The sequence below is a fragment of the Marmota flaviventris genome, chromosome 7 (genome assembly GCF_047511675.1).
Source record: "Marmota flaviventris isolate mMarFla1 chromosome 7, mMarFla1.hap1, whole genome shotgun sequence".
NCBI lineage: Eukaryota > Metazoa > Chordata > Mammalia > Rodentia > Sciuridae > Marmota > Marmota flaviventris.
This window is the reverse complement of record NC_092504.1, coordinates 65786234-65858322: the sequence shown is the minus strand read 5'-3', so window position 1 is coordinate 65858322 and position 72089 is coordinate 65786234. Positions and strand designations below refer to the sequence as shown.

Sequence of the window (72089 nt, the reverse complement as noted above, 5' to 3'; positions counted from 1 at the left end):
GTAATTTCTAGAGTGATAGGAGAAATGTGCATGGGAGATGGGAGTGAACTGAGATTTGAGTACGGGCAGTAGACGTATCATAACCCAGCAGTGAGAAATATCACCCATTCCTGCTACAAAAGAACTATAGATAGATGCTATCATTGGTTGATTATCATAAGGGACCAATCTACATAGTTACCTCAAGGAAATTTTTTCCTTAACCATGTTTTGGAGATGGAAATTATTAAGAGATACAGTGAAGTACAGAGTCTAGTCATTGAAATTTATATTTGTTAATACCAGGCTTTAATTTTCAACATCAAGTCACTTTATGAGTTTGTATTATAAATAACAAATAAATAGAATTTGGAACCAAATAAATATGGATTTTAATTCTGGTTCTTCCAATTATTAGCTTGTTGCCTTGGACTAGCTGTACTTTTCTTGGTTTCAGTTTGCTCTTCTTTAAAATGGGAGTTATGAGAGTCATTATCAGACTTAAATGAGACAATACTTGTTGGAATAGAAAATCTGGAGCACTCAGTAAATGTTGATTGTTATTATATGTTATGGTATAAAGATAAAATTGCAATTACATTTAAATATTCTGTGGTATTTAGCCTATCTATTTGCTTTTCTCAAAGAATATTACAGTTGAGGAAAAACTATATTCAAATGTGATCTGCTGTTTATTTCTTAAGCTTTATTTTATTTAGTGTTCTCAATATTTGTCCACTTGATAAGAAAATATGGGTAAAAATTGAAAAAGCATTAGATTTGGATGACTGGTGCTCATCTTAACGGTCATGATGAGTTGAGCTTGACTAAATCAATCATATTTATATGGGTTTTGTTTTTAAGCTTTTTATTTGAATCTTCTCTTTTTGTCCCTTTTACCCTGTTCTGCTTGATTGGCATCTACTCTAAGCAATCTGTCTTCTGTGGCCTTTTGCCTGGAAGAAATCATTGGCTGGTTAGTTTTGAGAGTTTTTAGGAACCAAGCTCCTTTGGCCCCTTCAGATTTTCCTCACTGAGAACCTCTTGCACTGCAAATGGGCATAGGCAGAACTTACCTGAGTCCCAGCCAGTGCCTTCATATTGGCCCCTGAGCTTTTCTTTGGGTACTTGTTGGCCATTTTGTGGATTTCTGATGTTGGATTCATCAGATACTCTTTGTTCCTTCCCCTTTCCTCCTCTATGGAAGCTGATAGCATGTGGGTCTTGTGGCTATGGGTCTGGTGGTTTATCTCCACCTGCTCACATTTTTAGGTTCCTGGGGGAAATCTTAGTCACTTAAATGTCACCATTTGATGTAAGTATTGCTCATGAGTTTAGTGTTCTAATTGCTGTGTCTGTTCTTATGGGGAAGACTTGGGGAGATTTAAATGCTCTATTGCAGCTTCCATCATCTTCCTTGAATTCCTCCTTGATCAGTTCCTGTTTTTCACATTTATCTCTTCATTTGAGAAATAACCAACAGTTTTCTGGAGGCTCTGACCCAAAGGTTAATGAAATGGAAACTAGATTGTGATAAAAGAAACTACCCTAGCCAGAGGTGGCTTGCTTGTGGGATTCTTTTAATGTAGTCATTTAATTTGTCTGAATGTGTCTATCTGTGGCTTAGGATACATTACTTCCTTATTACTTAATTTGCAAATATGGTGACAGCGTATATATCATTTTTATGTATTTCAGATATGCCATGAGTCAATTTTTATCCTCTTGTCCTATAAACAAGACAATTATATAAGAAAATTTCATACAATATCATTAGTTTAAAATAAGTATTTGTTTTGTTACCAAAATTGTAAGGGTATTTTCCTTTTTACCATATTGAGCATTTTGAAAGTCTTTTTAGTGAGCAGGGCTTGCTTTTTATTCTTTTTATAGCTCCTTGTTTTTATTGGTCTTAAAAATCATTCAGGATGGAAATATAGGAGGTAAAAAGCCTTTTAGGATTTTTGTTGACTTCAAACCTAGAGGTTGCTAATTAAACCAACCCAATTTCTTTTGGAATTTTGCATCTTCTTTAAGGAAGCTAATTCCTACAGAAATAAACATGTCATCTGGTTCTTTAAAACTGTATGGATTTTTGTTTAAGTTTAACATTGATGAGAAGTAGGGCTGGTTGTGATCTGGGATGAGTGAGAAAGGAATGAAGCCGAATTCATCATCCCCCAAGTCTATCACACTCCAAGGGCATTACCTATAAACTCATTATTGTGAGTGTATTCTCAATTTTACATATTTATAGTATAGGAAAATAGGAATCTAAGAAATTCTTAAAAGAGCAGCAAGATGGGCTGGGGTTGTGGCTCAGTGTTACAGCGCTTGCCTGGCATATGTGAGGCCCTGGTTTCGATCTTCAACACTGCACATAAATAAATAAAATAAAAAGTCCATTGACAACTAAAAAATATTTTTTTAAAAAGCAGAAAGATATAATTAATTCTCATACTTCTTCCTTGAGTTCTTTGTTCAGCCATAGAAATAATTGAACTTTGGGCAGCAGTAATCATTAATGACCTCCTTTATGGTAACAATTTTTACTTATTTTTCAAAGAGATTCAGAAAACCCTCATTTTAGAAACTGGAGTTTTTCTACCAATGATGCACATTTTTGTGCATAAGTGAACTTCAATGATTGAAGTTGGAGGGTTTAGAGCAGGGAGATATTTTCTCCTTGGACCTCACTTCTTTTCTCTGATCTACTGCTATCTGGAGTCTTGAGGTATATAGTAGCCACTTCATGACCATTTAATTCCCAGTTCTCTACCCTTACCAGGTCATTCTTCCCCACTTAAAAAGCCTCCCACATCAACTGTCTTAGTGAGAGTTAATCTATCCTTATCTTGCTCAAAACTCAATTCCTGTAGGAAGCCTTCTATTAATTGCTATTCCCCCTGACCATGCCATTGGGCAATACATCCCCTTAGCACATCTCTATTCAATTTGAATGATAATGCTTTTCACTGCTTTTAACATAGCTTTCTGTGCAAATTGAGCTTTTAATAAATGATTATTAACTAATTAACCTGTCACTTTTTCTTGTAGGAGAGCCAGTAAGTAAGCCTCATGCATCAAAAGTCTGTATTCATTCAGGTTTTGAGCAATTTATGGTAAAACAAAAGGAGAGTGAGTTGAGATGATTTGGGTTTTACACTAAAATTTGGTTATTTGCATGTAATCATTTAAAGATAGCATATAATAATAATCCTATAAATGTTTTTTAAATTATAAAAACTGGTATGTATTACTATGGCCCAGACACTCTGCACAGAACCAGGATTGTCTTTTTTAATCCTCAAAATACTTGGAAGTATGTGCTATTATTATGCTTATCTTATAGGTGGTGACCTTGAGGCATAAAGAAGCTGGGTAACTTGCAGTGAAGATCACTCAGGCAATAGATGGCAGAGATGTGATTCAATAAAGGCAATTTGTATCTAGAACTTACATTCTTAACTACTCTTTTTTTTTGGAGGGTACTGGGGATTGAATTTAGGGACACTCGACCACTGATCCACATCCCCACCCTATTTTGTATTTTACTTACAGACAGGGTCTCACTGAATTGCTTAGCGCCTTGCTTTTCGCTGAGACTGGTTTTGAACTGGCGATCCTCATGTTTCAACCTCCCAAGCCACTGGGATTACAGGTGTGTGCCACTGTGCTGGCTCTTAATTCCAAGAATAAGAATGCCATGTGAACCATCTATTTTCTTGTCCATTTTACCACACCCAGGGAGATTTACATAGTCCAGAGAAGTGTGCCACACTTTTCCTAGGCAATCTGTATCAGGATCCCTATACTTCATGACAGATTGATTGACTAAGCATGCATGCAGAGTGACATCTAAGTGCAGCTGTAGTTTGTTTTCTCCCACTATCCTGATTTTCTCAGAGGTCCACCCAACACTGACTCTTGCTATAGGCTGTTTTGTCAAGAAGCTCTGCTCTGTGTGGCCCACTTGGTCTACATGAAGCTCACACCTATCACTTGTTCCACACATTCTGGAAACACAGATTGATCTCAGCACTACCAGTCAACTGGATTCTTTGGCCTCAGGCACTATAACTTTTCCAGTGGTAAGTGGAGTCTGCTGTTTTTACAGCCAGGAGAACATTGCAGGTTCTGTGGATGACTTCATGGGGACAACCTCTTTCTTTTGACATGCTGACCCTCTTTCATATCCTTGCTCAGAGGAGGCACCCAGTGTTCTGGAAGAGGATGGTTGTCTCTTTCGTAAACTCTGTGCATGGAAGGCAGAGGATGGGGAGGGAGGAAGAGAGAAAGAGAGGAAAAGAGAGGGAGGGAGGGAGAGAGAAGGAGAGAGGCACTCTGGTATCTGTTTTATTGCAGCTCGTACAGGTTATCTTCATTCTGCCACCCCAGACCCGCTCACAGTTACTCCCTGTCCTGTTTTGTGGCTCAGGAGGCTGACCTATAATGGACTATATCAAAGGGCTCCCTATCATTCTGGTTTCCTATCAGGTTTGGTCAATTGGAGGTATCAGAAGAAGCCAAGAAAAAGAAAAGAGTGACATTGGTGTTTTGGTCTCCTGATTCTCTCAGGCTACCTGCATCCCTCAATGAAGGCCAGACCTTTGTAAAGAAACCCTCTCTACCCAACTCCTTCCCCTTGGATTCTGGTGATTACTTTTCCTTTTTCCTTTCAGGCTAAGAGTGTCACTAGATCTGTGCACTGCATTACCCCTTGTGGTTTCCCTATACCTTGTCCACATGTCTTAGGAATACTGTCTTTAGTAAACTTTCCTAAGTTTTCCCAGCTTCAGTGTGTCATGTGTTTTCTGTTGAGATCTTATCAGTTACTTTAAAAATATAGATTTCTGGGTCCCCCACCTATGAAATCACAACCTCTGATGGTAGCACTTGGGACTTTGAATTTTCAACAAGCATCTCAAATGATGCAAATGTTCCCTAGAAATTTGGTTTTAATTGAAGTTCAACATCAATATAGGAAAAAGAACTTGAGTTTTGAGTGAGACCCAACCTGCAGGGAATGGACTATCTTTTTAGAAGACTTAATGAATTCAAATTGGCAAAGTGTTTTGAGATTCAATAATAGAAAAATACTATATCCATACCATTTATGCAGCATTGTTTCCTGCCCCCCCCCCAAATTGGCATAATTCTTTTCAGCAAATTGATTGATATTTTTATTACTATGGCATTGCTTCTATATATTTTTGATATTATAGATATGGTTTGCCAGTATCTGTTCAAGTTAATTATTGGCCTAACACATAAATGTAATGCCATTGTTGTAATACTTCAATTACATTACCAGTTTTTGAAATAACAGATATTGCTAAATATTTTGTAGAACAACATTTTTTTTTATAAAGGAATGCTTTTGGAATTAATTTTGATAAGGTTATGGCAGGCATAGTAATTTTCCCTCACCTTTTACTCTAAGATGTCCATGTCTAATCCTTGGAAGCTGTGAATATGTGAGATTACATGGCAAAAGGATTTAAAGTTGCAGATGAAATTAGGGTAGCTAATCAGATGCCCTTGAAATATTGAGAATAGTCGGTTATTCCATGGTCCCAATGTAATCTCAGAAGTCCTTAAACAATGGTAGAGGGAAACAGAAGAGGTCAGCATGATGTGAGAAGATCTGGATATATTCTTGACTTTGAGGATGAAAGGGGGCCACAACAAAGGAAAAAAGACTGCTTTGAGAAACTGGAAAAGATAAAGACACAGATCTTACCAAGAACTTCCAGAAAGGGATGCAGCCCTGATGACATCTGGATTTTAGCCCAGTGATAACCATGTGGCACTTCCAACCTACAGATATATGATAAGCAACTTATATTGTTTTTAAGCCACTAAGAAGATGGTCATTTATTATACAAATAACAGAAAACTGATACAAAGATTTCCAGACATGGATGAGAGGAGATTTTAAACATTAAATTGATACTTTAACTGGGATCATTTACATTGCAAATCTCAGATAATACAAAGACTACAATTATCATGTTTGAAAATTTAATTCATTCCTTTGGAGATTTAGCAAGTGACATCATGACTTTTTTAGTTTTTACGAGATTGGTATGAGAAAAAAAAATCATGAATGGGGAGTAAGATCCAGGAACTTGTGACACACTGTTAGACTGGTTCTAAGTGAGGGCTTGACTATCTCTAATATAGCTGACCTTAAGTGACTGTCAGGCCAGCCTTCCTACCCATAATATCTCCATAAAAAACCTCCTTCTTTTGTATTTCTGGGAGTGTGTACAGGTACAGGAGCACCAGGGTTCAGGAAGGTGGGTCATGCTCTAGAAGTGGGGTATAAGCAGCGGCTTGGGGAATTGAATTAGCCATCTCTGGGCTTCCCTCTGGTTGTGGAATGGATGTGCTTTAGTCATAAGGCTTTCTGACCTTCTCTGTATTGCTTGACAGGTGGCACTTAAGACTGGTATCTGGAACAAATAAACTTTAAGCCACTGAAATGTTTTCCACTATGTATTTCTAAATAGCATGTTTGTCCAACTATTTTTTTTTTTTTATTGTTGGCTGTTCAAAACATTACATAGTTCTTGATATATCATATTTCACAATTTGATTCAAGTGGGTTATGAGCTCCCATTTTTACCCCATATACAGATTGCAGAATCACATCAGTTACACATCCATTGATTTACATATTGCCATACTAGTGTCTGTTGTATTCTGCTGTCTTTCCTATCCTCTACTATCCCCCCTCCCCTCCCCTCCCCTCCCCTCCCCTCCCCTCTTCTCTCTCTGCCCCCTTTACTGACATTCGTTTGTCCCCCTTGTATTATTTTTCCCCTTCCCCTCACTTCCTCTTGTATGTACTTTTGTATACCTCTGAGGGTCTCCTTCCATTTCCATGCATTTTCCCTTCTCTCTCCCTTTCCCTCCCACCTCTCATCCCTGTTTAATGTTAATCTTCTTCTCATGCTCTTCGACCCTACTCTGTTCTTAGCTACTCTCCTTATATCAAAGAAGACATTTGACATTTGTTTTTTAGGGATTGGCTAGCTTCACTTAGCATAATCTGCTCTAATGCCATCCATTTCCCTGTAAATTCTATGATTTTGTCATTTTTTAATGCAGAGTAATACTCCATTGTGTATAAATGCCACATTTTTTTTATCCATTCATCCATTGAAGGGCATCTAGGTTGGTTCCACAGTCTAGCTATTGTGAATTGTGCTGCTATGAACATCGATGTAGCAGTGTCCCTGTAGCATGCTCTTTTTAGGTCTTTAGGGAATAGACCGAGAAGGGGAATAGCTGGGTCAAATGGTGGCTCCATTCCCAGCTTTCCAAGAAATCTCCATACTGCTTTCCAAATTGGCTGCACCAATTTGCAGTCCCACCAGCAATGTACAAGTGTACCCTTTTCCCCACATCCTCGCCAGCACTTGTTGTTGTTTGACTTCATAATGGCTGCCAATCTAACTGGAGTGAGATGGTATCTTAGGGTGGTTTTGATTTGCATTTCTCTGACTGCTAGAGATGGTGAGCATTTTTTCATGTACTTGTTGATTGACTGTATGTCCTCCTCTGAGAAGTGTCTGTTCAGGTCCTTGGCCCATTTGTTGATTGGGTTGTTTGTTCTCTTATTGTCTAATTTTTTGAGCTCTTTGTATACTCTGGATATTAGGGCTCTATCTGAAGTGTGAGGAGTAAAGATTTGTTCCCAGGATGTAGGCTCTCTATTTACCTCTCTTATTGTATCTTTTGCTGAGAAAAAACTTTTTAGTTTGAGTAAGTCCCATTTGTTGATTCTAGTTATTAACTTTTGTGCTATGGGTGTCCTATTGAGGAATTTGGAGCCCGACCCCACCGACTGTAGATCGTAGCCAACTTTTTCTTCTATCAGACAGCGCGTCTCTGATTTGATATCAAGCTCCTTGATCCATTTTGAATTAACTTTTGTGCATGGCGAGAGAAAGGGATTCAGTTTCATTTTGTTGCATATGGATTTCCAGTTTTCCCAGCACCATTTGTTGAAGATGCTATCCTTCCTCCATTGCATGCTTTTAGACCCTTTATCAAATATAAGATAGTTGTAGTTTTGTGGATTGGTTTCTGTGTCCTCTATTCTGTACCATTGGTCCACCCGCCTGTTTTGGTACCAGTACCATGCTGTTTTTGTTACTATTGCTCTGTAATATAGTTTGAAGTCTGGTATCGCTATACCGCCTGATTCACACTTCCTGCTTAGCATTGTTTTTGCTATTCTGGGTCTTTTATTTTTCCATATGAATTTCATGATTGCTTTCTCTATTTCTACAAGAAATGCCGTTGGGATTTTGATTGGCATTGCATTAAACCTATAGAGAACTTTTGGTAATATCGCCATTTTGATGATGTTAGTTCTGCCTATCCATGAACAGGGTATATTTTTCCATCTTCTAAGATCTTCTTCTATTTCTCTCTTTAGGGTTCTGTAGTTTTCATTGTATAAGTCTTTCACCTCTTTTGTTAGGTTGATTCCCAAGTATTTTATTTTTTTTGAAGATATTGTGAATGGAGTGGTTGTCCTCATTTCCATTTCAGAGGATTTGTCGCTGATATACAGGAATGCCTTTGATTTATGCGTGTTGATTTTATATCCTGCCACTTTGCTGAATTCATTTATTAGCTCTAATAGTTTCTTTGTAGACCCTTTTGGGTCTGCTAGGTATAGAATCATGTCATCTGCAAATAGTGATAATTTAAGTTCTTCTTTTCCTATTTTGATGCCTTTAATTTCTTTCGTCTGTCTAATTGCTCTGGCCAGTGTTTCGAGAACTATGTTGAACAGAAGTGGTGAGAGAGGGCATCCCTGTCTTGTTCCAGATTTTAGAGGGAATGCCTTCAATTTTTCTCCATTCAGAATGATGCTAGCCTGAGGCTTAGCATAGATTGCTTTTACAATATTGAGGTATGTTCCTGTTATCCCTAGTTTTTCTAGAGTTTTGAACATAAAGGGATGCTGTACTTTGTCGAATGCTTTTTCCGCATCTATCGAGATGATCATATGGTTCTTATTTTTAAGTCTATTGATGTTTGTCCAACTATTTTGATTTTTCATTTTTCATGTTCTATCACAGGAAAGCACCCTTATATCATTCTTCCAGCAATCTCTCTCTAGTATGACTCTTCCAAAACCCATCAATATTTAATGGTTACACTTTTAACTGTATAGATTTTATCACTATCTATGAGATGCTGTCTACTATGACTACATTTTCTTTCTTGAAAATATTTCGAGTTTTTCTATAAAGTTAACATTTTTTTTTCTGTATGCCTGTTACCAAATAGTGCTGAACCCTCTAGAAGAAGTATGACTTTCCCATTAGTTATTCACCACTTTTACACACTTACGTCCATCTACTGGATTCTTTCTTCCCCTTGGTGGAAACTTTCCTAGACTTGCCCTCTCTATCCCTAATCGACATCTGTCATTCTGAGAACTTCATTCATCATCATTCCAAGAATTGCATTTCCCTGTCTCCTATTTGGAGCTCCTGTATCTTAGAGTCCACATTTTCATCTATTAATTTTATTCCCTCTGGTGGTAGAATGCATCTTCTAGTAGTCTCCCCCATGAAAAGGAGGACATGCAGGCCAACTTTATTAAGTCCTTCATAAAGATTTCTTCATTCTATGATTTTTCTTGATTGATAATTTAAATATAGAATTCTAGACTTGGAATAATTTCCCTTATAAGCTTGTTGGAGTAATTTCTAGCTTTCAATATTATTGTTAAGAGTTTAATTCTGTTTGAATCCCCAATTCTTTTTATGAGATCTGTATTTCTCTCTGAAAACTTTTAGGATCTATTTTTAATCTCTCATGTCTTTGAAATTTAAAAGATTTGTCTTAGCATAGGTCCTTCTTCATTCATTTTGCCAGAGGCCCTTTTTATCTGTTATATTCCTTCAATTTTGCAAACAGTTTTTTGGGGGGCTACCAGGAATTGAACTCAGGGGGAACTCCATCACTGAGCCACATCCCCAGCCCTATTTTGTATTTTATTTAGAGACAGGGTCTCACTGAGTTGCTTAGCACCTTGCCATTGCTGCAGTTGGCTTTGAACTCACGATCCTCCTGTCTCAGCCTAGTCTTAATTTGTTTTTATTATAATTTCTTCCTCTCTTGGGCCTTCTGAACTGATTCTCTATTTTCATATCTTTTTATCTGCTATTATATTTTTATTTATTTTTTTTAAATTCTCATACTAATATTTTTGTTTGCTATCATATTTTTAATTCCCAAGAAATAATTTTTGATTTTTGAATGCTGACAAAAATGGAGTCCTTGATCAAAGTTTAGTCAGGCTCTGCTGAGCTTTTCTTGACTAGGGCTTGGCCTGCTGAGCACAGTTTAGTAAGAATCTTCTACACGCTTAAGAACCCATCAGGTTGCTCATCCATTCCCCCAAGCTTGATACCTAATGAAGTCCCTTTTAGTAATTTTCAATCAATGACTCCCTCATCCTGTCCATTGGCTGTAAATCTCTGCTGACCCTGTTGTATTCAGAGTTGAGTGCAACTTCTCTTACTGAAGTAGTCTTCAATAAAGACTAGCCTGTGGAACTTGTCTGGTGCACTTTCTCTTTGACAGTCCCTCATTCACATAGATCCTTTCCTTTAATTTGTTCTGGGTGTAATCTTCTTTTATAACCCAGATCATATTAATGACTGCTATAGTTGGGATGTTAAACATCCCCCAAGGTCCCTGGGTAACAATGCTTGGTCCCCAGTTGGTACTAGTGGAGAGGGATGGAGCATTTTGGAGGTAGGGCCTAGTGGGAAGTCCTTAAGTCACTATTGGTGAGCCTTCAAAGGGACCTCAGCCTCTTCCCTTTTCTCTTTTTTGGTTTATTGATCATGAATTGAGTAGTTTGTTTTGCCAAGAGTTCTCCACTATTGCCACCTGGCACTCTCAGGAGAAACCCTAGACAATGTATTTATCTGCCCTGTCATGGACTGGATCTGCAGATCTGTGAACTAGTAAATCTTTTCTTTTATAAATTAACTATCTCAGTTATTTCATCATGGTGATGGAAAGCTGACAAACAGGTGATCTTTGAAAAAGTTTTCTTTTTTTTCTCCCCCTGGAAAATGTGTGTGTGTGTGTGTGTGTGTGTGTGTCTGTGTATGTGTATGTGTGTGTTTCATATTTAAGAAGGTGTTGCTAAAATTGTGATTGCAAGTTCTGTGTGTAAAATCTTATCACTAGTGCACTTTAGTGTAGGATGATTGGACTAATCCATTTGTTGCTTCTGCCTCTTAATAACCCCTACTCCACAAACTAATACCTAGGGCTTTTTTCTCTAAAGCTAGTTAGTTTATCCTCAGAAAGGAATTGCCCAAACTCTTGCCAGTTGGGTAAAAAATAAGTCTAAGTCCAACTGGGTGAGTTCTGGAAGCATGGGTGAGTACGAATCTGGAAATTGTACCTTTGAGTATGTTCTTTTTTGTAGCCGGCCCATTATTAGTATGATGCCCTTGCTCTCTCTGGGTCCCTGGTATCTCCCAGTCCATCACCCTTCATATTCATCATTTCCAGATAGTGCACCCACAGTGTCCTGCAGGATGGGGAGAATATGTAGAGGGCTAAGGGTTTCTTGTATAAATGTGCAACCAATCTTCCTATTTTCTTTCTTGTCCACTTTTCTACTTTTTTGGGGATACACACTCTCATTACTGAGGCTTTTCATGACTGTGAGGAAATAATCAACTGGTTTCATTCACCGTTGGCTTAGGATTAAAATTTTTGAGGTCTGCTAAGTCAGGATCACTTGCATATCTGCTTTATGCTTTCCATTCTCTAATATTTTGTTTCTGTCTTCTCCTGATTTGTTTGGGGGGTTGGTCCTTCTCAAAGGTGAAGTATCAGAAAGGTTTGACACTTCATGTTTAACTGGGAGTAAATGCATGCATTTCAGGTTTTTTAAGACATTAGCTAATTATATTCTGGCTTCCTCTCAGTTAACAAGAAATTCCATTCACCTTAATATCCTAGTTCTTCCCAACAAACTCAATTAATAAATGGTGATGGAACTATTGATTTTTCATATAAATAGGTACACCATGTTTCCTTGACATTTGTTGAGGAATGTAAAACAGGACTATTTTAACTAAATCCAATTGAAGGAAGAGAATTCATAATGGAGAGTAAATTACATAAGTGAAAACTGCCTCACCTACTATATTGCATTAAAACTGAGGATTATTGCAGTAATCACCTAACAGTAGAGGTCCATATTGATTTTAACTGCTAATTACCGCAGGGACGTGCCCCTGAGTTAGAATTCTAAATCTAATTCTGCATAGTCTGAAAGTCCTTTCTGAATTCTATGTGAATTGTAATTTAAATAGAAAAAAAAAATCACCATGGCTGAACAACATGTAGCTTAATCACACATGAACTGACTTAAGAACTTTTCTATCATATTTTATCATAGCAGGATCTAGCCTTTACTGTGGAACAAGGGGTCATAAATTGGGATATTTAAAATCAACCCAAGTGGGATAATATCTTCAACAAACTCAGATTTAATAAATGATGAGGGAATATTTAGCCATTAAGATTGTATATTACATTAGAATGAAAAGTAAAAACCCTAATTAGAATTTAAGGAGATGTAAACACAGTAAAGAAGGATCAGTAAAAATGGAGGAATACAATGAATTTTGGTTTGGAGACATTCAGGCCAGATTAATTAATGCCTCAAATATCTGCCTTCTTTTTAATAGATATGGAGGTAAATGGTGATGACAGTTTTTCTGTCAAAACCACAAATGATTCTTGTATCAGTCTTGGCCATGTTCATAATTTATATAATTACATTTTGTAGAGGCTAAGATTTTTGAGAGAAATGTTTTAGGTCATTATTGATCAATTTAGCCACCCAGAGGACTCAAATGTTAAGGATCCCTCAAATGTCACATGAATAGTACATTTCCTTGGATGTTTGGATTCAACACAGTTTAACATCTTTTATTTAATATTTATTTATTTTTCAGTTGTAGTTGGACACAATACCTTTATTTCACTCATCCATTTCTATGTGGTGCTGAGGATCGAACCCAGGGTCTTACACATGCAAGGCAAGTGTTCTACAGTGAGCCACAACCCCAGCCCCAGTTTAACATATCTTGTTAACAGACAGATAACAGTTTTGGCTAGAAGGTTCACTTAATTGACTTCCTTTTCAGTCCATTCCAAACTCATGTTATAATTTTCCAGAATATCCCATAAATTTTAAAAATGCGTCTTATCAACTTGACATCAGGTAGTGAGAAGAGTCATTTTCTAAAGAATATTCTGGCATATTTCTGTTTTGATAGGTAACATACCTTTAACAATGTCCTTTCAATAAGCTTCTTTTACCAGTGAAATAAGATTTGTGTTCAAATACTCTTTCAGTAAAGTCAAAGAGTTTTCCATACAAGAAGAGGTCTAATAGATCTGACTTTCTTCCTGTTATAATAAGATGGAACAAAACTTAAAAAAAAATTTAACTACCTTTGCCAAATGTCCAGTTAGACTATTACATTTTCAGCATTTCAATCTATAAGAATGTATTAATTCAATGTCTCAGCATGTCCTGAACTAAAGAGAAAACACATTTTCTAGTTTAATTTTATAGAAGCACCTACCACAGTGCCAGTCACATCACCTATGCTTAATAAACTTGTTCTTGATTTCAATACCTGTGAACTTTTATGAATCACTATAAGATAAAAGGTCTCAAGAAATAAAATATTAAGCAAGATTTAAACCTGTTAGGCAAATAATGACAAGGAAATGTTCCAATAATAATCTTTAAATAGTTAACTATGGCTTACATGTGATCAGCGTTAACATTTAGTACTAGATATAAGATATAAACTCAGTTGGTGTGCAAACAATTGGTATTTATCATTATTCTGGGTGCCTACCCTTTCCACTGCCCTCAGCATCCTGGATTTCCCTACAATGCAGAAACTGAAGCATTGAAGCCTAGAGGCTTTTGGGGCCCAGAATTGATTCCATTGGTTAATGTCCAGGATATATTGTTGTTAAACATCTTGACTTTCCCCCCCAAACCCTGCTCCCAACAACACCTTCACCTATTCACAAGATGATGTATGCTTAGGAAAGGCATATAAGTTTTAATAGTAACTGGTGTAGACTTTATCAGTAGGCAAATGAGTTCTTTTGGAGTAGAAGAAATAAAGAAGGATTTTCTAAGTCTTCTTTTTTTAAAAGAAAAATTATTTTAGTTGTAGATGGACACAATGGATATTTGCTGTAACAATGACTTTGTTTTATTTATTTATTTTTATGTGGAGCTAAGGATGGAACCCAGTACCTCATGCATGCTAGGCAAGTGCTCTACTACTGTGCCACAACCTCAGCCCTCTAAGTCCTCTTTGATGAAAGTGTGGTTATTTTTTTTTTTTTTTTTGCAAATTCTGGATTGAGTACAGCTATGCATATTTCTTTCATGTAGGAATCTTTTTTTAAAAAAAATGTTTATTTGTTATATATGACAACACAATGCATTACAATTCATATTACACATATAGAGCACAATTTTTCATGTCTCTTGTTGTACACAAAGTACAGTCTTCTTACATGTACTTAGGGTAATGATGACCATGTATTCCACCAACTTTACTACCCCTTTGCCCCCTCCCTTACCTTTTCCCCTTTGTCCTAACTAGAGTTCACTTAATCCTCCCCCTGCCACCCAGCATATTATGGATCAGCATCCTTAAATCAGAGAAATCATTTGGCATTTGGTTTTGTGGGATTGGTTAATTTCACTTAGCATTATATTCTCCAGCTTTATCCATTTACCTGCAAATGCTATGATTTTATTCTCTTTTATGCTAAATAATATTCCATTGTGTATATATACCACATTTTCTTTATCCATTCATCTATTGAGGATCATCTAGGTTGGTTCCACAGTTTAGCTATTGTGAATTCTGCTGCTATAAACATTGATGTGGCTGTGTCCCTGTAGTGTGCTGTTTTTAAGTCCTTTGTGTATAAACCAAGGAATGGGATAGCTGGGTCAAATCATGGTTCCATTCCCAGTTTTCCAAGGATTCTCCATACTGCTTTCCATATTGGCTGCACCAATTTGCAGTCCCACCAGCAATGTATGAGTGTGCCTTTTCCCCTGCATCTTCGCCAACTTATTGTTGTTTGTCTTCATAATAGCTGACATTCTGACAACAGTGAGATGAAATCTTAGAGTGGTTTTGATTTGCATTTCTCTAATTGCTAGAGATGATGAACATTTTTTCATGTATTTATTGATTAACTGTATATCCTCTTCTGAGAAGTTTCTGTTCCAGTCCTTGGCCCATTTATTGATTGGGTTATTTGTTTTTTCAGTTCTTAGTTTTTTGAGTTCTTTATATATTTTAGATATTAGTGCTCTATCTGATGTGCATGTGGTAAGAAATTGTTCCCAATTAGTAGGCTCTCTATTCACTTCACAGATTGTTTCTTTTGCTGAGAAGAAGCTCTTTAGTTTGAATCCATCCATTTTTTGATTCTTGATAATAACTCTTGCACTTTAGGAGTTGTATTGAGGAAGTTGGGGCCTAATCCCATATGATGGAGATTAGAGCCTACTTTTTCTCCTAATAGATGCAGGGTCTCTGGTTTAATTCCTAAGTTCTTGATCCATTTTAAGTTGAGTTTTGTGCATGGTGAGAGATAGAGGTTTAATTTCATTTTGTTGCCTATGGATTTCCAATTTTCCCAGCACCATCTTTTCTTCAATGTACATTTTGTCACCTTTGTCAAATACAAGATAACTGTAATTATGTGGGTTAGTCTCTGTGTCCTCTATTTTATACCGTTGGTCTACAGGTCTATTTTGGTGCCAATACCATGCTGGTTTTGTTACTATTGCTCTGCAGTATTGTTTAAGGTCTGGTATAGTGATGCCATCTGCTTCACTCTTCCTGCTAAGCGTTGCTTTTGCTATTCTGGGTTTCTTATTTTTCCAGATGAATTTCATGATTGCTTTTTCTATTTCTATGAGGAATGTCATTCAGATTTTGATTGAAATTGCATTAAATCTGTATAGTGCTTTTGGTAGTATGGTCATTTTGAAAATATTAATTCTGCCTAACCAAGAACAAGGTAGATCTTTCCATCTTCTAATGTCCTCTTTAATTTCTTTCTTTAGCATTCTGTAGTTTTCATTGTAGAAGTCTTTCACCTCTTTTTTAGGTTTATTCCTAAGTATTTTAATTTTTTGAAGCAATTATAAGTGGGGTAGGTATGCTTGATTCCCTTTCAGAGGATTTGTCACTGATATAAGAAATGCCTTTGATTTATGGGTATTGATTTTGTTTAATGTTAATCTTTTCCTCATGCTCTTCCTCCCTGTTCTGTTCTTAGTTGCTCTCTTTATATCAAAGAAGACATTTGGCATTTGTTTTTTAAGGATTGGCTAGCTTCGCTTAGCATAATTTACTCTAATGCCATCCATTTCCCTGCAAATTCTATGATTTTGTCATTTTTTTATTGCTGCGTAGTACTCCATTGTGTATAGATGCCACATTTTTTTTATCCATTCATCTATTGAAGGGCATCTAGGTTGGTTCCACAGTCTAGCTATTGTGAATTGTGCCGCTATGATCATTGATGTGGCAGTATCCCTATAGTACGCTCTTTTAAGATCCTCAGGGAATAGTCCGAGGAGGGCGATAGCTGGGTCAAATGGTGGATCCATTCCCAGCTTTCCTAGGAATCTCCATACTGCTTTCCAAATTGGCCTTACCAATTTGCAGTCCCACCAGCAGTGTACAAGTGTACCCTTTTCCCCACATCCTCGCCAACACTTATTGTTGTTTGACTTCATAATGGCTGCCAATCTTACTGGAGTGAGATGGTATCTTAGGGTGGTTTTGATTTGCATTTCTCTGACTGCTAGAGATGGTGAGCATTTTTTCATGTACTTGTTGATTGATTGTATGTCCTCCTCTGTGAAGTGTCTGTTCAGGTCCTTGGCCCATTTGTTGATTGGGTTACTTGTTATCTTATTGTTTAATTTTTTGAGTTCTTTGTATATTCTGGATATTAGGGCTCTATCTGAAGTGTGAGGGGTAAAAATTTGTTCCCAGGATGTAGGCTCTCTATTTACCTCTCTTATTGTTTCTCTTGCTGAGAAAAAACTTTTTAGTTTAAGTAAGTCCCATTTGTTGATTCTTGTTATTAACTCTTGGGCTATGGGCATCCTATTAAGGAATTTGGAGCCAGACCCCACAGTATGTAGATCGTAGCCAACTTTTTCTTCTATCAGACACAGTGTCTCTGATTTGATATCTAGCTCCTTGATCCATTTTGAGTTAACTTTTGTGCATGGCGAGAGAAAGGGATTCAGTTTCATTTTGTTGCATATGGATTTCCAATTTTCCCAGCACCATTTGTTGAAGATGCTATCCTTCCTCCATTGCATGCTTTTAGCCCCTTTATCAAATATAAGAAAGTTGTAATTTTGTGGGTTGGTTTCTGTGTCCTCTATTCTGTACCATTGGTCCACCTGCCTGTTTTGGTACCAGTACCATGCTGTTTTTGTTACTATTGCTCTGTAGTACAGTTTGAACTCTGGTATCGCTATACCTCCAGATTCACACTTCCTGCTTAGAATTGCTTTTGCTATTCTGGGTCTTTTGTTTTTCCATATGAATTTCATGATTGCTTTATCTATTTCTACAAGAAATGCCGTTGGGATTTTAATTGGCATCGCATTGAACCTGTAAAGAACTTTGGGTAATATCGCCATTTTGATGATGTTAGTTCTGCCTATCCATGAACAGGGTACATTTTTCCATCTTCTAAGATCTTCTTCTATCTCTCTCTTTAGGATTCTGTAGTTTTCATTGTATAAATCTTTCACCTCTTTTGTTAGGTTGATTCCCAGGTATTTTATTTTCTTTGAGGATATTGTGAATGGAGTGGTTTTCCTCATTTCCATTTCAGAAGTTTTGTTGCTGATATACAGGAATGCCTTTGATTTATGCGTGTTGATTTTATATCCTGCCACTTTGCTGAATTCATTTATTAACTCTAGCAGTTTCTTTGTAGACCCTTTTGGGTCTGTTAAATATATTATCATGTCATCCGCAAATAGCGATAATTTAAGTTCTTCTTTTCCTATTTTTATGCCTTTAATTTCTTTTGTGTGTCTAATTGCTCTGGCTAGTATTTCAAGAACTAAATTGAATAGAAGTGGTGATAGAGGGCATCCCTGTCTTGTTCCAGATTTTAGAGGGAATGCCTTCAGTTTTTCTCCATTTAGGATGATGCTAGCCTGAGGTTTAGCATATATAGCTTTTACAATGTTGAGGTAAGTTCCTGTTATCCCTAGTTTTTCTAGTGTTTTGAACATAAAGGGATGCTGTACTTTGTCAAATGCTTTTTCTGCATCTATTGAGATGATCATAAGGTTCTTGTCTTTAAGTCTATTGATGTGGTGAATAGTATTTATTGATTTCCATATATTGAACCAGCCTTGCATCCCAGGGATGAATCCTACTTGATCATGGTGCACAATTTTTTTTGACATGCTTTTGTATTCGATTCACCAGGATTTTATTGAGAATTTTCTTTTTTTTATGTGTCTTTGCCTGATTTTGGAATCAGGTTGATATTGGTCTCATAGAATGAGTTTGGAAGTACTCCCACTTTTTCTATTTCCTGAAATAAATTGAAGAGTATTGGTATTAGTTCTTCTTTAAAGGTCTGGTCCTGGGCTTTCTTGGTTGGTAGGCTTTTGATGGCATCTTCTGTTTCGTCGCTTGAATTTGATCTGTTTGAATTGTGTATATCATTCTGATTCAATTGGAGCAAATCATATGACTCTAGAAATTTGTTGATGCCTTTTACATTTTCTATTTTATTGGAGTACAAGTTTTCAAAATAATTTCTAATTATCTTCTGTATTTTTGTAGTGTCTATTGTGATATATCCTTTTTCATCACATATATTAATAGTTTCAGTTTTCTCTCCTTCTCTTCATTAGCATGGCTAAGTGTCTATCAGTTTTATTTATTTTTTTAAGAACCAACTTTTTGTTCTGTCAATTTTTCCAACTGTTTCTTTTGTTTCAATTTCATTGATTTCAGCTCTGATTTTAATTATTTCCTGTCTTCTATTGCTTTCGGTGTAGATTTGTTCTTCTTTTTCTAGGGCTTTCAGATGTAATGTTAAGTCATTTATTTGTTGACTTTTTTCTCCTTTTAAGGAATGAACTCCATGCAATAAACTTTCCTCTTAGTACTGCTTTTATAGTGTCCCAGAGATTTCAATATGTTGTTTCTGTGTTCTCATTCACCTCTAAAATTTTTTAAATCTCTTCCTTGATGTCTTCTGCAACCCATTGTTCATTCAGTAGCATATTATTCAGTCTCCAGGTGTTGGAGTGGCTTTTATTTCTTATTTTATCTTTGATTTCTAATTTTATTCCATTATGATCTGATAAGATGCAGGGTTGTATCTCTACCTTTTTTTATATTTGCTAAGAGTTGCTTTATGGTCTATTTTAGAGAAGGATCCATGTGCTACTGAGAAGAAAGTGTATTCTCTTGTTGAAGGATGAGGTATTCTATATATGTCAGTTATTGATTGTGTTATCTAGTTCTATAGTTTCTTTGTTCAGCTTTTGTTTGGAATATCTATCCAGTGGTGAAAGAGGTATGTTAAAGTCACCTAAAATTATTGTGTTGTGGTCAATTTGACTCTTGAACTTGAAAAGAGTTTGTTTTATGAAATAAATGCTCCATTGTTTGGGGCATATATATTTGTAATTGTTAAGTATTGTTGGTGTATGGTTCCCTTGAGCAATATGTAGTGTCCTTCTTTATTCCTTTTGATTAGCTTTAGCTTGAAGTCTACTTAATTTGATATGAGGATAGAAACTCCTGCTTGTTTCTGAAGTCCATGTGAGTGGTATGATTTTCCCCAACCTTTTACCTTCAGTCTGTGTATGTCTTTTCCTATGAGATGAGTCTTGGAGGCAGCATATTGTTGGGTCTTTTTTTTTTTTTTTTTTTTAATCCAATCTGCTAGTCTATGTTGTTTGATCAGTGAGTTTTGGCCATTAACATTCAGGTTTATTATTAAGACATGATTTGTATTCCCAGCCATTTTTATTTATTTTTGGTATTTAACTTGACTTGGTTTCTCCTCTGATTATTTTTTTACTTTAGTGTAATCTCTCCCTCTGATAATTTTCATTGTTGTTTTTCATTTCTTCTTTATGGAGTATTTTGCTGAGGATGTTCTCTAGTTCAGACTTTCTAGTTGTAAATTGTTTTAACTTTTGTTTATCATGGAAGATTTTTATTTTATCATCAAATCTAAAGCTTAATTTTGCTGGACATAAGATTCTTGGTTGGCATCCATTTTCTTTCAGAGTTTTGTATATATTGTTCCATGATCTCCTGGCTTTGAGAGTCTGGGTTGAAAAATCTGCTGAGATACAAAATGGTCTCCCCCTCTATGTGATCTGATTCCTCTCTCTCATGGCTTTTAAGATTCTATCCTTATTCTGTCTCTCACCATGCACAAAACTCAACTCAAAATGGATCAAGGACTTAGGAATAAAATCAGAGACCCTGCATCTAATAGAAGAAAAATAGGCCCTAATCTTCATCATGTGGGATTAGGCCCCAACTTCCTTAATAAGACTCCTATGGCATAAAAATTAAAATCAAGAATCAGTAAATGTGATGGATTCAAACTAAAAAGTTTCTTCTCAGCAAAAGAAACAATCTGTGAGGTGTATAGAGAGACTACATCTTGGGAGCAAATTTTTACCCCTCACACATCAGATAGAGCACTAATCTCTAGGGTATATAAGGACCTCAAAAAGCTAAGCACCAAAAAAAAAAAAACAAAAAAAAAAAACAAAAACCAAATAACCTAATCAATAAATGGACCAAGGACCTGAACAGACACTTCTCAGAAAATGATATATAATCAATCAACAAATATATGAAAAAGTGTTCATTATCACTAGCAATTAGAGAAATGCAAATCAAAACCACCAGAAGATTTCATCTCACTGTTGTCAGAATGTCAAGACAAACAACAATAAGTGTTGGCAAGGATGGGGGAAAAAGACACACTCATACACTGCTGGTGGGACTGCAAATTGATGCAGCCAATATGGAAAGCAGTATGGAGATTTCTTGGAAAATTGGGAATGGAACCACCATTTGACCCAGCTATCCCTCTCCTTGGTCTATACCCAAAGGACTTAAAAAGAGCATACTAAAGGGACACAGTCACATCAATATTTATAGCAACACAATTCACAATAGCTAAACTGTGGAACCAACCTAGATGCCCTTCAATAGATGTATGGATAAAAAAAATGTGGCATATATACATTGAGAATAGAATATTACTCAGCAGTAAAAGAGAATAAAATTATGGCATTTTCAGGTAACTGGATGGAGTTAGAGAAGATAATGCTAAGTAAAGTTAACCAATCCCAAATAACCAAATGTTGAATGTTTTCTTTGTTATAAGGAGGCTGATTCATAGTGGGATAGGGAGAGGGAGCATGGGAAGAATAGATGAACTCTAGATAGGGCAGAGGGTTTGGAGGGAAAGGGAGGCAACATGGGTTATAAATGATGATTAAATGTGATGAACATTATTATCCAAAGTACAGGTATGAAGACACAAATTGGTGTGAATATACTTTGTATACAACCAGAGACATGAAAAATTGTGTTCTATATGTGTAATAAGAATTGTAATGCATTCTGCTGATATATATATATATATATATATATATATATATATATATATATATATATATATATATTCCTATCCTTATGCTGTATGCTAGGTATTTTCATTATAATGTGACTTAGTGTAGATCTGTTGTAATTTTGTACATTTAGTGTCCTGTAAGCCTCTTGTATTTCGTTTTCCAACTTATTCTTCATGCTTGGGAAATTTTCTGCTATTATCTCATTGAAGAGATTGTGCATTCCTTTGGTTTGAAAGTCTGTGCCTTCCTCTGTCCCAAAAACTCTTAGAGTTGGTTTTTTGTTGCTGTCCCATAATTCTTGGATGTTCTGTTCATGGTTTCTTACTATCTTCACTGTATAGTCAACTTTATTTTCCAGATTGTGTACTTTGTCTTCATTATCTGATGTTCTTTTTTCCAAGTGATCTAGTCTGTTGGTTATGCTTTCTGTTGAGTTTTTTATTTGGTTTATTATATCCTTCATTTCAAGGATTTCTGACTTTTTTTTTTCAGAGTCTCTATCTCTTTCTTGAAGTAATCTTTTACTACCTGTTTTTGCTCTCTTATCTCTTTGTTGGAGTGATCAATTTTTGCCTGTGTTTGCTTATTTCTGTCATTCAATAATTCACAGATCATTTTAATTATGAACCTTCTGAATGCCTTCTCTAACATTTCATCAACTTCGCTGTCCATGGGTTCTGTTATTATAGTGTCCTGGTTTGTTTGGGGCACTTTCCACCCTTGTTTTTTCATGATGTCTATGTGTCTTCCTTTCTTGCAGTGTGGATCTGAGATATTACAGTTTCTACCCTATGTTCTTGTAGTACCCGTGCAGATTGTACCTCACCTTGATGTTGGGCTTCCAAACCCTGCTGGTGTCCCTCAATGTATGCTACTACATACAACTAAAGGTGGTGGCGGCAATAGCCAAGGTAACTCAAGATAATAATGGAGGTGCCCCAAGATGGATGCAATGTCTTACAGAGATGGGGTTGAAAGGGTGGGCCTCACACTCCCTTTGGGATGCCTGTTCTGAGATGCAATTGCTTCTAAGCCCTGTCTGTTGTCAAAAAGGTAGGGGCAACTGTGTGGGGAGGTCTATGGCAATGACTGCAGTGACCCAAGACGATTAGGCTTGGGTTCCCAGGTGTGTGAGGGGTTGCGGGGAACTTGGACTTACCCTGGGCCTGGGTTCTGTGTATATTGGTGTGGGTGGATCTGGGTCAAGCCTAGGCTCCTGTGGTGGTCTGCTGGTCTTAAGAGGTGGTTCTGTTCCAGAGCCTGAGCTCCAAGGGGTGTCTGTCAGTTGTAGGATGGCCCCAGGCCTACTGTGGATCTGGGTCCCAGGCAGGTTGGTGTTGGCAGATCTCATCATGTAGGAATCTTTAATATACAACTTAATATTTTAAATTTCTGGGAAGGTATACAGTATCTTTGTGTCCCAAACTTACTTGACCATGGAGTTCTTTTGCCATTGAGCACTAATTAATATCAAGTTGATAAAATGTGTACTAAAATCCTAAATGTTTAGGATACCCCTTGCTCTCTTTTTATATTCAAAATATTTATATTAATTAGCATTTTTCAATTATCAATTTTTGCCATATTAAGAGAAAGAAAAGTTGACTGTTGTTTTAGTTTAGGTCATGCTGTAGGAATATATCACCCCTAAATCTTAGTGGTTTAATACAACATTTTCTTGTGTAAAAGATGTTCTGAATTTAGATGCTGTCTTTCAAATACTGACCTAATAACTAGACTGAATTTTTCTTATTTTGGGGAGCAGATAGAATGATTGGTGAGCCATGCTATCTCTACCACAACTGTATTGCAACAGTAAGGATTATGTTGTTCAATAGGTTGGTTGCCCTTCAGTTTTATTTTGATAAATACATAACAAGCTACATGTTTTTACCTGTCTTCAAAAGTTTTCATTTGCTTTTTATAATTTTGTAAATTAATCATTGGAAAGAATTAATAGGCTCTGTTTAATCTGTTCTTTGTATATATATTGTTTTTCCCATTCTACTTTCAGATATTTTGTTCAAGTTTTAAAATATTCTATCCATACTGTGAACAAATATGTTGAGTTTTTAATCAAGTTTCGATTTTTTCTAAATATATTTTATTGGGCTGGGGATGTGGCTCAAGTGGTAGCGAGCTCGCCTGGCATGCGTGCGGCCCGGGTTCGATTCTCAGCACCACATACAAACAAAGATGTTGTGTCCACCGAAAACTGAAAAATAAATATTTTATATATATATACATATATATATGTATATATATATATATATATATATATATATATATATATATATATACATATATATATGTATATATATACATATATATGTATATATATATACATATATATATATACGTATGTATATATATACACACACATATATATATAATTAATTTATTACAAATTAATTCATTACAATTAATGTGCTCCATATCTTGATTGTTGTGAACTGTACTGCAAGGAGCACGCAAGTGCGCATGTCTCATTGACATACTGATTTTTAGTTCCTTTCCAGATTTTCAATTCCTGGACATAAACTCAGCAGTGGGATTTCTGGGTTATATAGTAATTCTATTTCTAGTTTTTTTGAGGGACCGCCATATTGTTTTCCATAAAGGCTGTACTGGCTTGCATTCTTACCAACAGTGTCTGAGAGTTTCTCTTTCTCTGCATTCTTACACACACACACACACACACACACACACACACACACACATATGTGTGTGTGTGTGGTGTTTCATAATAGCTGTTCTAACTGTAGTGAGGTGATCTCATTGTGGTTTTGATTTGCATTCTCCTGATGATAGGTGATGTTGAGCATTGTTCAGATTCTTCCTGGTCACTTGTACATCCTCTTTTGAGAAAGATTGTTTACCTGGTTTTTAATCAGTTAATGAGGATGATGACAATGACATTGATGATGATTTTGCTTTTGAGTTATTTGAGTTCCTTAATGTTTTAGTCAGCTTTGTTGCTGATGTGACTAAGGGACCCAGCCAGTTGTAGAGGGACACAACCAGTTGTAGAGGAAGAAAAGTTTATTTGAGGGTTTTCTGTTTCAGAGGTGTTAGTCCATAGAAGGCTGGCTCCATTTTTCTGGGCTCAAGGTGAAGCAGGAGGACATCATGGTAGGAGAGTATGGTGGAGGGAAGCAGCTCACATCATGATCAGAAAGCAGAGAGAAAGAAAAACACCACTCTCCAGATACAAAATATATACCCCAAAGCCATGCCCTCAATGAACCACTTCCTCCAGCCACAACCCACCTGCCTCCAGTTACCATCAATTTAATTAATCCCCATGAGGGATTAACTCACTGATCAGGTTAAGGCTATAACCCAATCATTTTTTCCTCTAAACTTTCTTGCATTGTCTCACATGTGAGCTTTTGGGGGACACCTCATATCCAAATCATAACACTTAAATATTCTGGAAATTCAACCCTTGTTAGATGAATAGTTTTAAAATATTTTCTTTCATTCTGTAGATTGTTTCTTCATTTTGTTGATTGTTTTCTTTGCTGTATGGTAGCATTTTAGTTGGTTGTAATCCCATTCAATTTTCACTTTGGTTGCCTGTGCTTTTAGGATCATATTCCCATAATCTTTGCCCAGACCAATTTCCTGAAGTATTTCTCTTATATTTTTTTCTAGTGGTTTCATAGTTTGGGGTCTTAATATTTAAGTTTTTGATATACTTTCAGTTGATTTTGATATGTGGTGAGTTTGTTTCTTTTGCACATAGATCCAGTTTTCTCAGCACCATTTATTAAAGAAACTTTCCTTTTGCCAGTGTATGTTCTTGCTGCCTTTGTCAAAAATCAGTTGACTATAAATATGACTTTATTTCTGAGTTCTCTCTTCTGTTTCATTGTTTCTTTTTCACATGATTGTCAGTACTATGATGATTTCATTACTATAGCTTGGTAGTATATTTCAAAATCAGTAATTGTAATGCCTCCAGGTTTGTTCTTTTTTTGATCAGAATTGCTTTGGCTAGCTGGGGTCTTTTGTGGTTTTGTAGAAAATTTTTAAAAAATATGTATTTAGTTGTAGATGGACAGAATATCTTTATTTATTTATTTTTATGTGGTTTGAGGATCAAACTCAGTGTCACACACATGCAAGGCAAGTGTTCTACTACTGAGCTACAGCTACAGCCTGGTTTCATACAAATTTAAGGAGTTTTTCCCTTTCTGTAATTGGTATTTTGATAGATATTACACTGAATCTTTAGATTGCTTTGGGTTGTATGGACATATAAAATGTTAATTTTTCCAATTTATGAACATAGGATGTATTTTCATTCTTTTGTGTGTCTTCTTTAATTTCTTTTAACATTATTTTGTAAATTTCACTACATAAACTTTATTTGTTAAATTTTGAATGCATCAATGTATTCCTAAGCTTAATTTTTTTTAAGTTATTGTGGTTGGGATACTTGATTTCTTTGAAATTTTGTGATTGATGTATTAAAAAAATGATATATTTTGTTGATTTTTGTATCCCATAACCTTACTGAATTTATTAATTATGATGTGGTTTTGTTGTGAGTGTGTGTGTGTGTGTGTAATCTTTAGGTTTTTCTATATAAAATCATGTTGTCTGTAAACAGGGATAATTTGACTTTCTTCTTTCCTATTTGAATGCCCTCTAAACCTTTTTCTTGGTTTGTTGCTCTGGAAAAGTACTCCCCATATTATATTGAACAGGATCAGTGAAAGTGTACATTCTTATTTTTTATTTTAGAGGAAATGATTTCAACTTTTCCCCATTTAATATGATGTTGGCTGTTAGTTTGTAATAGATAACCTTTATTGTCTTGAGGTACATTCCCTCAATACCTAATTTTTTTTAATCATGAAAGGATATTGAACTTATCAAATGCATCTATTGAGATGTAGATTTTGTCCTTCATTCTGTTGTATTACATTTATTTGATGTTGAACTGACCTTGCATCCCTGTAATAAATCCCACTTGATAATGTTGTATCATTTTTTGTATTTTTGCTGTTAGATTTGATTTGCTAGTATTTTGTTGAGAATTTTTGCATCTATGTTCATTAGGGATATTGGTCTATAGTTTACTTTTTTTGTTGTGTCCTTGTCTGCTTTTGGAATAAAAGTAATGCTGGCCTCAGTATAGGTTCACTGATTGATCTGGAGAAAGTACACCCAACTGTGGGTGTGGGACCCCTATCAGTGTCTGAAGTCTACATGGAAGCTGGGCTGTACCTATGGGTCAAGACAAGGCACCTGTCAGTGTTTGGGGCTCTATGGATTACTTCTCTGGGTCTCAGGGGCTGACCTGCTCAAGAAAATGTGACTAGCTGCTGACTAAAGCCTGTGGCCATTGGTCAATGCCACCTGACTGCTTCTCAGGGCCTCAGCAGGCTCAGCTTCTGAGAATGGGGTACTTAACTCCTTCTTGGGGCTGCAGAAGGATGGCTGGGTTATCTACCTACTTCCTGGGAGACTCTGCAGCCTGAATGGCTTAGGGTCAGCTGCCAAGGGGCTTCCCAGGGCCATGGGAGGGGGACAAGGCCACCTGGCTGGGTTGTGGTGGTAGATCACTGGTTCTTCTGGGAATAGGTGCCTGTTGTTTCACAGAATCCTGGGTGGGAGGATCTTAGGTACAGTAGGAGCCTGGGTAGGGCAGAGTACATCATGGACCTGGCTATTTCTCTGAGGCAGTGCAGTGGTGTGGTAACCTAGCAAAACTCCAGATGGAGTGCAGGGCCTATATAGTGTTCTCCAGCAGCAGTGTTTCAGACATTCATAGGGTGAGTGTGGACTTTGGGGTGATTGCTGTTTACCCTTTCCCTGACAAAGCGTCTATTAGTTTGGGATTGATCTCAAGAGACTGAATGGTGAATCCCATGTGCTTAGATCTTTATCAGGCCATCATGAATCTCCATGCTCCACAATGTTTCTGTCCGTTCCCCCTGTACTCTGGTTCTGTGCCTCCTCAAGCACATTTGTCAAATAGCTGCTGTCGTCCCTTTATTTAGGTCCTTTGCTGTGGAGGAAAGCACACCAGGCACCTCCAGTCAGCCATCTTGCTGACCTCACTAACATTTCTGTGCTTGTTGGCATCTTGTTTACCTATCAGTATCATTCATTTCAGTACCTTTTCCCTTTGTGTCCATGTGGTTAATTTGTGTCTAGACAAAAAAGAGCCCTGTTTTTTTTTTTTTTTTTTTTTTTTTTTTTTTTAATCAGAAGTGCTGTATTTTGCACAATTATTTCCCAGAAGAAAAATGAGACATCTTTTCTGATTTTGTTACCACTGATGGAATCTCTGTTGGTGAGTCAGTTGGTGAGATCTTGTCTTTGTTGTCAAGAAGATAGTACAAAGGATATGAACCCTGAGAGCAGTGAACATACCATTCTGTGATGCCTGCTCTACAATTGCTATTAATTTTTTTTTGAGTATCACATTTACTCACACTTATTCAAATGTTAAAAAAGACTCAACTATTACTCCTGCTCTTAGGTTTCATCCAGCTGAGTTTGAACACTTTATTGGAAAGAGAAGAACTGCTTAACCTGGTATAGACCAAGGCTAATAGATATTGAGGTAAGGAAGGGAGGAGTTCTTTATACTGATTTCTTAACATTTCCCAAAGTGATTTGGGCTTAACCTGATCCACTAAGGTAGTTTTTTTTTTTTTAATCATATTGCTATGAGAAAATGTCCAGGAAAGAGCAGTGGCCATAGGTAAACTCTGTATTTCTCCCCCCTCGCCCCCCCCCCCCTTTTTTAAAGCTCTTTCTTCCCAAAGTCTCCCAAACAGGTATGGCATTTGCCAATTTATGAATGAGCAAGTACTGAGTTTCAGATATACTAAGCCCCTGTTGGTAGTATTTTCTCCTGGCCTTGTGAATTCAGTGTTTTATAAAAATAATTTACCCTGCAAAAAAAAGTTGGGGTTCCAGGTTTAGAGTGCAGGGGAAAAAATATTTTATCTTTCACTTTCCACAGTTCTTAGTGGGGACAGACCCCTGTAACAAAAGGCAAATTTACAAGAGAAAAACAAACAGAAGATTAATAAGATGTATATCTCCATTATACACGGGATATAACTCAGGGAAATGAGTGAATCTCTCATTAGAGTTAAACCTTGAAGAGTTGTCTTAGACTTCAAGCTTAAATAGCATTGTTCTCTGAATGATGATGGTAATTATGATGGTATTATTCATCTTTCAACTGTTCAAGAGCGAGAAGTCCTTACAAAGGAGATTTCCTTTGTAGATACAAGCTTTCTTTACAAAAGCTTTTCACAGCTACTCCTCCATCTGCTGTTTCTCAAAATAAGCAGCTCAAAATATTTCTTATGTCAAAAAGGTATATTTGGGGGTAGCGTATTCTGGTCTTCTAGAGTCATATTTTGGGGTGCTGTCTTATGGACCACATCAAGAATTGTCATCCTTTTGGGCATTTAAAATAAAAAATTTTAAAACATTTGAATTAAATGAAAAATAATAATGCTAATTATAAAGATAAATAATAAATTAAAAAAAAACAGAAAAAGAAAAAAAATAATCTGTCCTTAACTGCCATCACTCTTCCACAGAAAAAATAATTGCTATTTTCATGTCTGTGAATAATATGGTCTTTTTTGAACTTCTTATACAGGTATAAATAGTTTTATCATAGTTATAATAATAGTATATAGACACATTCTATGTTTCCTTTCCTTTTTGCATTTTATAGACTCTTTTCCATGTTTTTTACATAGTCTTCATTTTTACTATTTTAGTGCACAGTACCAGTTACTGAGTTAAAATGATGGTTTAAGAATGTGTTGTAGCTAGGAGAAATGTATTCTTTTTAAAAAAAAAAAAATTTGTAGTTGTAGATGGACAGAATGCCTTTATTTTATTTGTTTATTTTTATGTGGTGCTGAGAATTGAACCCAGTGCCTCATGCATGCTAGGCAAGCTCCCTGCCACTGAGCTGCAGCCCCAGCACCAAGGAATGAATTCTTGAAGAAACATTTCCCCTTCTCTCTTTTTGTTTGACAGGGTTCTGGAATGTGTAGGTCATTCTTCTTGTCACCTAAGAATATGTGTTCACTCATTTTCTTATTGTCCCTCTTACTTAATATTTGAAATAATTTTTATATAGAAATACGAATAATATTTGAAATTTATTTGGAAAGAAATAATAAGTGAAAGAAGTGTTCTTGGGAGAGAATCTTTTTGGATAGCATTAAAGGTAGATTTTAAAAATTTTATCTGATGTTTCTTTCCAAATGAAAACAGAAGGACCTACCACTGTGTTTTCTTTTCTTTTTTAAAGTATTCTTTCTTTTTTATAACCTTTATTTTATTTATTTATTTTGATGTGGTGCTGAGGCTCAAACCCAGTGCCTCACACTTGCTAGGAAAGCACTCTACCACTAAGCCACAACCCCAGCTTTGTGTTTTCTTAATTGTAGAATTGTGCATATTTGTGTCTGTTGGACTTGATCAAATGATTCTGCAAGTGACTACCCATGCTTTGGACTGACTCATGGCAACATATGTACTTACTTAAACATGTTATTGGGTACTCTGCATTCAAATGGCCTGATGTGTAATATATGCTGCTCTTCTTCATGGTTTGCATATTAGAGATGATGCTTTCTCTCCCCCCTGCTGCTGCCGCCTCCTCTACCTGGGATTATGCAGATTCTGGTTTAAACCTCTTTATTCTTTTCTCCAAGTGCACAGCATGATGGGCTTCATTTCTGTGAGTAAAAGATAATGGATTTCAGCTTTCACCAGTGACATTTAGAAACTACATATCTTAAATGATGTGTGTGCCACTCAATAAAAACGGTCACCCTTTTCTAACAATGTGAAAATATAAATAACAACGAAGTACTATAGATATATAGAGGCTAAACCTTAAAATGAAGTGTATGTGTGGGGGGGTCCTAGTTATCTTAATAGAGCCAATTTTATGATTTTTTTCAAGCTGGATATGGAGGACAATTTTATATATAGTGGGTACTTGGGATGATTGGCAGTAAGGGTTTAATTTATTCTGTCACATATTCATGGTTGTAAAACATTCCAACAAATCAAAGCCACTATTTGAGAAACAGCAAAGATTAAAACGAGCATTGGATACCACAAACTTGAGTCCTTTCTGCCCTTTAATCTAAGTACCAAATTTATATTAAATAAGGCGAATTTTTCATTGATCAACACTTATTTTGCTGTCTCTGATGGATCATGTTTTTGATGCTCTTAGATGTAAGGGGGCTCAATTCCAAAATAACTAAGCACTTATCTTCTGTTTATAAAGATAGATATAGTGTGTGAAGGATGTGAAGACAGAGTTCTGATCAATCTCAGACTGTGGTCCAGAGAGGGAGCAGGGTGGCAGGAGAGGGCATATGGAGCAGGACATTTAAAAAGAGCAGGGTATTCTCTGAGCAATGATCTTGAGAAATTAGATTATTGAAACCTCATATCCTGGTGTTGTTTCTTGAAACAAGGAAATGTTTGCCTTATTCTCCTTTTCTACTAGCAGAGGATGGGAATCAGTTTCTTAGCTTTACTAGAGCACGTTTTCAAGAGCTCCTCCCTCCCATTCTGTCTCCTCTTTAAGAGGAAGAACATGCTTTCTGTTCCTGGCTCTAAACGCCCGGGGAGGACCCTTCCTCATTTCATATTCCTGAATCATCTGGGCCCTGGCACTTGGAGTATTGACTCGTGGTGCTGACATCTCCACCTCTGCATCATATGTCTTTCAAGTGTGAAGACTTTCCTGGTCAATACTGAATCAATTTGCTCTGGCAGTCTAATTGAATGCCTCCCTCAGACAAATGGGTCACCCGGGGAAAGGGTGAAACCTTGATATGCAGATCTGAATCAAAGCCCCAGAGAAAGCCATTTTGAATACCTATATTCCTCTTGAGAAGTAGCCCATGTAGCAAATGCAGTGCTCAGTACCATGAACATAAATCAGTCTATTTCCTTCTTTTGGTTGAATGCTATTCTGCTTGAACTTGATCTCTGCAGAGTGAGAGCAAGAGCAAGAGCAAGAATGTTTACATGCAGAGACCAAAACTCTAAAATTGTCCACAGGATAAAAAATTTCTTACATTAAAAATTTGGATATAAAGATCTCACTTCTTAAAGGGTACAGAATTTCCATTTAGCAGATTCTATTGATGCATTCAAATTATGGGACATTCTTAATATTCATAAACTTTAGCTTTTTTTTTTCTGAGTTGAGTTTGATTTTTCTGTGTTCCCTTAAGAGTTTATGAAGATAAAAGACAGGAGATCCTCAGGTGAGTGCTCAGAATTGTGTTGGCTTCTTTCCAATTCTAGCTTTTAGTCCTTCTACAGCCCCGTGTCCAGTTCACAGAAAGCCTGGGTAATCTTCTGGTATTTGAATCATAACCAAATTCTCATGTTTTCAAGGCCAATGCTTATCTCCCACCCCCACCGAGGATTGAACCCAGGGGCACACTTAACCACTGAGTCACATCCTCAGCCCTTTTTTGTGTTTTACTTAGAGACAGGGTCTCACTGAGTTGCTTAGGGTCTTGTTAAGTTGCTGAAGCTGGCTTTGAAATTGCCATCCTCCTGCCTCAGCCTCCAGAGCCCCTGGGATTATAGGCATGTACCACAGTGCTTGGCTACAGGGTTAAATATCAGTATCACTTTTCACAGTGGTATTTTGGGGACTTCTCCTTTTATTCACCTTTCACTTATGAAAGGAAATCAGAATATGTTACCCCAAAATATCACCCCAGATGTCTCTTTCTTCTAAAAGAAAGAACTGAAAACAAGTACAAGCATAAAGGAAAGACTGCCTGCATCTCCCAACCTTTGTTTTTTATTTTTATTTCTATTTATTTATTTGTTTGCTTGCTTATTTATTTATTTATTTTTGCCTAAAAGAAGAACATAAGTTGACGAGGGCAAAAATGGCCAGCCTTCCCTCTCTAGCAGGGAAGTCACAGGTTAACCACCAAAGACAGCTCTAGAACTTCATCAACCTGGAAATGGCACCAACTGCCTTTATCTACCTCCCTACAATTTGCTGCCCCTAGAGACTCAATGTCTTAAACTTCTCTAAAAATTTATTGTTTTTTGTTGAATATGATATGTAAGTTTGAATTTGAACCCCCTTTTGGTGAATTACTGATTCCCTAAGTGTAATAGACATGTTAATAAACATCTGCCTATTTTTCTATGGATAATCTATCTTTGTTACAGGAGTCCATCCCACCAATTAACCTAACTTGGGTAAAGGAAAATAATTTTCCCTTCTTTATAACATATGATGTGAATATATATGTGTATTATGCATTAGTTTCCCATTGTTATTATAACAAAATACCATTAACTTAGTGACTTAAAATAATTTTATTATTTTTCAATTCTGGAAGTCAGAAGTCAAAAATAGAAAGAGTCTCACTGGGTTAAAATCAAGGTGCCAGCAAGAAATAGTCCCCAAACACAGGCCCCCAAGGACCCACTCCCTTCTACTAGATCCTGGCTTCTCTACTTTCCACTACCTTTTAATTGTTCATTCAAAGTATGAATCACTCCAATGGATTAATCCACTGATGAAGTCAGAGTCCTTATGATTCAATCAATTCCCCAAAGCCCCACCTCTGAACATAGGTGCATTGGGGACCAAGCATTTAATCATAAGACTTTGGGAGACACTAGAGATCTAGACCATAACACTATCTCCAGGTTAAATGACTAACAACCTTAATTTTATATGCAATCTTAGTTCTCCTTTGCTATGTGTTCTAACACATCTATGAGTTCTGGGGACTAGGACATAGACATCTTTGGGAGACCTCTATTCTATTTCCCACACTGTGTGAAGTCTTTCAGCAGAATAATACATTGGCAAGAGGTCTAAGATCTGAAGTCAGACTGCCTGAGTCCTGATCCTCAGTTTTCTCATTGTATGATTTGGGGTAAGTTAATTACATTCTCTGCATATTGACATCAATATCTGTAAAAAGGGGATAATAAATTTGTGTCAGAGATTGAGATAGCGTAGATAAAATGTTCAGCATATGCTATGATGTAGGGTGATGTCCAACAAATGTTGACTTTTAGGGATGGGGATATAGCTCAGTTGGTAGAGTGCTTACCTTGCATACATGAGGCCTGGGTTCAATCCCTAGCACCACCAAAAAAAAAAAAAAAAAAAGTTGACTTTTATTATTTATAAAATATTAGGTACATGGGGCTTTGTGTTGCACAAAAAGTGTCACAGATATTATTTTGTTAGATTTCATACCACATTATGGCACTTGCTACTAATTAATCTCTAGTTTATTATGCAGTTATTTAAAAATAGTATGGTTTTATGAATGTTTTCTCTGACATGAGGAAGCTAATTCACAAAAGGGGGGGGCTAGGGAAGAGTAGAGGTACTTTGGACTAGACAGAGGAGAGTGAAGGGAGGAGAGGGGGCATGGGGGTAGAAATGATAATAGAATGAATTGGACATTATTACCCTATGTGCATATATGATTACATGACCTGTGTAACTCTACATTATGTACAACCAGAAAAATGAGAAGTGTATGATGTGTCAAAGTGCATTCTACTATTATGTATAACTAATTAGAACAAAAAAAATAATATGGCATAAAGTTAAAGGAAATTTGTGGGGGTGAGCACCATATTAATACCTCAACATAACTATTTAATTTTTTAAATACTTTTAAGCCTTTGCCTACATGCATTCTATAGTTATGGATGAGCATTTTGAGAATAAGTACAATGTTTTCATTCATTCTGTAGGCACTGGCTTGGTCATAGCTAGCATGCAATGAATGCTGATAAATGACTGAGTGAACTTAATGGCAGAGGTGAGGGCACAGTCTGGGAAGTGATAAGGCTTTTGCATTCTCTCACTCTTTTTGCTGCACTGAAAGTTCCTAGCAGGTCACTTGTCCTTGGTGTGTTAAAATCTCTACTCAGTGAGGATATAGTATCTTCCTAAAAGCTGCCTTGATCCCTTCAGTTATTGACTTAAGTCATGTGAAAGTAACAGAAAACTGACCTCAAAATGGCTAAAACAATAAGGTGTTTATCAGCTCATGTAACTGAGAACTCAGAGAGGTCGGTCAGGCTCAGGCCAGCAGTTCACAAATGCCCTCATTTTGTTTTATCTTCTCTGTTTTCATTCTGCTTGCTTTCTCCAAGGCTGGCTAGCCTCTCCTGTGGTCAGAAGACAGCTGGTCAGAAGACAGTTTCTAGGGGCTCCATGCTTCTTAGTTTCCATCCTACAGGATGAGAGAACAATGCTAGTAGCAGTCGCAGTGTGTTAGAAACCTCCAAGAAGCAGCTTTTCACATCCATTGGCCTAGACTCAGCCTCTGCCTTGCGGATCATACCTGAACAATCACAGTGGTCAAAGGAAAGCTTTGCTCTCGACTTTAGCAGTGTGGGTGTATGTGTGTGTGTGTTCAGTGTTTCCCCAAAGTTGCCAGATAAAATAGAGCATGGCCAAAGTACCCAAGCTGCACTGGGGAAGGGCGTTGTTCTGAGCAGGCCAACTCAGCAAACATGAAAATAGCTCAGTCCCTCTAAGAGTGTAAACAAAGGAACACTTCTGAGTAATGAAACCTGGCTGAGTTGAAGTCATAGTCTCTTACACTTATGTAAGCAGGTCCCTTTAATCATTCTTCTTGATCAATACCTTGTTAATTTATGATCATTTCCTAAAGATTTTAATGAAGAAATTTGCTTTTAAAGTTTCAAGCACGTCTTTTATTCATTTTCAAAGATTTATCAAACTATTGTTCTGAGCACTGGGGATTCAGAAGTGAACAAAACACAGCTCCCAAATTTAAGGGTTTTCCTAGTGAATAGAGCTCCTGAACTGCTGACGTCCTCAGTTTCAAAGGTAAATCCTTGTCAGAGTCTTCTTCTGACTGTAATTGGGTCAAGAAAGTCTTTATGTGTATACCTGATCAGAAGGAATTTACTTCCCTCAGAGGGATCAATGTTGGGGGACAGAACTGAGGCTCAAGTAGTCCAAAGGTAAGGTGCATAATCAATCACAGAGGTTGACACAATGTAAACTTTTCCTACTAAAGTTTTGAACATAGGGAGGTGGGACAGAGTGATTGAGACAGGGACACAGAATGGCATTGCAGACTGAAATGCTTTTCATGGGGGTCAGGTGTGAACTGCATTGAAAATGATTTGAAACCATGTGGTTGTGTCACAGTTCCTGACCTCTATTGGAAGGCCCTAGAGAGGAACCTGGGATCGAATCTGTCAATTAAAATCCTATTTTCTTTCCTAGAAGTAGGCCCTCTGGGTCATCCTGAGTGCTTCCACTGTTGATGAACTTCACCTTTAAACTGCTTTCTCTCTAAATAACTGCCTCCCTCGGGTGGAAGGTGTAGATCCCTTGATGTATATGAAATTTATTTAAGCAATGAAGCAACTTCCTTCAGGTCAGTGCAGGAAATCCCACAGGGTGAGGGTCTAGGCTGGAGGCAAAAACTACAGTTAAGCCAAGTTGCTTAAACGACATCCATTCATGAGGTAACCATTGCCTCTCAATTTTGTAATGTTTGAGTACTAGGAGAGCAAAGGAAGCCTAAGTACATTGAAATACATTTAGTGTTGTAGTTGCATAAAATAAAAAAAAAAAAAACTAAGATGGTCTACATTAGTGATACTATTCATCATTATTGTACGTGTCATAATGATATTTTCTGCTAGTTATTCAAATTAGTATTGCTTTGATATAACTGGATTAGTTTTGAGTTTTCCCTTCTGTTTTCCAGTATCCACAAATACCATTACAAGTTGGGTTCCCTTGAAGGGGGCCCATTAAAACCCTCTGTCCTGCCAAGTGCAAAGGAAGGTAAGAAAATGAGGGTAAAGAAGATAGGCCACCTTTATTCCTCATAAAGGCTCAGTTGTAGGATTATTTAATCAGATTTTGCCACCTAGCCATTGGCTATGCTGGACCAAAGCCCATTGTCTGTGGGTTGAGGAAGGGCTGGGGTGAGAGAAGGCAGCCAACTGCTCTCAGAGGGACACACGTGAACCAGGAATAAAAGGGAACTGAGCATGATCAGCCCATTCCTCTGGACTCATCAATCAGATGAGTCCCTTTCAGAGCATTATGCTCAGCAGGCTCCCTCCACATGGAACCCTTCATCAACAGCAGTATTCCTTTTGACTACATGTATATTTTTTTTCTGGATATTTGATACAGTTTAATCCTCTGTGTACTGACTTAACTACACTGTCATCTAAAACCACGATTGTGGATTCAAAATAGTTAGAGGGCTTCCTTTATTCTCTATCATTTGGTCTTCTACTCCTGCTTCTCCTCATACACAAAATCTTCCCCCTGACTTCAGTCTTCTTGTGGTGCTCTTCTACATTTATTTTAAATTACTTAATTATATCGGATTTCATGATTAATCTCAGCTTCTCATGTGTCAGTCACTTTTAATCCACAAGAAACCTAGGGGATAGGATTTATTCTCATGGATAGATACAGAAACTCTCAAATAGGGTAATTTATCCCAGATTGAAGAGACAGTAGTGAAAACAGGATAAGAACCTGTGTCCCTTCATTCCAAAAGGCTACTCTGGGGCTGTGGCTGAGAGAGGCTGTTGTAACTTCAAGTACCCATCTCTCCAGTTTGGGCAGAATCGAAGAGTGGGTATGAAGCAGAGATGCAATGCATCCGCTGTGTTCTGTGAAATGAGCAAGGTCACACAAGACTTTGACAGGAGAAGGGTACAGGAAAGAGCATAGCTGGACACAAAGCTCTCTGAAAAGGGAGAGGGAAGGTGAGAGAACAGTAACTTATAGGTCTGCTATGGCACCTGTCCAAGAAGCCCTACTTTACATGGGGAGAACTGAAAAGTTAGCAGGCTGCTGGGTTAACTTTTCTAGTTTCAGGTGTGTAACCAGGTAAGTTGAGTTTTGTAACCTTTTGACCCATGTTCTCAGACAGGCATGTGTTCTCAATTGCTGCTTCCCAAAACTCTCCTCTCTCCTATTACACCTCTTCCCTCTCCTCCTTCCCAATTTCTAGTCTAGGAAATCAGCAGGAATGGCGCATGGCAACCTGAATTGCTAAGAACTCCTATACTCCATAGTCCAGCTGTGCTTCTTTGCTGTGGGTGGAGAAAGAAAAGAAAACATGCATTCCATTTTTCTCTCCTGGGGAGTAGACAGCTGTGTTCGTGCATATCTACTCCTAAAGATGAAGGTTTCCTGACCATCTTTGTCTCTAGAGCAGAAAGATTCCTTTCACTTTCTTTTTGGTGAGCAATGCCATAAACCTTTCTTACTTTTTTTCTGTAGGAGTGTGTAGTTATTCACTTTTTGTCACTGTGACCAAAATACTGACAAGATCAATTTCTGTAGAGGAAAGGAATTTTATTTTGGCTCATGGTTTCAGAGGTGTAGTCCATGGTGGGTAGACTCCATTACTCTGGGCCTGAGATGGAAGGGTGTAGTGGAGGAGTCCTGCTCCCCTCACGTTAGCAAGGAGACAGAGAAGGGTGAAAGGGAAGATGAATCCTTCCAAGACATGCCTCTAGTGACCCACCTCCTCCAGCCATGCCCTATCTACTTACAGTTACCCCTAATCAGTTCATTCAAACTAGGATGGTCTGATTAGATTATAACTTTCATAATTCAATCTTTTTGCCTCTGAATATTTCTGTATTAAGGCAGGAGCTTTGGGGAACACCTACTAGCCAAACCATCACAGAATGCTCTGTGTGTCCCACCTCAACTGTGCCTGCCCCTCAAACCACTGATTGAAATATTAAAATAACTTGCCATTAAAATCTCATCTGTCTGGAGCAGGGCACTAGGAATAGTTATTAGGGTGACTGTACCCTATGCACAGGAATTGCCTTTTGATTCAAGAAGACTCAAAATTGTTATGGCTCAGGTATAGTGTGTTAGTCCATTTATAATGACCAGTTTTCTTCATTCTCGATTATTTGGATAGCTCATCAACTATGGGGGAAAAAACTCTACACTTATTGTGAGTTACTAAATGGCTAAGACTTATAGGATCTAGTGGTGATTTATTGGCCTGTTACATGGAATGGGACTGAGTTATATCATAAAATCCTTAATTATAGGAGAGAGGTAAATAGAAATGTTAGAATGTTCTTAACAATGTCTCTGAAATACTTAGGATTTCCCATAACAGGGTGTCAAATTGCCAGATCTTTGGTTTGTTGGTAAATTCAGTTTGGCCCTTTTCAATTTGCTCATTTCTCCTATCAATACTAAAAAATAAAATATAATAAAAATCCATTCTTTTCATTTTTACACAGTAAAAACTGAAGGGAACTTAACTTGATTTTAAATTATATCCATAAATGTGCAAAAGAAAGAGAAAACTGTGTTTGATCGACTTCTCTCACTCTGCATCTATCTACTTTACAAGCAAAATTGGAGATTCCAACAAGATTCTCTCCCATTGATTTCTTTCTTGGTTGGGGTGTTGAGGGAGTCCATCATCCATTCTTTAAAATTGTATCTTTGAAATATTTGTATTGTTCATGGAGTATTACAGAGTTTGGTCCTTGAAATGATTCCCAAGCAGGGATTCATTTGCCTACTTCAAGCCTATATGGCCTTGAGTTTGGCATGACCATTGAAAAAGTACCCACCCATTATGAACAACATATTTTTATAAGGCATCTTAGGACTATGTCATCCATTGACATGTGAAAAGTAATTTTGGTTAAGAACATCTAAATTGTGAAAGTTTGCTAAGGATAGAGAAATTTGGTTTATGCTTAATTTATGTTTTCTTATAGTTAAAGAATTGTTTGACTTTCTTTTCTTTTGGGGAGGGGTACCAGAGATTGAACTCAGGAGCACTCAACCACTGAGTCACATCCCAGTCCTATTTTGTATTTATATTTAGAGACAGAGTGTCACTGAGATGCATAACACCTCACTTTTGTTGAGGCTGGCTTTGAATTCTCCATCCTCCTGCCTCAGCCTCCTGAATCACTGGGATTACTGGTGCGAGCCACCATGCCTGGTGTAGTTTGACTTAATTTTCTTTGTGTAATTGTAAAGATTTATTTTTTGTAGAGAAAAATCCTTTAACTTGCCAGAGGGTCTTGCCTTTACATTTTACTGTTAGTAGCTCTTATTTCTTTTTTGGGAGGCACTCGACCAGTGAGCCACATTCCCAGCCCTATTTTGTATTGCTATTTAGAGGCAGGGTCTCACTGAGTTGCTTAGTACGCTGCTGTTGCTGAGGCTGGCTTTGAACTCTCATCCTCCCACCTCAGCCTCCCAAGTCATTGGGATTACAGGTGTTCACTACTTCCCCAGCTATAGCTCACATATCTTGATAGCGAACTACTGGCCAGCCCTCATACTAAAAGCAGTGATGTACTGGTAATTGTTTAACAGCTGGTGCTTAAAAGCAACAACAATTTCTGACTTGTAGCACTTGTTAATTTCTCTGGTGTAAAACTCTGCAAATTACTTAAGATAATGGCTATGAGGGGTAGTTGGTTGGGGGCAAAGATAGTGTCCATATGAGAAAATATCTCTAAAAGTAAGTAAAAATCATCTCAAGATATTATGCTCCAGTTGAAAGATGGAGGGCAGGTGGATCCCATGGACAGATGGTAGACAACAGGGGTAAGAGTCTGACAGCAGGCACTGAGAGCCTGGGCTCCTGGCTGAGTCCTGTATTACCCAACTAGAGCAGCTTCATGATTTCTTCTGCCTGAATTTCCTAGAGGGGAGCCCAGGGGGAGACATGAATTCAGCATGTACGAGTGTGGGGTGACTATCATTTGAGCCATTACCCCAAGAAAAGGAAATATGCTCCTTCAGTAACCCCTCCTTATGCTCCTTGATGTTACAGTTTTTCCCCCCCTCTGGGTATAGAGTTATGAATATAGGAATAAATGATGTTTTTGTAGGAAGCCTTAGGTAAAAGATTATTTATAGGAACTCTTTAGGTCAAAGACTCTGTTAGACCTATTATTAACCCTAATTACTACTTTTTTAAGATTCAAACTTAACGCACCCACATTGTTATCTGTATGTAATCCAGCTGTCTCCTAGAGAAGGTTATTTTCTGGTCAATTCTAGTTTTGTGTTTAAATCATCTCACTATTTCACATGTGCTATTCCAGTATTGCAGAGTCAACACAAATAGAAAACAAAAAAAATAGCTTTCTCTTGACAGTTTTTGTACTGCTTCCCACATGCCCTCCTACTCCCTCTTTGTGTCTGAAATAGACTTTATTGACAGTCAAGGGGATTTATGTTCTGCAACAATATTAGTAACTTAAAATTAAATTTAATTTTGGTATTCCCATTCACAAAAAGCCTTGTGGTCATTTCCTCCAGCCTGAACTCTAGCATTCTTCCATTGTTGGTTTTGTATTTCTCCATTATTCTTTACTGACCTCAGCTACTTCAAAAAGTTTTCCCATTTATTGTCTGTTTTTCTCCACTCACTACCCTCAAAGCCAGTTCTGGGGATTTCTCTCTGCAAACTGAAGACCCATTAATATGCTTTGAAAACACTGGCCACCTTCCTCCTCCACTCATCTTTAAAGGGGGAAGAGGCAGTGTAGAGAGTGTATCTTCACAGATATAAGACATGCACACCCAAGCACATGTCCCACCATGCACACCACGCCCCTGGATAAAACCAGCTCACTAAGGTTTAATCAGATAATAATTTGATTTGATTTTTTTTAACATTGGACAGATAGAAGTCTAGAATTTTCTCAAAAATTTTGCAGTTTGGTTGTAAAATAAGTAGCAATGACATGGAAGTGAAGTTATTCCTTAGTGTGATTGTGCAGCCATATGGTTTGTTCCGTTCTTCGGGATCTTCATCTCATTTTTATCTTATCTCAGTGTTGGTTTTATTTTTTTTAAATCAATCCCATTAGCATAAGTGTGGATTTTATAGAATGTAGATTGTAGAATTGTCTAGCAACAAGCACTACACCCAGGTATGTTTGGAGAGTGACTATTGTGATCAGGCCTATCCAACTTAGATCTCAGGATCCCCCACTAGTTAGAGGGTGTGATAATCTAGAGGGTGTGATAAACTAGTTAGAGGGTGTGATAATCAGATACCCGCCTTTTCCCTCTGCCCAGTACACATTCCCTTGGTTTCTGTTTATAATAAAAGTAAGTCTTCAACTAAGTGCTTTTTTTTTTTTTTTTTTTGTCTCAAGCAGATGCTGATTAGCAAGCACAGTCATATAACTTGTATTTTAAGTAGACAAAGTTCCAGCTCTATCTTTTTTAGCTGGCAATTTAACAAGATCTGTCAAGTTTCTCCAGAGGAGTTAATGATTTTATCAATGCTTGTGTCCTAGAGAACAGAGTTCAAATTTTGATGTACAATATTTTGAAGGCAGATTTGAATGAGTGGGTTCCTATCAGTTGTGGTGGTCTATTGTGCTGGCAACTTCTACACTTTCTGACTGTCACATCTTTGAACCTATTTTCCTCTAGTCTGAATTTCTATTTTCTTATCTTATTGTTCTATCCCTAACCTCTCCAGTCTGAACTATATCATTTTTATTGTGTTAATCCTGGGATTCCTTCAACAATAGGATGGTGAAACTGGAAGGGAGGCTTGTGTTTGGCTCTGGATCCAGTCTGGGTCTGGGGTCAGGGGCCAGTTATAGGTACTGGGAAGTTGACAAAAGTGACAAGTTAAACATAGAACCTAGTAAGAAGTTAATTACAAGATGATAGCCCATGAAGCAGGGTGAGGGAGGGGATGACCCTTTTGCTCTTGGCCCTAACTTCCACATCAGCCACAGGCATCAGTAGGTGACCATGCCATCCTTTTCTTTAGAACCTGGACATAACCTTGGTCTTCTTTTCAACCGTTCCTGTAGGCAGCCAGTACACTTAAATGAATTCAACCTTGTGGTCTTGTGGAATAACCCAAAGAGCAGACAGATCTAGTTCATAAGAAATCACAGAGTATGCAACATCTGAAACAGCAGTCAGGCAGGCTGTAGGCACTGTGGAGCAGGCTCTGGCCTGGAGTGCTAGTGTTTTAGAGATGGCAAGAAAAAGCCAGGCAAGAAGATGAAGCACTCAGTTGTTAAGATAATGAGCTGTTACCAAGATAGGAGTAGGAAAGAGATCTCCAACTGGGCCAAGAAGAAAGAAAAGCCATCTTATCAGGACTGGGGAGGAAAGGTGAGGCTGGGTTTGCTGCAAGGAGAACTTGATGCTATTCTCTGGAGTGATGGGCCGGAAAGGGAAGAGAGGGAAAATAATCCTCATTGGGTGCCTGCTGTGTGCCAAGGACTGTTATCTTATTTCAGAGGCAACTTCTATCATCCCTCCTGCCCAAGAGTAGGTTTATCCTGGCCTGAATCCAAGCCAAGTCGCAGAAGGCCAGAGCTATCACCTACCACCTACTTTCTTACTTCTTGTCTTTTTTTTTTTTTTCCTATTTGTCTTTTTAAATCCCCAACTAGATTTTAATGTCTTGAGGGAAGACTCTGGGCAGACTCTAATGCTTCCTTGTGTCCTCCTCAGGTTTTATTTGACTTAGGAACTTGTATTTTTGTCTGTATTTGTTAAGAGATTGCTGTATCCTAAAGCATCTGCTTTAGAGGAAACTTATTTCTGGGGATTGTGTCTCAAAGCAGATTTCTGATTGTCATTTCACTGTGATCTTGCACAGTCATTGAATAAGCTGATAACAATGAGATGTAAAGTATTTTTCCAAATATGTCTTAAATGATTAGACAGAGTTCACCCACCAGGATACTTTCCCACCTGAACCTCTGTGAGACGAAGAGTCTGGGCTGAAACTGTAAGAGCTGCAACAGGTTACATGCATAGAATTCCCACGACCTCTCTGGAATGGGACTCTAAGGGTCCCAGGATATGTCCCACACCCTCTGTTCACTTCACTGTGTCTTTCATCTAGTCACTTCTTAGCGTACTTACTTGCACCTTTGCATTAAGTCCTTGCGGGTTTATGTTAATGTATAGTTAGCATGTGGGAGATTAAAATTTAGTCAGTATCAGTCTTTCCAATGTTTTGCATCAAAATTATAATACTCTAAGAGTTGTTAGGTTAAGCTGGGAATTTTAAAATAATTTGTGAGAAAAGTTTGTCTTAAGTAAAAATATTAAGCAACAACAACAGCAGACAGACTGAATTGTTGTTTCTCAATAGGAGACATTTGCTTCAGATATGTTATGATTTGGATGTGAGGTGGCCCCCTAAAGCTCATGTGTGACACAATCAATGAACAATTAGAGGAAAAGTGATTGGGTTGTGAGAGTTTTAACCCAATCAGTGAATTAATCCCCAGACAGGATTAACTGAGTGGTAACTGGAGGCAGGTAGGGTATGGCTAGAGGAGGTAGGGCATTGGGGGGCATGCCTTTGGAGTATATATTTTGTATCTGGCCAGTGGAGTCTCTCTCTCTCTCTGCTTCCTGATCATCATGTAAGCTGCTTCCCTTGATCTTCAGCCTCAGCTGGAGCCTTGGGGAATGGAGCCTGCTGTCTACAAATTGAGACCTCTGAAACCATGAGCTGAGCCCCCAAATAAAGTTTTCCTCCAATTGTCTGGTCAGGGTCTTTTAATCACAGAAGCAAAAAAAGCTGACCAAGATATTTATGTAAGATGCTGAGACGTGCAGGTGAAATAGCATGAGCTTTGGATTTCAATGGTTCTTTTCTTCTGTCACTTACTTATTTGGTCAATAGGACAAACCTCTGGTTCTTGATTTCTTAATCCTTAAAAAGAGGATAATAATGCCTACAATATACAATTTTTCTAAGGATTTAAGAGAAATCCATAGACTACATAGCATTTAGTAGATGCCTAAAAAAGTATGGATGTTATTACTAATTTTTTGGTTGCTTTTTAGAAAGTAGGAAATGGGCCCATTTTACTGTACTTCTATTCTTTCCTGATTTCCTTTATATAAAAAACCAGCCTATCAACAAAGAAAATACAAAATTATTATGATGTGTTGCTTTCTTGTATCCTTATTCACTGGATATGAAGTGTTTATCATTTATTATTTTGTCACTAAGATGTCACTAACTATGCAAATGCATATGCTGAGGTATATGCTTATAAGAGTTAAAACATTTTACCTACATTGTTGCTATATAAGGGAACAGTGAATCTCTTATCTATAGATACTTTCAGAAGAAACAAACCTATGTCTTAGAAAATGCAGAATTACAAAATACAAACATTGAGGATGTCCCCACATCCCTGCCATGTCCTTCAGTGTTATAGTTTTGAGTATTTGTTTTAATTTTCAGTCATCTTCTGATCCTAAGTGTTATTCTTACTTAGCAGGTGTCTCTCATATCTTTTATAGATTCATGACACATTAGAGCAATGTATACTAAAGCAATTCTAACCCAACAACATCTTGGCATGACTTTTTAACTTCAAGAAAATATAGATTCATGATAAAAGGAGCCTGTTTGGTGTATGTATGTGTGTGTGGCCCTAGACGTAAAGAACTATTTAATTTTCTACAAAAATATTTTTACAAGATCAGTTCCAGTTACTATAATCATGGTAATAATTTTTCACACCCTGGCACCTATTGAATTAGCAACCAAGTTCTTTGCTTGAGCCATTATTCAAATGTATTCCATCTGCATTCAAATTAATCTCAAGATCATAGAAATTAACAACGGGAATGGTACATTAAATTACCTTGTCCATTTCTTTGCTAGGGGTGAATTGATCTTTACATCATCATCTCTAATTCTATGTCCAGTGGGTTTTAAATGTCTTGAATAAGAGTTATTCTGGTTCTGGGTAGTCATTTCATCAAATTCTAGGGGAAATTCTTTTTTTACAGCCTACTGGAATATATATGGATTTTCTGATGTGTGCAACTGGCCAGTGTTTAGAGCCTCCAGAAATTGGGCAGTGAATTTTCCAGAGGAGCTTGTTTGGATATATGTGTCTTTGTGTGTATGCATCAGAGAGGCTTGGGTGAGTCCTGGTGGGAGGGAGAGAGAGGCAGGACAACTTGAAAAGGATGGTATGTTTGCTTATGTTTGAGATCTGGCTGTTGCTTGTTTTCATTTTGCAGTGTCCTATGTGGCTTGTGTAGTAGGTGTAGGGATATAGGTATGCCATAAAGCACTGCAAAATGGGTCTGATGCCAGTTTGAGTTATCATTATGTAATTTTATAGAGTCAGAAATCCAGGAGCCCACTGGAAAACTCCTTAGTTTAAGATTATGTTTTATTACTCATAATTACATGTGGATAGTTTAAGTTTGAGATCCAAAGTAGAAAGTCAGAATCTAGGCATTCTAATGTTAATTATTTTTTCTTTCTTTATAATTCAGTTGCTGCTTTCCAAATGGATAGATAAGACAATAGATAGAATAGGTATCCATATTCACATGAAGCTCAAGAAATGAAACATTACTATGGTGAATCCTTCCTTGGTTTTTGTTTTATTTAATTCAATTGTTAGCAATTTCCTTATTTACAAAATGAGATAAACAGAAGGTTTGATTCAAACACTTTACAACTGCTAGGACATAGCAAAAACAAGACAAATTGCACGATTAATAACATTCATTATTAAACACAAACCTTTTTTTAACCTAAATAATATGAATGATTTATTGTATATTGAAAAGCATTCTTGGTTTTTTTAATTGTTTCTTTTTAGTGATACATGACAGTATAATCCATTTTGATATAATTATACAAGCATGGAATTTATCTTATTCTAATTAGGACCCCATTCTGTGGATGTACAGGATGGTGAGATTCACTGTGGTGTATTCTTATATATGTACATAGGAAAATTATGGCAGATTCATTCCAATGTCTTTCCTATTCCTATCCTCCTCCCTTTCCTTTAGTTCTCTTTGTCTAATCCTCTGAATTTCTATTCTTACCCTCCCTACTCTTATTGTGGATTAGCTTCTACATATCAGAGAAAACATTTGGCCTTTGGTTTTTAGAGGATTGGCTTATTTCACTTAGCCTGATAGTCTCTAATTCCATCCATTTACTGGCAAATGTCATAGAATCATTCTTCTTTCTGGCTGAGTGATGTTTCATTGTGTATATATACCAGATTTTATCTGTTTGTCTCTTGATGGGTACCTAGTTTGGCTTCATAGCTTAGCTATTGTGAATTGTATTCCTTATAAACATTGATGTGGCTGCGTCACTGTGGTGTATGATTTTAGATCCTTTGCATATACTCCAAATTGTGGCTCCATTCCTAGTTTTTTGAGAAATCTCCACACTGCTTTCCACAGTGGTTGCACTAATTTGCAGTCCCATCAGCAATCTAAGGGGAAAGCCTACCCTTTCCCCCACATCCTTGCCAACATTTATTGTTACTTGTATTCTTAATAATTGTCATTCTGACTGAAGTGAGATGAAATCTCAGTGTAGTTTTAATTTGCATTTCTTTAATTGCTAGAGATGTTGAACACTCTTTCATATATTTATTGACCATACAAATTTCTTCTTTTGAGAAGGGTCTGCTTAGTTCCTTTGCCCACTTATTGATTGGGTTATTTGTTCTTTTTTTTTCTTTCTTGAATTCTTTGTATATCCTGAAAATTAAGCCCTATCTGAGGTGCAGGTGGCAAAGATTTTCTCCCATTCTGTAGGCTCTCTCTTCAGTCTTTATCATTTTCTTTGCTGTAAAGAAGCTTTTTAGTTTGATGCCATCCCATTTATTGATTTTTGATTTTAGTTCTTGTGCTTTAGGAGTCTGGTTAAGGACGTCAGTTACTGAACTGATAGGTTTGAGGGTTGGGCCCACATTTTCTTTTAGTATATGCAGGGTTTCTGGTCTGATTCTTAGGTCTTTTATGTTGAGTTTTGTGCAGTGAGAGAGATAGGGGTTAAATCTCATTCTACCACATATGGATTTCCAGTTTTCCCAGCACCATTCGTTCCATCGAGACCCAGCTCTGCCTCCTCAACACATCCACCCGTGGGTCCTACACTTAAGGGTCATACAAAAGTCATCTAATCTCTTAGAACAGCTCTTCACACATTTGAACACCCTTGCCATTGCTTGTTGCCTTTACCTCTCTCTAAGTGCTCACACTCCAGTGTGTCAGACTAACTCATTCCTTCCCAGATATCTTTGCTCCCTCTGCTCGGTTTGTGCAGACTATGGGTCCTAAGTGACAGCTTCAGGCAAACCCATTCTTGATAGTGTTTGTGATATATACTCCTTTGGTGCCTCAGACAGAGAAGGGCTTAGTATATATTTGCTGAGTGAATGAGCATGTTCTGGCCAATTCCACAGGATATTTATCTCGCATTATAATCCCCAGTGAAGAAAAAGATTTTTTTTATACCTCTCTTTTCATTTTCTCCCTATGTCATCCCTCATTAGAAGAAAATGTGCAAGGACCACCAAATCACCAAGTCTGTCATCCTTTTTGGGTAAGCCAAAAGCACAGCAAGGATATTTCAAGCCTTTCTCTCTTCTCCCTACTCTTCAAAAAAAAAAAAAGGAGATTAGCTTACCTTTAACACATACAGAGTCCCCTCCTCCCATCTCAATTGCCAGCTAAAATATATTGAGCCTACACTATGTGCAAATGAGAGTCTCCCTATAACTTCTTGAGAGGACACAGAATGGCACTACCCTGGCTGCTACTCATATGTGGAAAGTCCTTGTGCAAACTAGGAAAAGGTGCCCCCTCTGTGGGCCCTTAGAAAAGTGATCCCTGTCCTCTTGGCAGTCCCTTCCCTTCTTCATAAGGCTCTATTGTGGGCTCGACTTCTTGGACAAGTCAGGAAGTCAGATGACTGATAATAGAAAAGCTCTTGGACATGGTCAAGCTCTTAGAAATGATTGTTGGTTAAAAGATGATGTTACAAAAGAAATAAACTAAATATTAATGAGTTATTTCAAAGGGAATGAGCCAAATGGGTTTCTGTAAATTTGGTCTTGCCTGTAAACCAAAGCCACTTTGCTCAGATATGTACAAGTTTTACACAGAAAAACATTAACAAGGCCTCAAGACTGAGCAAGGTTAATAATTTGAAACTGGGCTGGCCAAGGTTCCTGATGCCCTGGAGTCCACTGACTCTGGGATCACTTACCCTGCCTTGTGAGTTAAGTGGCACTGCATAGACAGATGGTGGAGGAGCCACCCAGCAGGTTGCCTACTGTCTGATGGTTCCAACTCTCAAACCCGGACATTGGTTTGGTAATGAAAAGCTGAGCTCATAAAGAAGTGGAGAGGGCTGGAAGAGAGTCTTAACACATGCCTCCCAGGGAGGCCAAATGTCAGATCAGCCACATCTTCCAGCCACTGCAGTGACATCAGGGAATGAGATGTTAATTTATGTATAGTGCCTTCAGGAGCCTGGGAAGTGGGTTCTATGATTTGTCTGATTCTCAAGCTGACATAGCTGTCTCTTTGTAACCTATGGACTCCCTGGCAGGTGCAAAGTCCAACACTGAAGTGGCACCTTTGGGATCACTCAACCAGGCTTATCTCCTTTTCTATCCCATACTCCTCACTATCTTCCTCCTTCCTCCTGTGCAAGTCCAAGCACCCTGGTGGTAGGACAATAAGGAAAACTTTGCATCCACATAGAACAATTGGTGACTGAAAATGGTTTTCTATAACCTGCAGGGAAACAATGATGTGTGTGAAAATAAAAGAGGTTTATTTCATGTGGTTTTGAAGAGGCCATTTGGAACCTTGGAAAATAGTACCCAGCTTTGCAGTACTGGAAAGATGACCTTGCAATTTGTTTATGATTATTTCTCCCACCAAAAGGCTACTATCTGTCTTTTTGGGGAAGGGGAATGGGAAGAAGGTAATGGAACCATCAGCAAGAAAACCAGATTTCACCCTCTAGCGCTATGAATAATTGGCAGTTCTTAAATGGAAGTTGGCATGGTTACAGATGACATAACATTTGTTGATATAAAATGGGATGTCCCTGGAGGCATGGATAGGTTTAATTGTTCTGATCCCAAAGACTTTATGAACCTAGCAATGAGCTATATTTTATAGCATCTTTGTGGCAAGTGCCCTGGATGGCAACAAAGATACATTTAATAAAGTCATCTTTCTGGACAGAGCCAGAACACTCAGAGCAATGCTTGACACTCTGTTGCAAATGTTAAATGCCAAGGGTAATTTCCATTTGCCTTTCGTGTTCTGTACAGATAGGATACCCTGTAGGTTTTAGCCACGGGTTGACCTTGATGAAGTTCTCTATTCACTTCTCTGATTCATTTCCTCATCTCTGTGGTGTTTCTTACCCAAAGATCATGAGAGGAGGGACAACATGATTGGAATTTACAGATGATGGGGGGGGGGGTGGGTTTGGTCTGGTGTGTGGAAAGGTCAGACTGAGTGAGAGGACCTTGGGATGGACCTCTTACTCTGATGGCTCCTGTCACCTTATAAGATCTTGGAAACCTGTTATGGCTCCAAGGTTTGTGCCATTTTGTCTCTAAGTCTGGTTGGTTCTTGTTGTCCACCTGTGTTTGTTTACCAATCAGTCACAGAATCACAGATGCAAAAACAAATAAACAAACAAACAAACAAAAAGAAAACAACAAGGGCCATTTCTTCAGGGTGTCCAAATTCATATTTACTAATTTCTAAGTCTTTTATAGACCACATCTCAGTAGAAATCATCCTCAAGCTGGCTTTATTCATCTTAATGTACATTTACATATCATCTCAGGTAGGTGTCATGTGCAAGCACTCTGATTACAGCAGGGAAATCATGCATGGACTGAGAGAAGTGCAGCCCACCTTCATGGCCCCACCCTGCACACAGGCTTTAGCTAGGACTGGTCCACCTCTGAGGCTTGGACAAAGTGTAGTTCTTTTTCATTTTCACCTTTTTCCTTTGCCTCACTCTAAATTTCACCATGTTAGCTTTTGGATATCACTGTGATAGCTATGGACTTTCCTCCTGGTCCCTTTGCCTCTCTAGTCTCCACTGCTTGCCATATCCATGCAGCTCAGGGTTAATTCTTTCATTCAGCATGCCAGAACTGCTAGAAATAAGTGTTCATTGTTTAAGCAACTTAGCCTGTGGTGTTATTGTTGTAGCAGCCCAAACTGACTAGAGGGTTCTCTGGCCAAGGTCATTAATGTCTGGCTGGAACTCAGATTCAGGGTCTACTTCTTCCCCCACTGTGATACTGAGTCTCTATGACTGTGTTTTATAGTTAGTGAACTCTGTGGGACATCCACATTAAATTTCAGACATATGGTCTTTTAATACTATGAAAGTGTTAAAGCTCACCAAATAATTAGTACAATTGATCTTGTGACATGGTGCTTCTTTTAGGAGGGAAATTAAATCTGTAGTCAGAGACAAATTATTTTTTCAGGATCTGGGTGGTCTCTTCAGATTCTGAAAAATCATAATCCATGGACTTGGGTGAAGGAATCACTAGGATAAATAATAACAAGCGTGTAAAAGCTGGGCTGGGGTTGTGGCTCAGCGGTAGAGCACTCACCTAGCACATGCAAGGCCCTGGGTTTGAGCCTCAGCACCACATAAAAATAAATAAATAAAATAAAGGTATTGTGTCCAACTACAATTTAAAAAATAAAGAGTTCTAAAGCTTCTGGAAGTGAGTAAAGAGGTCCTAATACCTTTTCAGTTCATTGGGGAGCTTCATTTACCTGCTCCTGGGGGATATTTTTCTAAGTGATAGGTTTTCACCATCAGGCAGCTAGATGAATTAATTCCCCAATAAGTGATCTAGACATATGCTCTGTGCTCCTCACTCAAATAATCATTGGAATAGATACATGGTTTGAACAAAGTTGCTGCAAAGAAGTGTTTAAAAACAACTACAGTGCCTACCACCTTTTATTTACTTTCCAACAAAACTATTTTCTACAATTAACAGAGAATGTATGTGTGTGTATGTGTTGGGCGGGAGGTGGAAGGGGCGTAAAATGTCCTGAATTTCACTTATGCAAACCCATTTGTGTAGTGCTTTATGATCATTATTACTTTTATATCCATGACCTCATTTCAACCAAATGACAATTTCACCAAGTATAAGGGTGGGTGCTCTCCTTGCTTTCGTGGTGGGGTATGCAGCCATTGGAAGATGATCAGGAATGTAAACTCAAACTCCATCAACTGTGAGATAATGGGGAGTGGGAGGCAGTGGGAGAAAGGCTGTCTGGTCTGCAAGTATCTAAGTGTAAGAATGTAAAAAACCCAAGATGGCTTATGAAAACATGTCTGTCTCTTACTTATAATGGTTTATTAAAGCCATAATGCTTGTAAGTAACAGAGTTAGGCCTAGGTCCTGGGTCTTCCTCTCTCTGCATTCAGTTCTCTTTATATAGTACCTCATCACCTCAGATTTATGTTAAGACCCTTGGGTGTCTGCAGATAACAGCAACAGCTCTTATTTATTGAGCATTTACAATTGCCAACCTCCTCCCCACCTCCCATGCTTTCATTCCAGTCTCAGAATAACCCTGTGGTGTGGGCTTGTTTTGTGCCCATACTTCAGATGAGGACAGTAAAACCTCAAGAGGGGAAATGACCTGTCTACAACGTTCCATGTTGCCAACTTCTGAAGGCAGCTCTCTGGCTGACTGTAGAATGTACGACACATGCTGTTAACCAGAACATAATATTAGAGCACTGACTCCTTCTCTGAAAACTGAAAAGCAAACAAAAAATTTGTCAACCTGAGTCAGAGGTGCAATGTTCTCTTAATAAAAATATACTGTTTTGAGAAATATATGATCCAAAAGGTAAAAACTGATCTGAGCATCTTTCTTAGGCAGCAGCAAGACTGGCATCTGGAATTCAGGGTTCTCTGACAGCAGGAGTCTCAAAGCAGCAGGAATGAAAGAAGTGACAGTCCTGTGAGGGGCATGCTTTTCTTTGGTAGGAGACATGACAAGAAGTATAAAGGATATAAGTCCTAAAATTAATTTGCATGTTTTTTCTTATCTTTTACCTCACCATCAGATTTTCCATTTTGCCTTTTATTTTGATTTTAGTCCTAGGGATTAAACTTAGGGGGTTTTAAACAGTAAACCATATCCCCAGCCTCCCCACCTTTTTTTTTTATTTTTTTATTTTTTACTTTGAGAGAGTGTCTCCTCAAGTTGCTGAGGCTGGCCTTGAACTTGCAATCCTCTTCTCAGCATCCTGAATCTTTGGGATCACAGGCATGTGCCACCACACCTGGGTTTACTTTAAAAAAAAACACAACATTTTAAAGATGATTTCTCCACTTATTATCTTCAAGACTTTGGGAATGTGGCCCAATCTCACTGCACCCCCATTTCTTCATCTGTAATAATAGACCTACATTAGTAATGACAGGAGGGATAAGTGAATATATGTAACACACTTAGCCTGGTTCCTGGCATCTCTATCTCAAATATTCTGTGTTAGCTATTATTATTATTATTATTAGTTTTAAAAGTGATGGTGATCTTATGACTGGTATAGATCATCATGGCCCAAGTTAGAGACACATAAGCTGATCACTTATGTTAGTGATTTATTTTATTCCAACTTAAAAAAAAATATTGTGTCTCACTGTACATGAAGTCCTCTGCTGGGGGTTTTTGTACCCATAACAGATCTGATCCTAGGGTCAAACCATGTAGGACAAACATTAATATTATTCCCATTTGATATATGTAAAAACTGAGGCTTAGGGAGGATAACTAATTCTTTTTTAGATTTTCACTTTCTTTTTTAAATGTATTATGAGCTTCATAATTATACACAGTAGTTGGGTTCATCCTGAAAAACTCATAGATGCACGGACATTGATATCAGTTCATGATCATCCCTTTCCCCTTCCTTACTCCCTCCCTGTTTTAGTCAGCTATTTCACTGCTGTGATAAAACATCTGGCCAGAACAATTTTAAAGGAGGAAAAATTTATTTGAAGGCTCAGGTTTCAGAGGTCTTAGTCCATAGGAAGCTGGCTCCACTCCTCGGACCTCCAGGTGAGGCAGACATCATGGCAGAAGAGTGTGGCAGAGGGAAGCAGCTCCATGTTGATCAGAAAGCAGAGAGGATTCCACTGGCCAGGATTCCATGTATACCCCAATGCCGTGCCCACATTCCCACCCTCTCCAGCCACACCCTACCACTTCAGTTACCACTCAGTTAATCCCAATCAGGAGGTTAATTCACTGATTGGATTAAGACTATTACAACCCCATCATTTCTCCTCTGAACCTTCTTGCATCGTCTCACATATGAGCTTTGGGGGGACACCTCATGTCCAAACCATAACACTCCCCTCTCCCATTATCCTTTATATTTGATTAGTCCTTTATCTTATCCTATTTTTCCCTTCCCCATTCCTTAATTTTACTCTAGCTTCTGCACATGAGAGAAAACATTCTACCTTTGAGTTTCTGAGTTTGGCTAATTTTACTTAGCATGATATTCTCCATTTCCATCCATTTACTGGCAAGTGCTATAATTTCTTTCTTTCTTTTTTTTTTTTTTTTGTACTGGGAACTTAATCATTGAGCCACATCCCCAGCCCTTCTTTAGAGCCTCTCTAAGTTGCTGAGTCTGGCTTTGAACTCCTGATTCTCTTGCCTTAGCCTCCTGAGCTGCTGGAATTAGGTGTGTACCACTGCACTGAGCTATAATTTCATTTTTTTATGGTTGAGTATAACTCCATTGTGTGTGTGCCTGTCATCTACTGATGGGCATCTGGGTTGATTCCATTATTTAGCTATTGTAAATTGTGCTGCTATAAATAATGAGTTGGTTGTATCAGGAAAATACCTAGGAGCAGGATAGCTGGGTCACATGGTGGTTTCATCCCTAGGTTTTTGAGGAGTCTCCATACTGCTTTCAGAGGTGTTGTACTAGTCTGCAATCCCACCAACAATGTACAAGTGTGTGTACCTTTTCCCCCTCTTCCTCACCAGCATTTATTGTTATTCATGTTCTTGATCATTGTTGTTCTGACTAGAGTGAGATGAGATGTCAGTGTAGTTTTGATTTGTATTTCCCTTATTATTAGAGATCCTGAACATTTTTTTTCATATATTTGTTGGCCATTTGTGTTTCTTTTTTCTTTTTTTTTTTTTTTTTGAGGAGTTTCTGTTTAGTTCTTTTTCCCATATTTGATTGGGTTATTTATTTGTTTATTTTTTGGTGTTAAGTTTTTTGAGTTCTTTGTATATCCTGGAAATTAATGCCCTATCTGAGGTGGCAAAGATTTCCTCCCATTCTATAGGCTCTCTCTACATAGTCTTTATTGTTTCCTTTGCTCTGCAGAAGCTTTTTAGTTCAGTGCCACCCCAGTTATTAATTCTTGGTTTTATTTCTTGTGCTTTGGTGGTCTTGTTAAGGAAGTTGGTGCCTGCACCTCTATGATGGAGTGCTGACCCTATCTTTTCTTCTAGCACTTGGAAAGTTTCTGGTCTAATTCCATTTTGATTTGAGTTTTATGCAGGCTGAGAGATAGGAGTCTAGTTTTGTTTTTGCTACATATAGCTATCCAGTTTTCCCAGCATCATTTGTTAAAAAGACTTTCTTTTCTCCAAAATATATTTTTTGGTATCTTTGTCAAATATCAGATGGCTATAGGTATGTGGATTTGTCTCTGTATTTTGTATTATGTTCCATTGGTCTTCGTGTCTTTTTTTTTTTTTTTTTTTTTGTGGTACTGGGAATTGAACCTAGGGCCTTGTGCATACAAGGCAAGCACTCTACCAACTGAGTTATATCTCCAGTCCTTTTGTCTGTTTTGATGCCAATATCATGCTGTTTTTTGCTACTACAGCTCTATAGTATAATTTCAAATCTGGTATTGTGATGCCTACTGCTTCACATTTTTTGCTTAGTATTGCTTTGGCTATTTTGGATCTCTAATTCTTCCAAATGAATTTAAGAATCATTTTTTTTTCTAATTCTGTGAAGAATGTAATTGTATTTTGATGGCGATTGCATTAAATCTGTTTATTGCTTTTGGTAGTATGGCCATTTTGACAATATTGATTCTCCCCATCCAAGAACATGGGTTGTCTTTCCGTATTCTAAGGTCCTTGATTTCTTTCTTCAGTTTTCTATTCTTTTCAGTGTACAGCTTTTTTATCTCCATGGTTAGATTAATTCCCAAATATTCTCTTTTTTGAGGTTACTGTGAGTGGAATGATTTTCCTGATTTCTTCTTTTGGCTGAATCACTGTTAGAATATAGGAAAGCTATTGATTTATAGATGTTGATCCTATAAAGGACAAGTGATTCATTCTTAAAGTCCATCAGTTAAATAAAGGAAAATCAAGATGAAGATTCAGGTTTTCTGACTTAAAGCCCTCTCCAGTGCTTTCTCTGTAGTACCTTTCTCTTGTACTCCCCTGGTCTGTTTCTGTCCATATCTGCTGGTTTCTGTGCCTTCCCTGAGTTCTAGCTGAACATAATGGCAACTCCAATTCCTCTGCTTGCAGCCTTCAGCTCTGCTTTATTATCCTTGCTTTACAAACTTTTTCTTAAAAAACTTTTATTTTAAATGCTTTTTTCTTTTACATTTAAAGATTTCTGTCTTGCAATTTTCCAAATCTATAAATTCAATGCCTTGTGTCCTATATATCATTAAAGACAGGGATGGTAGCCATAGTGAATAATCCTCAAGGCTTATGCTGAGTTACTTGAACAGTGCCATATTCAAAAGAAGATAAATCCAGAGCTGGTGCCTATATCATCTATGCGAAAGACCCAGAGGACCATGGTGACTATGTACGTGTTTCAATTAAGGAATGAAAAATCTGCAAGTTGTGCAGTTGATTGTAGCCAAAGAGTCAATGAGGCAATTATTCTGTACAAAATTAAATACTTTGCTCTATTTTGTTTTGTAAAACTTATTTTCATTCGATCTTTAGCCTAACTTATATCTCTCCCTTGCCATTCCCCACACTGGGACACTGCTATCTTCACTATAGTACCCATTGTTTTAGTCTCTCTGACAGTACACTTGAGTGGACACTGCAGAGCTCTGAAAAGGCCCAGGAGCCAGCAAGATTTGCATGTACTAGGCTGGTGCAGTGTGCTGTGTGCTTACACTGGCTGCAGAATTATAGTAGCTTAAAGGAACTTCATGTCAATTGGGTCTAGAGCAGGAATGGTTTTACCCTACTCAAATCCCCTTGCCACACCCTGAAATTAGAATTATTTAGTAATATGGAAAGTTTCTTTTGTTTTATTGATGTATTACAATTATACATAATAGTGGTAGTCATTATATAATATTCATATATGTACATAACATAATTTGAGTTTCTAGACTACTCCAGTGGAAGAAAATGCTAAGGATCTGCTATGTAGATGAGTTATTCATTTACATCATTTGTTAAATCAAGAAATCCTGTGAGTTTCTCTCTAGATTATAAGCTCAATACCCAGTACAGCACCTTCCATGACATTTTTCTGTTGAATGGATAAAATGAATGAGTGAATGGAGGGAAAAGACTGCTATGAAGCATAGAAGAGGGAGACTTAATTGCTCAGACAAGATTCCAGGAGGAAGAGATATGCAAGAGGAGACTTGATGGATGAGTAGGTGTCAGGTTTGAAGTTAGTTTGTTTGAGGATATGAATCTAATAGTGCAGTATTCTCCAGAGTTCTCATCATAAAAGAGTGTAGAAGGTGGCAGGGATGGGCACAACCACGTGCAGAGGGAGGTTCATGAATAATAAATGCTGGCAACATGAGAATATACTGGATATGAAGAAAGGGGTATCTTGATTTTTTTTTTATTTGCTCATTTGTTGATTTTGCAAATACTGGCTCTTTCTATGTAGTGGACACGACGCTGTGTGCTTTATAAATTCATCTTCCTAACAAAGATATTATTGTTTCCACTTTACAGATGGAAAACTGAGATACAAAGAAGTTAAATAACTTACCCAAGGTGACATGGTAAGTGATAGACAGAGCTGAGATCTAAACCCAGGCAACCCAGATGCAGGGCTCATGTTCTTCATCTCTTCCTGATGTTGACTCTTGTGGATGAGCAAAAGATATAATCAGAAACTTGGGCTTTTGGGGTAGGCATGTCACAGATGCACCGGAGTGGTCTTTATACATGGCTCTCTTTACACCAGAAACATGGAGGCTTCTTCTACCAGAGCAGATGGATACTTTGCATTGTGATAATATAGTAACATACGTTTCTGTTAAATAAAGAGGAAAATGTGTTTTTTAAAACTTTTTTTTTTTCCACTGTTGCTGGTGTGTGGGAAAAGGAGGACTAAGTAGAGAGATGGAGCCTGTATATATAAATGGCTGGGGGATTCTGGTTCAACACTAGGAAAATTTAGCCAGCACTTTGTTCATTCCCAGAAAGTCACACTGCCAAAGCCTGGTCCTGTGTGCCCAGAGCTGTCCATCAGTAAGTTCGGACTGTTACTTTTGCTCTCCATTGCTTCAGACATAATTAGAATCCCCAAATAATCTCTGAAATGGTGATGGGCTGAGGGAGAGTCTGCTGCAGAGATAATTTGACGTTTCCTTCCCCAAATTACCTAGACAAAATCTTGATGGACATATTTGGAAAGCCCTAACAGACATAATTATAATTATCATAAAAAGTGAAAGAGTATGTCTCTTTTGAACATTCCTGGAATGATATTAATGCATTTTCTTTGCTTAGATTAGAAACCTTACCACTGACTTTTCTTAAAAACTTTTCATGTGGAGCTCCTTGGGTGTGCAGTGTTTGTCGGTGAATATAATCCCTGTGATGGGATCAGGATGCCTGAGATGGGATCAGAAAGGCCAATGTGGATAAAATTCACCATATGAGCCAGCTGATGGAGCACTGGCAATTTAAATTTGCTAGGCAGGACAGATAGAATGACTTTTTGTGAAAACAGCATGTAGCTATTGTTTCCAATAGATTCTGCTTCTAACCTGTGTTTAGCGAGTGGTCCCCATAGCCAATTGTATATTAGCTTCTGGACCCAGGAGCTCAAACTCATTTTTCTCTCCCTAAAAGCACTATCGTTTCCAGAGGGCAACGTGTGTTAGAAACCCGTTCCTGGAGTTGCTTTGTCAGAAGAGGGAGATATAGTAAGAGGCTGTCGGGAACAAACAAAGACATCCTTGACAAGAGCGATTTATCTTGCTACCTGCAACATGCCCTTTGGTTTGATAGCTGCATGGGCTGGCTGGGATTATTTATCTTGAGCTCACACTGATATATGGACGCGTGCTCCTGGCAGGCTTCCTTCCTTTCTTCCTTCCCTGCCTGGCCAGTCTCTGTTCACTCTTCCATATCAGAGGGCTGTCAGCCAGCCCTGTCCTGGGGAATTAGAGGGGAAGGCAAGTGCCTAGAAATATCTTAGGAGAAATGATCTTCTTTACAAGCAGGACTTTATCTAATTTCTTTTTTTTTTCCTGTCAGTTAAGCCTTAGGAATCAGAGAATACCTAGGAGTGTATCTGGCATTTGCAGGGAATGAGATACTGAGTCTCTCTAGCAGTGCATCTCTTTCAAATAGAGTATCTCTCATCCTTTGCCTTTCTCAAAGAAAGGCTTGCATGATGTTTCCTTCTGCTGCTTAGGCTTCCCGGTGATACTAACTCGTGACAGTTGCAGGATCTGGGCAGCAGGTCTCCTACCTTTGACTCTAAGAAAATGCTGCTCCCTCTGTTCAGAATCTTGTCTCCTCCTCACCCCTGATTTCCCCTAGCCAGTTCCTGCTGATTGTTTATGTATTCAGCTCAGGCATGACCTTCTCTCAATATTCCTTGCCTGGTTTCCCATCTTAGATTGTGCAGAGAGTTTTTCAAGACAGTGGAAAGCTGGAGAAAGGTTGTTATTCAGGAAGTCCCTGGGCATTGACTCTGATCTCTTGGCTCAACCCCAACACACACACACACACACACACACACACACACACATGTATGTATGTATTTAAGCTTTCCAAGCTCTGACTGTATAAACAGGAAAGATATTTGTGGATTCATTCACTAAATATGTTTATTGAACACCTACTATGTACTTTGCAAGTAGCAGAGTGGGGAAGAAGTGGGGAAGAGGTACACAAAATAAGTAAGTCATAAATAGGTGTAGAATGATCCTACTGAGTATTGTGAAAAAGATTAAAAGGGAGTCAAGAAAAAGAAGGTAGTGTGTTTGAGAATCCAAAGAAGCCTTGGTCACTCCAATTCCAGAAATGAGAAGAGATAGTTGAGAACAGAACGAGTCTTCACCTTCATGGGAAGGAGTTTGCATTTCCTTCTAATCCAAGGAGAAGCCTCAGAAGTATTTTAGATAAGGGAATAGAAAAATGCTTTCTGTGGCTCAGATGGGATTTGTCCCTGCTAAGACCTGTTGAGGCTTGGTCTCTGCTGTATTGTTGGGAGGTGCAGGTGGATCACGTGAGAGCTGCCCTCATGAGGGATTGGGGTAGTTCCCATGAGAGTCGGGTAGTTTCTAAGAGCAGGTTTTTATAAACCCCGTGGGGCTCCTTGGTTTTCTGTACCTCTTGTTCTTGCCATGTGATCTCTTTCGCTTTTGGCCATGTTTGATGCTGCATGTGGCTCTCACCAGAAGCTGAACACATGAGGCTGCTATACTCTTGGGGCTTCCAGAACTGCGAAGTAAAGAACTCTTTTCTTTACTGATCACCCAGCCTCAGGTAAATACCTGCAACAGCTGAAATGTATGTGGAAATATCTGTAATTTTTTATGATTAATCTTAGGTACTTCTTATTGCTACTATGTTTGTGACTTACATGCATAGCTAAAGAAAATACTAAATTTCAGTTAGCGCTTAGTAGATAAAGATATAATCTCCCCCAACTAATTTCATGGGCCCCTGAATTCTATCCATGAACTCCTTAAGGGTTTAAGAACCCCAGATTTTAAAATGCTTTTAAAATGTAAGTGCAGAAACTGTTAAATTCTAGTGCAATGGGGATATAAGTCTGAGTATGAAAGGGCAGTCGCGCAGCCGGAATCCAGAATCTAGCTTCTTAACAGGGGTAGGAAGAATCCTTGCTTTGCTGTGTCCTAGGAACCTGGAAAATCCTGGCTAAGGAATGAAGCATTTGCCCTTCTCTGATAGCCCTTTACTTTTGTCAAGTACTGTCTTCTTGCTATGCTAGATGCAAACTTCATGAGGATTTTTAAAAACATGTGATTAAAGTTCTATGCACAGATGTGTTTGCACACACACACACACACACACACACACATACAAATGCTTCTATTCTAAATGTGGCTTGATGAATTTTCACGAACTGAACACATTGATGTAAACAGAACCCAAACTATTATCATTCTCCTGGGAGCCTCCTCAGGTCCCCTCCCTGACACCCCCATTTCCTATCCTGATTTCTAACAACATAGAGAAGTTTTACTGTTTGGGGTCTTTAAAGAAATAGATGAATGCAGTGTGTGTTCTTCTGTGTCTGGCTGCTTTTCTCAACGTTACATTTGTGAGATTCACCCACATTGTTCCATGTGGTTGTGGATTCTTCATTCTCACTGCCCTAGAGCATCCTACTATATGAATAGATCATTTCACTATCAATGGAGATTTGGGTTGTTTTGAGTTTCAGGCTATTATGGGAAGTCATTGTTATAAATATCTACTACAGGCCTTTATACTGAAGTATTTCCCGTGACTATGTACTCTGGGTGGAAGTGCAAGGTCATAGGGTCTAAGTACATTGCACCTTGGTAGATATTGCCTGTTTTCCAAAGTGATTATATTGATTTATACTTCTACCAGTCCCAGTTACTTCAAATCCTCACATAGCACTTTCTGTCTTTTTTTATTTTAGTCACTATGATGGTTGTACTGTGGGAGCTCATTGTGGTTTTAACTTTCCTGATGATGGAGGAAATTGGCTCCCTAGGTATTGGCCATTGGAATGTCCTCTTCTATGCCATACCTGTGCAAGTCTGTCACCCATTTTTCTAATGCCTGTCTTAAGATACCTTGGACAAAATCATTTAATCACTCTCACTTTCTTCATTTATTAAATTAGGATCTTAATATAACCAAATCATAGGATTGTCCTGAGGATTAAAAGAGATAAGCTCATGAAACATGTAGCCTGGTGCCTAGTGCCTGACCCACATTAAGGGCTCCTTAAGTGTGGCAATTATTATTAGTTAGTTTCTAGTGCAACACAGATTACAGCTATGCCATATTTGTGGAATAACTGAATTTTACAAATATTCTTGTAAGAACATTGCAATGATGATCTATTAATATTGGCCATGTCTATGCTCAGTGGCTTGGGGATGAGACAGACTTATTTTATTCTCTTGCATTTTGTACCTCTTGAATTTTTTTTTAACTATGTGAATACATTTCCTTTTCAAAAACACATAAAATTAAATTCCAAAAATAACAATTAGAATAGAAATGGAAATAATCTGGAGTTAAGTTGAATTGTGAGCCATCTTACCTGTGCTACCATGTATCCCAAGGATGTATATGGAGAAAGGATATATTTGGGGGGCATGTTTGGGGGCCAGTGAAGAAGAAACATTTAAAAAAATAAGATTGAGTTGGAAAGATCTGATGTCAGTCTATTCATGTAAAAGTTATGAGAATAGAAGGATAGGTAAATTATTCATGCACAATTAGTGTTTGAGTATTCCCAGAACTTCTTGAGATGGGAGGTGAATTTAATATTGAGGAAAAAAAAATATCAGAAGAGAGAAGTAAAATGGAATGCTTTAGTCATGTCCATTCCAGCCTCTCAGGCTCACAAGAATTTTAAATATTTTGGTTTTGAGTCTTTCAGGGTAGAGATATACATCTCTGTATCTCTTAGGGATTTGTTATATAAAAAAGGTCAAATTCTTGGTGAATTTATGTTGCATTTATATAAAGTAAGTCACTTTGTGTGATCCCAAAAGAGAAACAATGGAACTGTGGCCATATGATTTAAAATTATTATCACTGATGGGCTGTGGTAGTATGCTTGCCTAGCATATGTGAGGCACTGGGTTCGATTCTCAGCACCACATACAAATAAATAAAATAAAGGTCCATCAACAACTAAAAAAACCAAATTATTATTGATAATATTGGTCATGTCTTCACTTGTATGTTTCATGAAGCATACCAAATGCTATTATATCCATGCTCTTATTTGTCCTTCATACTAACTTCTGAGCAGGACAGATATATTATGTCCATTTTATAGGTGGAAGAACTGAGGCTTTGAGGGGCTAAACGAAGGAGGGAGCCAGGACTGGAAACCAGTTTAATACTTGAAAAACTTCAAAATAGTCTTCCTGTTCTGTTTGTGATATATGTAAGAGTTGAGAGAGAAGGAACATTGATCAGATGTTTGAATGGAGAATAATGACTGAAATGGAGAGTTCAGGCTGGCGACACCCAGAGAGATGGTTATGGTGTCATGTCATGCAATGTGCCTCTAGGTTATGTCAATTCTGAGCTTTGATGAGGTTTCAAGACAGACTTGGCATTAGCATTCAATTAAGTGACCTTCTTTTACAATGATGCTGGGGATGGAACCTAGCGTCTCCCACATGCTAAGGCAAGTGCTTGACCATTGGGCTATATCCAGCCCTTTAAGTGACTTTTTAAATGGTTATGCATACTATTTGATAATATTTGTGCATGTGATTATTCTTAACATGTATTTAATCACCACACTGCCTGTAGTCTTCTTTTCCTTTTGGATTCCTCCAATTATAACTTCTCCCATTAAAAGAGAATCACATTTTATATTACTTGACTCCCCAGGCCATTTAGTTAGATTCATTAACTTGAGAAACAGCTTCAAGGTCACCAAAACAACCTCTTCATAATTTTATAAATGAGAGAACCAAGACACAGAAAGGCAAATAACTTGTCCAATATCATAGAGCCAGTTAATGTGGAGGATGACATGAAATAAACTGGGGACTAAAAGGGCAGAGTTGACTCTAAGTGGAAGTTTTCTATAGAGGTCAACTTTTAAAACAGTTTTATTAAAGTATAATTGATACACAAGTGCTGCATATATTTCATATATTCAATGTGATGAGTTTAGACATATGCATACACCTGTGATTAAATTAAGTTGGGTTGTAAGGAGAGAGAGTCTTGTAGTTCTATGGAAAAGAGAAGAAGGATTGTTTCTTTGACTTATAATATGATTTTTACCTATCATCTAGGTGTGGTGGTGCACACTGTAATTCTAGCAACTAAGGAGGATTGCAAGTTTGAGGTTAACCTCAGCAACTTTGTGAAACCCTCAGCAACTTAGTAAGACCCTGTCTCAAAATATAAAATAAAAAGGATTTGGATTGTGGATCCTTTCAGTTCCTAGTACAAAAAAAAAAAGATTACCTATCTAGATACTCCTTTCCTGGAATGCCCCAGCATTAACTCAGAACCATTAATTCAGGCAATAACAGCCTTGTGGAGGATACCTTGTTTTTTCCTGGGGTTCAAGGCTAATGTGCTTCTTTACAGTGTAACCTATTAAATATGCAGGCTACGAGCAGCAGCATTTTCAGCGAAGTGGTTCGTAACTTATGGGAATGCTTTTGCAGAGAAACAATTTTCTAGGGAGTCAAATCAAGCTTTGTTAGAAGCTCTACTTTGGGGAAGATGATATTCTTGGAAACCTCTCAGAGATTCAAAGCAGATCTACCCTTACTGGATATGGCATTTCTTTATTTTAAGCAAAGTTGTTGCTTGCTTGAAGAAGAAGAAGGAAAAAGTCTTTCTGGTATATGAGGGAGAATGCCAGTGTTCCTTTTCTGTTACTTTATTTTCCAGACTACCTTTTAATTCTTTCCTGGCCAGGTATACTGGTAAAACAGGAAACACTAAAGAGCATTTATTTCAGTTTGGAGAGGGGCACTGAGGCATTGAAAGGGAAAGGTCTTTTTCTTCCTTTGTGATAATGCCCTCATGGACAGGTCTCGGAATCAACTATATTTGTGGGGACTCCCTGGCTGTAGTTGTGAGGAGAGGAGTCAGGTTAGCAGAGGTCTAGCTTGGGAAGAGCCATGGGAGCTTTTATTTGTGACATTTCTTTGTTTGTTTGTTTTTTGGTGCTGAGGTTCGAACCCAGGGCCTTGTGCATGCAAGGCAAGCACTCTACCAACTGAGCTATGTCCCCAGGCCCTTACTTGTGACATTTCTAGTATATAAATTTAGAAACATAGCTCTTTGAATTCTCAGTCATGGTTGGATACTTATTAAAAAAACAGTTCTAATTATGTTTATTTGTATCTTCCTGATTAATCTGGATTTTGCAAACATTTAGCCCAAATCAAAATGGTTGTCAAAGCTGACTTTGTGGGTAACAGAGAATAGTGCTTTGAGGACTCAGGTCTGTAATCAAGGGATATGGGGCATTATAGATCATGGCTACAAGCTGTGAAGGGCAAAGGGATTAAGTGATAACAACCCCTCTGAGGAAATATCCCAGATCAGTGCAAATACATAAGAAAATTAGGAAGTAAACATGTAACTAAGAATCCTTGCAAGCGACTCCACTCAGGAAAGCAAAAAGAACACTGCTTTTTCCTCTATTACCAACAATTTTGCAACCTTTGCCAATTCATAGGACTATTTTAGGTTTCAGTGTCTGTGGGTGTGAAAGGGGTTATTTCTGTTAGAATTCTTCATCTATAAGCAATAGAAATTATATCTCACCATTTTAAGCAGAAGAGGATGTTTTGGGAAGGTGCTGGACTGCTAACAGAGTTGCGGAGACCCAGGCTGAGTCAGGCAGGAAGCAGAGTAGGTGTGGGGGCTGGGTGTCAGAAACATGGCCTCCCTGGGGAGTACGATTGCCCTCATGAGGCTCTTGGAGGCACACTTCTTTTCTCTGTCAATAGACAGTCCAAGGTCAGTAGAGTCTTCACAATCTTGGGGCTCCTCCTGGCTGAGCCCTCTATTTTTTGATTTCTCAATAAAGAACTCTGGGTATGTGATTAAAATACTTAAATAAAATAAGAAATGGATATTTCCATTCTTTCTCTTCTGATACAATTTCTCTTCTGGAATATATGCCTTTATTTGGCAGAATTTTGATTTGCTTAAAGCTAGTACAGTTGCTATCAACCTGAAGCTTGAAACATTTAATGCAGTTTTAATTTTACTATTTACTAATATAAATAAGGTAGAGATGGGTCTAGAGCTTGATGTATTTGACATTTAAATCTAACTTTGCAAATCCATTTACTAGGCTAGGAAAGAATTTGATATGCTGTCTCAGGTCTATCTGGATTTGTTATAGGATAGTAATGAGAATCTCGCAAAGGAGAAAAGACGTATGTTTGAAGTTGCATTTTTTATTTTCTATTTCATTGAAATAGATTTTCTAGGTCAGTCCTTTCTCTGGGCTCACCATACATTTAGCAATAGTTACCATAAGAATTATATTTTTGGGAAATACTGATGTGGAAATACATGTCATTGAATACATCAGAGGCTTTTTTTCCCTGCTACTCTGAAAGTCAGTTGGAGCTCAATTTAGAGAGTTGCTAGTTTTAAGGAAGTGAAATACATACCATTCATTCAGCTTAGTGCATTTTAATTGCTTACTTGAAAGTTTAACCATTTTAGACATTTTTCTTCATCTAAAAATGACTGAAACTATTTGTGTATTGCTTCCAGATATATTTAATCAGCAAGAATTAGGTAAACACAAAGGGTGGACATTGCTTGGGTTGGTTTTTCATACCAGGAGATAGGTGGAGATGGCAAGAAGGAGCCTCAGTCTTAGCTTTTCAGACAAGCTTAGGAGAAAATGGTTTGTTTGTACATCTATGAATCTAGCACTGTCAAGCAACACTGCCCTTGCAATCTTCATTGACAAGGATGAGCTATGGAAATGGCTTCCTATTGTTTTCCCAGCAGATTCCCCAGGAAGCATCTCCCTTAGGCACAGATTGTCATGTAAATCTGAGTGACGGTGAGCCTGCAGAATCTCCATAGGAAGAATTTGGCCAAGGTGGACAGCTGTATCCCAAAATTCATGCTCCCTTTTCTGTAGCACATTGTTGTCCCTGATAAGCAGCTCCTCAGCAGGAGCTAAATTTCCCAGCCCTTCTTACAGCTAAGCACAGCCATGTGACTATTTCTCATTAATGGAATGAAAATGATGGGTCATTTCCTGTTCGTAGTGTTTAAGAAGCAGAGATATTGATTCCATATTCTCTCTACTGGCTACATGTAGATAACTGCTCCTGGACATAGTAGAGCCAGGAGATGGAACTACTGTGAATGTCAGCTGTCAACTAGGAACATCCATCTCAGATTCTTATCTGAGCCATGAACAATTTTTTACTGTATTTGAGCTTTTACACAACTGTAGGCCTGTTCATTGTATCAGCAAGCATTACCCTATTATAGGAAATAAATTCTTTTGGGTAGACTTTTGACTTGCTGCTGTGTATTTATTGTATCTTTGAATCCTTTGTTAATCAAAACTTACAGTGGAAAGAGAAGACCAGTCTACATTTCCTGTGCTGTTGTGGTTGGGATGTGAGGTGTCCCCTAAAAAGCTCACATGTGAGACAACGCAAGAAGGTTCAAAGGAAAAATAATTGTATTGTGAGAGTCTTAACCCAATCAGTGAATGAATCTCTGGTGGGATTAATTGAGTGGTAACTAGAGGCAGGTGGGGTGTGGTTGGAGGAAGTGGTTAATTTGGAGTGTGGCTGTGGGGTACATATTTTGTATCTGGAGCTGGATCTCTGTCTACTTCTTGACCCATGATGTGAGCTGCTTCCCTCTGCCACACATTCTGCCATGATGTTCTGCCTCACCTAGAGCCCCAAGGAATGGAGGCAGCCTTCTCTGGACTAAGACCTCTGAAACTGTGAAATAAACTGTTCCTCAAATAAACTTTCCTCCTGGTTAGACCCTTTAGTCACAGAAGTGAAAAAGTTGATTAAAACAGTGCTTATCACATCTATAGAAGGACACAACTATAAGTGAAAAACTAACACTTCTCTTAGATATTTATAAATCATTTCCCTAAATTCTTCTCCTGAATGGTTAGCCCATTGAGAAGTAATATGGTATGCAGGCTGTGGGGCCTGGGTGCCTGGTGATAAATCTTGCATCTGTTGCTTACCAACTTTATGAACTTGGACAAGTTGCTGCAACTTCTGGTATCTTTCTATCTATTCCTATCTGCAAAATATAGGTGATAACATGACCCACCTCAGAAAAATGTTATGAGAATTAAGTAAATGCAGTTAAGTTGCTGAATATATTTTCTAGCTTGTGGCAAACACACAACAAATGTCATTTCTTGTTATTGTTCAGGAATTTTGTTGTGGTTTAACTTAGGATTTCTAAGGACCTTTGTATTTATCTCTCGTATTTTTCACATTAGGGTGAGGAGAATCCTGGAAGCTTTTATATGAAAATAAAACAAATCACAAACACTAGCCACCTTATGGATTAGAAAATGTAAGTGCTGGGGATATAGCTCAGTTGGTAGAGTGCTTGCCTTGCATGCATAAAACCCTGGGTTTAATCCCCAGCACCCCCCCCTCCCAAAGTTAAATTATAATGATGAAATACTAGTTTATAATTTGTAACTATATATCAAATATTGGTTTTATTTTACATATATTAACTCATTTAATCATCACAATAATTGTGTAAGTTTGGTATTACTATTTGCCCTGTTTTATAAATTGGGGAATTGAGACACAGTGAAGTTAAATTATGTTCTCCTAATATACAGCTACTTTAGTGGCAGAATTGCTGCTTCAAATCCAGGCAGTGTGGTCATGGAGGCCATACCTTTTTAACACTTAGTCAAGGGTCCTAGCTTCTGTGAGGTCTTTCCTGATGTGTTCAGGAGGGTGTTCACCACCATTTATGTTACCACCTATCTTGAGCTGGTTTGATTGTAAGAAGGACAGTGCTGTGTTGTAGTCATTTGTTCATGTTCGTGTAAGGTCCCTGTGCACATAGACTAGACTAGTGCTTCTTAAACATCAGTTTGGCTGTGAATCATTTGGGGCCATCTCGTTAAAATGCAGATTCCACTTTTTGGTTAATTTTATGCCACAACTTGATGAGGCCCACAGAGTGCTCAGATATTTGTTCAATCATTATTGAGGGTGTTTTGAGAAGAGATTAATTTTTCAGTCTGTAGACTGAGCAAAGCAGATTGCCTTCCCATCTTATCAGTTGAAGACCTTAATAGATAATTCCTCCTGCCTCTTTTTTTAAAAAAATTATTTATTCTAATTAGTTATACATGACAATAGAATACATTTTAGTTAATAGTTCACAAATGCAGCACAATTTTTTTAAAAAATTTTTAGTTGTAGATGAACACAATACCTTTATTTATTTATTTTATGTGGTACTAAGGATCGAACCCAGTGCCTCACACGTGTGAGGCAAGCACTTTACCACTGAGTCCCAGCCCCAGCCCCAGCCCAAATGGAGCACAATTCTTAATTTCTCTGGTTGTACACAAAGTAGAGTCACACCTTTGGGTCATCATGCATGCACCTTGGGTAATGATGTCTGTCTCATTCCACCATCTTTTCTAACTGCATGTTTCCTCCCTTCCCCTCCCTCTCCTTTGTCCTATCCAAAGTTGCCTGATTCTTTTGAACTGGCACCTCAGCTTCTTTCTGACTGGGCTTGACCTGAAACATGAGCTCTTCCTGGGTCCTGTGCATGCTGACCTTCCAGTTACAACTTTACCATTGGCTCTCCTTGGCTCTCCCTAGCTTTCCAGATCACCCTGTCGATCATAAGATTTGTCAGCCTCCATAATCACACAAGACAATTTCTTATAATAAATCTCCCTTTTTATCTAAATAATATAAAATATCTAAATATTATATAAACATTTCTCTCTCTCTCTCTCTCTCTCTCTCTCTCTCTCTCTCTATATATATATATATATATATATATATATATATATATATGATTGTTTCTGTTTTGCTGGAGGACTCTAATACAGTAAGGTTTGGGGTGGGGCCTGAGACCCTACACTTCTAACAAGTTTCTTTGTAGTGTCAGTGTTCCCAGGCAGCTGACCATATTTTGAGGAGCAAGGATAAAACTGTGTCATTCACCTTTGTATTCTTAATTGAGTTTTTTTTTTTCTTGATTGAATTTTGGTTGAATGTTTCAAGTGATATTTTCTTATCAGGTAAAAGACTCTCTCTCTCTCTCTCTATATATATATATATATATATATATATATATAGAGAGAGAGAGAGAGAGAGAGAGAGAGAGAGAGAGAAAGATAGATAGATAGATAATTTTTATGGAAATAGTGATGAGAAGAAATAATTCTGAAAATTGTATTTTCAACCTTAATATAGTCCAAATTTGACTTAAACAATGAGGAGAAAAATGAAGGTCAAATAAAAAATGACACATCATAAGAGCCAAATGTCTAGGAAATGGAAAGCAAGATTAATGAGACTGACTGGGTCTGATTAGAATCTATCAGTGGTTAAGCATAGAAAAGAAAATTAGCTTAAGCACTTGTGGTTTTAATAGCATGCAAGTGAAACTAGGCACTGCCTGTGTATCTGAGTGTTCTGTAAGATTTAGTTCCACATACTCGTGCATTGAAGTCATTTTAATCATTTGTAAGTATGATAATGTATCCATGAAGTCTGAGCCTGATAATCTTCAGTTAGTTTCATGGCCCATTATTTCCTGCTATGGAGATAGTGTGTGGCTCATTGGTTATGTTTCCTCTTGGAACTTTGTTCCTGAAGTTTGGTTACACTATAATCAGCTGAACCAATTCAGGGTTTAATTCTGTATGGTGAGGGATGACATGATGTTTCATCGTTGACTTTACTTGTTTTCTCTTAATAACCAGAGTTTATTTACCACATTTATAAACCCATGACTCAAAGATTAAAATTATCTCAGGAAGCCCATAAAAGATGAAAATGTTAGAACTCTAACAACAACAGAAGAAGCTAATAGGAGTCAGACGCACACGCAGACACACAAAATCTAAAGATGCCATTGATCATGAGATGTGCCATCTTAATATGCATATGTATGATAGCTGCTGCTGCTAAAGTTGAAAAAGTGCTACACTATAATAATTATATTACTATATTATAGTAATGTCACATTGTTAGACTATAAGATACATACCGATTTCAGAGATGTTAATGTGAAAAAATAAATGTTCTAGAATTGCTGACGTGCATTGTATATTTATGTATGTGTGTATGTGTAGATATATAAACATGTATATTTATACATATCCACTCAGATATACAGGTGTTAAAAACTATATCTCCACATGTTGATGGCTAGACTGTGTCTGAAGATTGCAGACACTCTATATAAAATGTGTGGAAAAAGTGTTTTTTTTTTTTTCTGAGATTCTTTTTAGAATCTGAGACTGTTAGTAATATTTTTAGGCTTATTTTTTGTGTTTGGAATGATTGATACAGAGGCCACTATAATGGTCATAGGGCTTAAGCTATTTTAGTCTTCAAAAATAATACTTGTGAAATTGAGGATCTTTAGTTAACCAAGAAAATTATAATTCAAATAAAGGGCATTTGGTTACTCTTATGACACATGTGTTCGGTGATACGTCCTCATGTTATCTTGCTCTTTTGGCACACATCTTAGTACAGATCTGCTGCTTTTTAAATTCTCATTTGATCTGGGGTCTCATTCAATTTGACCTTTTAATTAAACCAAATTGCTGAGACTTTGATTTGTATGACCTTGGTTAAAATTGCAGGGCAAGTTCAGAATTGCTTCATACATGCATGCAGAGCTCCCAGAAGTTCAATAATGATTTTTTAGTGTATGTGGACTTTGTGACAAGTAGCAATGGACTTTATGTGAGAAACAATTAAAATAACATCAATACTCACTAATGTCTTGCACCAAGGGATTGGAATTGTGAAAAAGCTGTGGACTGCAGGAGCATGATGAATATTGTAGGCAAGTCACAGTTGTCATGGAAAAGCTAATGATCATTATTTTTCATGGATGAAACTTTCACATTGCCAATAAAACCTTTCTGATGGGTGGACACACGTCCCTCAGGAAACATGTTTAGGTATTGTTAAAATCTGTTTTCTCTTCACTCTCCCTAAAGCCCTTTTAAGAGATTGATTATTTAATGTTGAGCCTTGTTTTATTTCATGTTGCTTTCTTTTGCTATCCTGTGCTTGAGCTAAGAAGGCTAGTTTATTCACTGCTAAAGCGAAACTATGAACATTAAGAGGCTGTCATGATAGTAAGAAGCCAGACTGCAGCAGTCAATAATAGCAAAATCACATTTTTCAGCACTGAAAGACCATGGCCATTATTTTA

General features: G+C 37.7%; 1 long non-coding RNA gene across 3 annotated transcripts; it reads right to left on the bottom strand.

Moving 5' to 3' along the window:
- Window positions 1-34623: 34623 nt before the first annotated feature.
- Window positions 34624-65516, bottom strand: LOC139706511 (uncharacterized). 3 transcript variants are annotated; one of them, XR_011708133.1, is made up of 3 exons: window positions 65445-65516; window positions 57703-57969; window positions 34624-35055 (listed from the first exon to the last, which is right to left on the bottom strand). It is a non-coding gene; the product is annotated as an uncharacterized lncRNA (long non-coding RNA). The 3 variants fall into 3 exon arrangements; XR_011708132.1 differs by having other exon boundaries at window positions 57703-57798; window positions 65445-65514; XR_011708134.1 differs by lacking the exon at window positions 34624-35055 and adding an exon at window positions 52885-53007 and having other exon boundaries at window positions 57703-57798; window positions 65445-65514.
- Window positions 65517-72089: the final 6573 nt, after the last annotated feature.